General features: G+C 29.7%; 4 protein-coding genes and 2 pseudogenes across 17 annotated transcripts in view; 1 reads left to right on the top strand and 5 right to left on the bottom strand.

Moving 5' to 3' along the window:
- LOC111311849 (putative E3 ubiquitin-protein ligase LOG2) overlaps nt 1-1,238 on the bottom strand; it is a 3,699-nt gene extending 2,461 nt beyond the window's left edge. For 5 of the 8 annotated variants that reach the window (XR_002692687.2, XR_016342083.1, XR_002692689.2 and 2 more), the window contains exon 1: nt 454-1,238. Coding sequence is in view for 2 of the 8 variants with exons in the window: in XM_022911612.2 (XP_022767347.2) it covers nt 454-905 (452 nt within the window). In the remaining 6 variants the exon portion in view is untranslated. The remainder of the gene's footprint in view (nt 1-453) is intronic. The other 3 variants (XR_002692690.2, XR_016342088.1, XM_022911613.2) reach the window with 1 other exon arrangement.
- Nucleotides 1,239-21,738: 20,500 nt separating this feature from the next.
- On the top strand, nt 21,739-23,909 carry LOC111311852 (putative serine/threonine-protein kinase). 5 transcript variants are annotated; one of them, XM_022911617.2, is made up of 6 exons: nt 21,739-21,936; nt 22,078-22,199; nt 22,289-22,505; nt 22,684-22,921; nt 23,044-23,194; nt 23,324-23,909. In XM_022911617.2, the coding sequence occupies exons 1-6, from the start codon at nt 21,861-21,863 to the stop codon at nt 23,645-23,647; spliced, it is 1,128 nt and encodes a 375-aa protein (XP_022767352.2). In that variant the 5' UTR covers nt 21,739-21,860; the 3' UTR covers nt 23,648-23,909. The 5 variants fall into 5 exon arrangements, with proteins under 5 accessions (XP_022767352.2, XP_089616671.1, XP_089616675.1 ...); XM_089760545.1 differs by having other exon boundaries at nt 21,785-21,936; nt 22,300-22,505; XM_089760549.1 differs by having other exon boundaries at nt 21,793-21,936; nt 22,124-22,199; nt 22,300-22,505.
- Nucleotides 23,910-28,204: 4,295 nt separating this feature from the next.
- Nucleotides 28,205-38,071, bottom strand: LOC111310599 (serine/threonine-protein kinase-like protein CCR1 pseudogene; annotated as a pseudogene).
- A 6,856-nt stretch (nt 38,072-44,927) lies between these two features.
- LOC111311851 (V-type proton ATPase subunit G-like) lies at nt 44,928-47,966 on the bottom strand. 2 transcript variants are annotated; one of them, XM_022911614.2, is made up of 4 exons: nt 47,817-47,966; nt 46,127-46,220; nt 45,548-45,648; nt 44,928-45,326 (listed from the first exon to the last, which is right to left on the bottom strand). In XM_022911614.2, exons 2-4 carry the CDS (start codon nt 46,212-46,214, stop codon nt 45,183-45,185), a joined length of 333 nt encoding a protein of 110 aa, XP_022767349.1. In that variant the 5' UTR covers nt 46,215-46,220; nt 47,817-47,966; the 3' UTR covers nt 44,928-45,182. The 2 variants fall into 2 exon arrangements, with proteins under 2 accessions (XP_022767349.1, XP_022767350.1); XM_022911615.2 differs by having other exon boundaries at nt 46,127-46,234; nt 47,817-47,839.
- A 6,241-nt stretch (nt 47,967-54,207) lies between these two features.
- LOC111311848 (aquaporin PIP2-2-like) lies at nt 54,208-59,390 on the bottom strand (annotated as a pseudogene). The gene is made up of 4 exons (XR_016342060.1): nt 59,266-59,390; nt 55,811-56,126; nt 55,035-55,353; nt 54,208-54,883 (listed from the first exon to the last, which is right to left on the bottom strand). The product of XR_016342060.1 is annotated as an aquaporin PIP2-2-like (transcript).
- Nucleotides 59,391-59,929: 539 nt separating this feature from the next.
- LOC111311847 (aquaporin PIP2-2-like) lies at nt 59,930-61,983 on the bottom strand. The gene is made up of 4 exons (XM_022911610.2): nt 61,564-61,983; nt 60,740-61,035; nt 60,440-60,580; nt 59,930-60,333 (listed from the first exon to the last, which is right to left on the bottom strand). Exons 1-4 carry the CDS (start codon nt 61,862-61,864, stop codon nt 60,214-60,216), a joined length of 858 nt encoding a protein of 285 aa, XP_022767345.1. The 5' UTR covers nt 61,865-61,983; the 3' UTR covers nt 59,930-60,213.
- Nucleotides 61,984-72,089: the final 10,106 nt, after the last annotated feature.

The following is a 72,089-nucleotide window of genomic DNA, read 5'->3' as shown; positions in this document are numbered from 1 at the left end:
ACTTCTAATGAGGTGAAATACCATCTCGCAATTTTTCTTCTTGTTCCTGTCATCTTGGCATCTAGTTTGAAGTATATTCAAATTTTCAAATAACATACAAGCAACCCAGTTCTTTAATCACATTCAGTTCCCATATAAAACAAGGTAACCTTAAAACCTGTAAGCATAGCTGAGAAACTACAAATTTGATACTTAAAGTTAACAAAAATATCCCAATAATCTTTCATTGAACTCCAAATAATCTCTATCCTTAAAGTCACTTGCCAAACCTTTATCCCTCTAAAAATGCACATCTCTCAAGCTCTGAAAAAAAAAGCATTTAACAATAATCATTTCAATTATATCCAAGGAGCAAAATTTTAATCAAAAGCAACCTATACTAATAGCTACGACCGTAGCATTCTCATCGAAACAAAAATTGAAAATTTAAACAAAAAGATAGAAATTTTATACCTTCCAGCAGCAGTAGCATCAAACGTGAAAGATACCAGGAACTTCCCAGGATTCTCCTCATCAGCTTCCAATTTCAAAGTTTCCTTCTTCAAGTTAACATCATTCCTTATCGTAACCGCCTTCTGATACTCTATATAAGGCACCGGAGGCGGTGGCATCATTGGCCCATACACAAACATACTCCAATTTGCGGGCTCTATGTGGGGCCCACCTCGATGATGATGATCATACGGCGCCGGAAGAGGCAACGGTACCGGCGGCTGAGTCGGGTAGTAGCCTGGATACTGGTAGTATTGGGGCGGGTAAGGAGTGGCGGCGGCAAAGACGTAACGGTTGGCGGAGATCTCAGGTTGCGGCTGTGCTGGAGGTGCTAGCTGTGGTGGCGGAGGGTGGTTTCGCCGGCTTCCGTGCCTTCGCCAGCCATGCACTCCGCTACTTCCGATGTTTCCCATGAATTTTTTGCCGTTGTTGGAATATAAAGAGAAATAAATTGGAAGTTTTTGTAAATATTTATTAAGGAAGGATTTTATAATAAAGTTGGATCCAATTTCATGTAAAAATTTTTGGGTTTTCCTTTCTTTGCCTCAAAAGCAAATAAAAAAAAAAGGGATATTTGGGTATAGTGGGTTTGCGTAAAAAAAAAGTTTGTTACTTGTTTTTCCTTTCGTTTCTCTAAGACAGAGAAGGTAAAGGTGATAGAAGAGAAAGAGAAAGAGAGAGAGAATGGGTGTGGTGGGTTTACGTGAAGCTCCACTAAAACCACCATTGATGGAGACGGATAGACTGTGCTAAAGTATTGTATCACGAAGCAATTCCATTTATAGCTCACTTTTTATTTTATATATTTAATTTTTAAATAAATTTTATATTTAAATTTTATATTTTTATTAAATACACTCTTATTCCTTATTTTTTTATTTTTCATTCTTATCATTTCTTTTTTTTCTCTCTTCATTTTTTGAAATTAAGTTTCTCATAAATAAATAAATAGTTTTGAGAAACTTAAAAACTTTTTGAATATTTATTGTTAAAAAATTTTGAATCTTTTCAGATATCCTTCCTAAAAGATTTATCTATCCAAACAATTTTAAATATTTTTAAATATCTATTTTTGAAAAATTCGATTTTATTTTTAATTAGTAAAAATCTTAATCATGCATATATAAATCCATTTACTTAATCATTTGTATAAATTGAACTACATTCTTATCATGTATGACATAAACTTATTCATTCTTTTAGGCATTTAGAAAACTAAGAATATCGTATTCTAATTTTTTGGTTTTGCATAGGTAAACGGATATTGCTCTTAAAACAAAAACACTTAAGTCTATATATGCTTAAAAACTAATATGTCTATTTCATTTGTATATATAATCAAGTAAAAATGACTACATTGATGACTTATATGTATGCATGTATGCTAGTTCAAGCTTGAATATCTTATAAAATATTGACCTTGATAATATCATCAACAGACTAATAAATTCGATAATATAGATCTCTAATTTTTAGGTCACTAGTAATAGCTTAAAGATTAAAGATCTTTGTTGTCAAAATTAAGTTATACTTCGAAGAACTCATTAGAGATGTTTGGAGATCCTAGCACATCGTATTTATTTATTTTAGTATTATTTATTTTGAGATTAGATGTATTCATTTTATTTAAATTAAAATTAAACGTTATTAGTAGTTTATAATTAAATATATATTTAAATAAAATTTATATATTTTCAAAAATAAATTTTTGATAATATAAGATAACTCTTAAAAAATTCATTTTTAAGAATTATATTACTTTTTCGAAAATAAATGATCAAAAATACAATATAACTCTCGAAAATTTATTTTTAAAATTTAAAAAAGTAATTTTAAAGTACATAAATTATTTAAAATATTTTTATCATTTATTAAAGGTTAAAATTAATATTTTTAAAGTGGGTATTTTTAAAAGAAAATTATATGGTGTATAGAAAAATTTTGGAGTTTTGCTAAATGCACCCAAGACTTTTTTCTTCACATCCCAACTTTTTTTAAAATTTTTTTATAAATAAAATTATTTAATTATTTTTTTTACACAAGTTTCTGAAAGTAAATTTTTGAAAAATTATAAAATTTTCTGATAATAAATTTTCAAAAAATCATAGAATCTTTCAAAAATGAATTTTTGAAAAGATTATAAAAGTAAGTGACGAAACCCCTCTAAAGGTTAAGAAAGCTGAGAATTTCTGCTTAAACTTCGAGAGTTAACCCATAGCCTTGCTTCTAAGACCTGCGACCCTTTCTTTTCTTATGATTAGAGGGAAGGATCACTCCTACAGGCCTTCTCTTATATACGAGAGCACTCGTTATGGATGATACTATTACCTTTCTTGCTCTTTACTTGATTGAAACGCAGAGAAGAAATGTATTTGTTGTAGAAGTTTGACAACCGTTTGACTTTGGCACATGAGGTGGCGGGTTTGGCTAGGTAACATCATAGAAATGTATCGGACTGCAAATCCTGGAATGACTGTATGACCCCGTCCTTGGCCTCGGGGAGTGGCAAGCAGCACAGAATTTGAATTAATAGCGAGTTGAATTAATCAAATGGCATAAGGGGCATTTCCTTTGTTATAAATCCACAGACAACATTCTTTTTTTTTTTTTTTTCATTTTAAAATTGATTGTAGATCAATTTAGCAATATCGAAAGGATTAGTAGTAACTAGTAATATGCGTTGCTCTCACTAACGCGTATACCCGTATGGATATTAATATATCATTCGTTCCTTTATTTGTTAAAACATGAGAATTTAAATCTAACATTTAAATAAAAAATGATTAGAATGAAATCATAAAAATTTCTATGCAGTACATTTTTTTTTAATTTTTTTGAGATTGTAGTTCAATAAAATTATGTTTGATAACTTCATAATTTAATATTTTAATTTAGAATATAATTATATAATTTAATTGTTTCTTGGATATAAATTGTAAGAATATATATTCTTCCCAAAATATTTTGTTGAGAGGTAAAGAATTAAATCTTTTTAAGAAATAAATTTTTTTGCTCGAAATATGAATCAAATCAAAAAATCTTTTAATCATTAAAAAAATTAATAAAACAAATCACATTTTTATCACTAAACTATAATCGTTATAATATTATTATTCTATATAAAAGACCTTTTGTCGAACAAGAGATTTAGATGTAATCAAGATAGGATCATAAGATAAAAAAATAAAAAATCTTAAAACTTAAAACCTTGTCGTTTTTGTCAGAAGACTTAATAAAATTAAAATAGAGTAGTTATTTCATTTAAATAACGAAATAAAAACTTTTTTCCTTTGTTATAAGAGTAGCGATGGATAGGATTCGACAAAAAAACTTAATCATAACATAAAAATAGATTGTACAAAAATTCATAGTTTTTTTTATTCTAGTTATTCTAGTAAAATAACTATATAGTTTTAAGAATATTATTTTTATTTCATTTTTATTAATTTAATAAATATTTTAAATTAATAAAATATAAAGCTATACGGACTCAAATAATAAACCTTCTTGATAAAATAGGTCAGTCTGATTATTATCAAAATGATTTGATCTATTTCAAAGACCCAACATGTAATTTTTTGCATTAAGCTCTTTCATTAACTGATAGAAATATCAGCTTCTACAACAGCTTCCCCTCATGTATTAGTCGGCTTTCCCTAGCCCCTTTAAATTTTCGGAAAGATTTATCATTTTTTTGAAAATTTATAAAATTTTAAAAGGTCGTGAGAATAGTAATTAAATAATTTTATTTACAAAATAAATTTTAAAAAAATTGGAGTGTAAAAAAAACGAAAGTGCATTTAGCAGCATTCAAATTGTATTTAGAAGGCACCTTACATCATATGGAAAGTCGGTAATTTGATGACAAAAATACCCACACTTTGGTCGGTTTCAGATTGTGTTCCCATGCAGAAGCACGTAGCAGATTAATAGTCTGAGTTTTTGGTTGATCTTAGCAATAAAGTTGACAAAAAATAGTACTAAAATTGAAAGTACTCTAAGCCATAGGAACACTGTTGTACTTGTAGTCGGGAATATGGTATCACCTTTTTAGCTTGCTGCACTGGTTGAGTTCTGTCTATGTCAAATTCTCTTTGGAGTGTAGAAATATTGAATTCAAATCATTCAAAAAATGGACAAATCGGAGAACAAAGTCAAAAAGAATGGTTAAATATCTGACAAAAGGAAGAATTTTTTAGATGAGTTTTGAAAAGTGAAATGATAAAGGAAAGGGTAAGGGACAAACCAAGGATATTTGGGAGGCAAATGGATCAACTATCCACCTGGTAAAAGCTTCTGGTTAAGTTCTCCTCCATACATGAAAAGTTGTAGTTTAAAGGCAGATTAGCAGAAATCATAAATTAATGTATAATTTATTTCATTTTCAACTATATATTTTTGTATCAAATTCCATGTCCAAGCTAGAAAATTTTAAGATGAAAAAATAAAGTATTTTATATGCTTTACACGTATTCTCCACTACCCTTTCAGCTTATCTTATAACGTGGCCTGTTCCACAAATTGGAGACGGCAACTACATCTAGTTTCCAAGAATCATGATTCTCTTTTTTGCTTTTTTTTCTCCTTTTTTTTTGACAAATAATAGCAGTATTTAAGATCACCATTCACAATCTTTTTACTGGTTCACGGCCTCCCCTGCTAAAGTCATTCATAAACTGTGTTACATTATTAGATAATATAAAAATCAATTAATAATTGAATTTTCTGTATATAATGGCCAAGCATATGTCCTTTGATAACGACTCTAATGGCAAATGGATCATGCCAGATAAAACAGGGAAACTTAAAATAATTGCCATTTCTTATGCAAATTTACTTATACAATTTTATTTAGTCATAGACTGAAATGACGACCACCATTACGGGGGTTGAGAGGCTGCTGAGTGCTTTAGCCCCTTGAATGTGGCCAATCAAAGTTTTTTTTTTTTTGTTAAAAAATTCATTTGCAAATTTCTGACATCAAAGATCCTGTCGGTAGGCAACTTGTATTTCATAACTTCAATTTTTCTAATCCGTGGCCTGGAAAAGGCCTTAAAATATGTGAAAATTTTTATAATCAACAACTGTGAACAAGTAAAAAAATGTGGAAAATGAAGCTTAGCCATATGATCCAGGGGCACAAGCTTTCCAATTCCCTGAGTTCCCTAGAGTTGGGAATTGCTTCGGCTATGGTCGTTACCAAGATTGATAACTAACAAGTTGCGGGATCAGGAAAGAAAGGCCTCTATTGGGAACGTTTTGCAACTGATCAAACTATAGAGTGAATTTTATGGCCAACAGAGATGTGATATGTGGCAGCCACAAATACCAGAAAAAGAGAGTGAATTTTAGAAGCAAAGAAAAAACTGATGAATTTGCAGTCTTAGCCTAGGGACGTTGATTGCTGAGCCATGGCATTCAAGCAGAGAACTGCTTATTGCTTAAACGGGCAGTAAACTCTGACATATGCATTTGGTTGTACAACAAGTCAACAAGACATTAGTATAATGTAATAGCCTAAAATATGCTTCCAGTCTGGTTTTGCGCCCTTCCTTGTTAAGATCAATAACAATGAAAAAAAAGGCCAAAAGCTTGTCTGCATGCTCATGAAACACAGCAATGCAATTAATCCTAATAGTTACCATAACTTTATAATACTTATTTGTGTTACCTAATCTTTCACTCCAAAATATTACTAATTCTAGGTAGACAACAGCAATGCAATCATTGTGGTTGCCTCCGGGCTCTGACATTTCAGAACATATATGTCCTCCCTTCCGCGAAAAGTGTTTCATTTTTTTTGTAAAGCGTCAAGAAAATTTTATTAAACAAACAAGAAAAAACATTAGTACAATATCAGAAACAAAATAAAATATGAAAGACCCCTTAAAGCATGGCTACATGGCAAGGACGAGTTTAGGAGTGAACTACATTAATATATGGTCCGAGTTCGATTCTTGCTTTGGGAACCCTGATTTGAGTGGGAGTCAAAACGGTTCTAATTCCTCCGGAGTTGGCAAGGAAGGATGGATCCAAAGGACCCTGCAGCGATGGGAGCCATTGATTGGCCTTCAAAATTTGACCCGTTTAGCATTTCTTTCTCTTGATAATGTTTACGTTTATTTAGGGTATCTTTTCTTTCTTGTTATTTGTTATTGTATCGCTATTCGGCTTTTGCTCCTCTGACAAGCTTGGCACTTTTTTTCCCTAATCTGCACTAATTGCAAAGGGATGTGTAAGTGTAATTATGTTACGCCTCAAACCGAGGATAATGATGCTACACACTTACAAGATGTGATCCTATGCATATATAAAGCCAAAAATATAGTAAGACTTATAAAATATAAATGATGCGATCATGATTCAAAACGAAAAATTCATAACATTTAATATATTTTATCACAAAAACGAAATACTAAAAAATTTATATATCTTGAAATATTTAATTTAAATAATAAATAATTAATTATAAAAATTTGTACGTCTAAGCATCTAAGAGAATCTTAAATATCCTATATCAGCAACTAAAGTTTTGAAACATCACTCCCAAAAATTCCCATAAGCATAATAAAATTCTGAACCTGTAATAAAAATATTAAAGAAAGGAAAGAGTACAATCACTAAGTAAATAACTGATATCCCCTTAGTTGGATTAAATATGTCACAAAATATTTAGGCCTTAAATGATTCAAAACTATTTTAGATAATTTTGTATTCAAACACATTTCTGTAAATCATATCTCAAAATCAAAATCTCATATTTCAAAGCAAAACAAAACATCACAAAATCATAAAAGTTTATTAGTCTCCCATAACATATTACGACTACACTTAACTCCTGTGGTATAGGTCAGAATCAAAATTTTTCTTTCAATGCAATGGGACAAAGGTATATTAAAAGCAACCGAATAGTTGCACTGAACAATCATAATTAACCTATTAATGCAATGAAACATAATAAAGATCACAAAAACCCTTTTAGCATAATGGGAGAGAAGTATATCCTTGATGGTACGGTGAATAAAAATCATTATTCTTAACTAGTGGCATGATTCGAAACTGGTATCGATATCACAAAATATATGTTGACATGACCAACAATTAACCCCTATTGACAGGTCAGAACATAATCATACTAAGAAACAAAAGCCAAAGTATATTTTCAAATTATCCAACATATACAAATTCAATATTTATAATTTTTTTCAAAATATAATCCATACAAAATAAAATTTCATAATCATTCCAAAGCAAAATTTTATATTTCGACAATCGATGGATATATAAATATATTATTATGAAATCATATTTGAAAATCAAAACAATATCAAACCATATTCCAAACTCATAACAAAGAAATCATATATATTTGCATACTTAACTTGATTTACAAAACAAATGGATAAAACAATATATATTATATATTTCAACTCAAAATATATTCAGGCTGATTTTTAAGGACATAAAAATTGAAAGGATATCAAGTCATTTACTTGATGTGCTAAACTAAAACTTAAGCAATATATCACTCAATCCTCTTAGTATCCAAAATCAGAGATTTTTAAAACTAATTTGCCCTTCCTCTTCCTCTTTTCTTCTTGTCGAGGTCAGTTTCTCCCAAATCTCCAATTTTTTTTTGACAAAAAATAACACCGAAAGTAGAACTATTCGTATATTAAAACGGCATGTTAATAAAATTCTTTTATTGTAAATATAAGTTCTATTGGGTTAAGTTTTTAATTATGGCAAAACATAAGTTGAAAAATAAAATTTTAAAAAATAAGTTTTTTTAAAAGACATAATCATATAATATACTTAAAACTATAAGCTAATTTTGTGGGTATTACATCCTCCCCTCCTTAAAAAGAGTTTAGTCCTCTAAACTCATACCTTGGCTTTTAAAAAGATAAGGATACTTTTCTTTCATATTCTCTTCTAACTCCTAATCTATTTCTCTTTCGAAATGATTATTCCATTAACTTAACATAAAAAATAGTTCTTCTTCTCAAAACTTGCTTTATTTTATCGACAATGTGTATAGGACGTTCATCAAATGATAAATCTTCCCTAAGTCTCAAAAGTGCTAACTCTACCATATGACTTAGATTCAAAACATACTTCATCAACATTGAGACACGAAACACATTATGTACTCCAATGAAAAACGGTGAAAGTGCCAATCTATAAGCCACATCTCTTACATTATCAAAAATTTCAAACAGACCCATATAACGAGGACTAAGTTTTACATGAATTTTAAATCTCATAATCCCTCTACTTGGAGAAACTCGTACAAACACATGATCTCTAAACTTCAACTATAGTTCACGCCTTCTATTGTCTGCATAACTTTTTTGTCGACTTTAAGCCACTTGAGGATGTTCTCTAATCAACTAAACTTTCACAACTGCTTGCTGAATAAGATCCAAACTCAACAACTATCTTTTTCTAACATCATCCTAACAAATAGAAGATCTGTACTTTCTACCATACAAAGCTTCAAATGAAGCCATTTGGATGCTAGATTGATAACTATTATTGTAAATAAACTCTACCTATGATAAATGGTGATCTTAAGAACCTTCAAACTCTATGACACATGCCTTCAACATATCCTATAAGATTTGGATAGTCCTTTGCAATTGGCCATCTATTTATGGATAAAAAGCAGTACTAAAACTTAGGCGGGTGCCTAAAGCTTTATACAAGCTCTCTTAAAATTTTACTACAAACTGAGAATCTCAATTAGATACAATTGACACCGATACACCATGAAGTTTCACAATCTACTCAACATATAACTCTACTAGCTTTTCCAATGACATTCCTGTATAAATAGCCAATAAATGTATAGACTTTGTCAATCTATCCATACTTACCCAAATGTTGTCATTACCTTTTTGTGTCATAGGTAAACTAGATACAAAATCTATAGTTATTTGCTCCTATTTCCATTCTAGAATAGGGAGAGGTTTCAACAATCCCGTTGGCCTTTAATGTTTAGCTTTAACTTGCTAACAAGTCAAACATTTAGCAACAAATTGGGCAATTTCCCTTTTTATATTATTTTACCAAAAAGTGTTTCTCAAACCCCTATACATCTTTGTGCTACCAAGATGAATAGTATAATTACTGTAATAAGCTTCCTAAAAAATTTCTCTTTTCAGTTCTGAGTCATTCAAAATACAAATTTTATCATCGAACCTTAAAGAGCCATCATCATGAATTTTAAAGTCTGGTTTTGAATCAGAATCCACCTCTAGTCTCATGTTTTGGAGTCAGGGATCATTAGCTTGAGCATCTTTAATTTTCTAAATTAAGTTAGGTTGAACTGGTAAATTAGCCAAGTAAACTCTAAAACCTCATATTCGTACATCAATATCCATTCTCCTCAATTCTTCAAAAATTTATCTTTGAGAAGTTATTATTACAGCCAAATTCCCAACGAACTTTTTACTTAAAGTATCTGCTACCTTATTTGCCTTACTTGGATGGTAACTAATAGTCAAGTTATAGTCCTTCAATAATTCTAACCATCTCCTCTACCTCATATTTATTTCCTTCGAGGTGAAAAGGTATTTAAAACTCTTGTGGTTTATAATGATCTCACAAGATTCACCATACAAATAGTGTCTCCAAATTTTTAATGTAAAGACTACAACAGCTAACTCCAAATCATGAGTAGGGTAATTCTCCTCATAAGGTTTCAACTGTCTAGAAGCATAGGCAATAACATTATCATCTTCATAAAAACACAACCTAATCTCTTTTTTGAAACATCACTATAAATAGTAAATCTCTTACCAGCAACAGACAATGTAAGAATATGAGCATAAACCAATCTTTTTTTTAACTTTGCAAAACTCTTTTCACAATCATTCAATCATTCAAATCGAACTTTGTTTCTAACCAATCTAGTCCAAGGTATAGCAATACGAAAAAAGTCCTCTACAAAGCACTTAAAGTATCTGACTAAACCTAGAAAACTATGAATCTTAGAAACATTATTCGACCTTTTTCACTTTACTATCGCTTCAACTTTCTTTGGGTCAATGGAAATCCCATCTTTGGACACCACGTGCCCTAAAAAAGCTACACTAGAGAGCCAACATTCACATTTTTTAAACTTAGCAAATAGTTACTTTTGCCTCAAGGTCTCTAAAACAATTTTCAAATGTTGTTCATGCTCTTTCGAGCTAGGAGAGTAAACTAATATGTCATTAATAAAAATAACCACAAATTTATCCAAATTAGGTTTAAAAATCCTATTCATTAGATCCATAAAAGTAGCTGGAGCATTAGCAGCCCAAATGGCATCACAAGAAACTTTTAATGCACTTATCAAGTTCAAAAGGTGATTTTAAGCACATTTTCAGTTTTGACTTTTAATTGATGATACCGAGATTGAAGATTTATTTTAGAGAATAGCTAGCACTATTTAATTAATCAAATAGGTCATCAATACGGGGTAAATGATATCGATTCTTCACAATCACCTTGTTCAACTCACGATTATCAATACACAAGCTTATACTACCATTTTTTTTTTTTACAAACAACACTGAAGCTTCTCATAGAGACACACTAAGTTTAATGAAACCTTTATTAAGAAGCTCTTGTAACTACTTTTTTAACTCTTTCAATTTTACAGAAGCCATTCTATAAGGAGTCATGTAAATAGGACAAGTACACATAACCAAATCAATAGGAAAGTTAATTTTTCAATCAAAAGGTAACCATGAAAGATCAGCAGGAAAGACATATGAAAATTCCTTTATAATAGAAATGTCTTCTAATGCCAACTTTTCTGTTTTAATACCAATAATAGTTACTAAATACCTCTTAGAACCACTTTTGATTAATCATTTAGCTTGCAAGGTAGAAATAACTCGTAAAAGAGCATATGTACCACTACCGTAAAAACTAAAAAGTGGTTCACCAGAAATTTCAAAATCTACCCATATTTTTTTACAATTGATCTTAGCATAGTGAGTAGACAATCAATCTATTTCAAAGATTACATCAAAATTATGCATGTTTAAAACATGCAGATCAGGAAATAGTTCTCTGCTCTCAATTTTTACTAAACATATTTTATAAATTCGATCAGACAAAAGTTGACCCCTAACAAAAGTGTTTACACGTAAAATCATATTTCAAATACATACTGCACATAACAAATTTTTGCATGAAAATAGATGAAATAAAAGAATACAAAACACCAACATCAAATAAGATATGAACATAAATCAAGGCAACCGATAGAATACCTACGACAATAATGTTTGATGCTTCCACATTCTACTGAGTTAAGGTATAAGCACGACTTTAAGCACATGGTCTTTTTTTTGTTGTCTAATAAAATGAACTTATGCAATCTGAGCAGCTTGATTTGAAGGCATCTTCTAGACTATAGACGGTTCAAAAGATTTAAAGGGCAATTGGCAATACGGTGACCTTGTTGGCCACATTTAAAGTATGTACTATTAACATGCCTATATTCAGCAACTCGATGTCCACCATTACAAACTAAACATCTAGACCTTGGTTGATACATCTTGCCATGGTAAGATTGAGTTTTTCATAAAGGAAACTTACCTTTAGAGGTAAAAGAAGATCGAGACCTTTTAGTGGCTTGAAATTTAGAAAGACTATTAAAAGTCCTCATATTATGAGAATCTAAATCTTTGTCTTTTTTTTTTTCAAAAAATCTTTTCTCACTTCTTGAGTCTTTTTTTAAATTGAATCAAGGGACTTCGCCTTACCAACCACATCATTATAACTAGTCAAGTGTAAAAGAGCAAGGCCCCTTTGAATATAGGCATCTAGGCCATTTTTAAACCTTTTAGCTTTACTCTCATCATCAACAACAAGAGAAGAAGTGAATTTTAACAATCGATCAAACTTAGCCTCATACTTATCTATAGTCATGCTACCTTGAACAAATTAAAAAACTTATTTTCCAAATATAACAGCTTATTTCGAGGAAAATACTTTGTATAAAAAATAATTTAAAAATTATTCCAAGTATAGAATTTAAGATCTTTCTCATGTGTGTGAGCTACACCCATCTACCAATTATTTACACTATCTTGTAGCAAGTAGGTAACAAATATGATCTTATTTTGCTCCCAAGTATGCATGGTATCAAAAGCTTTCTCCATTTCTTCAATCCCTAACTTAGCACCATCAGGGTTTGTAGAACCCTTAAAAGCAGGTGGTGTTATCTTCTTAAACTCACTCAAAGCTTTCTATTACGTAAAATTGTCAACATGTTGCACTGATGGTTAGTGTTGTCATTAATCCTTTACCAAACCAATAACCTCATTAATCAAACCCATAACCCTATCATCATATCCAGCCATAGCATTTTATGCTCCCAAAGTCTTATTAGCAGGAAGTTGATTATTACCAGCGCTTTTCTAAGCATTTGGTGCAAACAGTATCACCCTAATATTAGTTTTGACCTTGTGAACTACGGTATCTTTTAGAAGGATGAGAACTCCTAGAGCCACAAACCTTAGCATTAGTTACGATCTTAGCAAGATTAAGTTCACGATAGCGATAAGTAGGCATACTAATTCAATCACAATAGCAAACATATTACAAAATTACATTTTTATCAATAAAAAATAAAGTAATCTTAACAAAAGAAGTAAAAATAAAGAAACGTCCCAAACTTAAGTCTTCTATGCCACATTTCTCATTCGTAAATGTGTCTAAACCATTAAAATTATTGTTTATGCAAAACTAAGATTAAGAAACCTAGGCTTTGATATCACTAAATCTGTAATGCCTCGAACCAAGGCATAATAGACATTGCACACTTGTAAGAAGTGATCTTATAAATATGCAAAGCCAAAAATATACTAAAACTTATAAATATAAATGAGATAAACATGATTGAAAATGAAAAGTTCATAGCATTTAGTATCATTTATCACAAAAATGAAATACTAAAAAAATTCATAAATATCAAAATATCTAGTTAAAGTCATAAACAACTAATTATAAAAGTTTATACGTCTAAGCATCTAAGAGAATCCTAAAGGTCTTATAACAACAACTAAAGTTTTGGAACATCACTCATTGAGATTCTCATAAGCATAATCAAAATCCAAACCTATAAAGAAATATTAAAGAAAAGAATGAGTACAACCACCTAGTAAGCAACCAACATCCCCTTAGTTGGATTAAGCATGTTACAAAATATTTAGGATAAAATAGTAACTAAATGATTCGAAACTATTTTAGATAACTTTATATTCAAACACATTTTCATAAAATCATATCTCAAAATCGGAATCTTAGATTTCAAAGCAAAATAGATCATTACAAAATCATAAAATTTATTTGTCTCTCATAACATACTACAACCACACTTAATCCCTGTGGTATAAGTCAGAATCAGGATTTTTTCTTTAGTACAATAGGACAAATGTATATCAGAAACAACTGAGTAGTTGCACTGAATAATCATAATTAACTCATTAGTGTAATAAGACAGAACAAAGATTACAGAAACCTTTTTAATACAATGGGATAGAAGTATATCACTGATGGTGCGATGAATAAAAATCACTATTCTTAATCGATAACACAGTTCAAAATCGATATCGATATTAACCCCTATTGACAGGTCAGAACATAATCATATTAAGAGACAAAAGCCAAAATATATTTTTAGATTACCCAACATATACAAATTCAATATTTATAAATTTTCTCAAAACATAATTCATACAAAGTAAAATTTCATAATCATTCCAAAGCAAAATTTCATATTTCGACAAACGATGGATATATAAATATATTATTACAAAATCATATTAAAAATCAAAATAATATCAAATCATATTCTAAACTCATAACAAAGAAATCATATATACATTTAGCATGCTCAACCTGATTTACAAAATAAATGGATAAAATAATATATATTATATATTTCAACTTTAAATATATTGAGGTTAATTTTTAAGGATATAAAAATCGAAAGGATATCAATTCACTTACTTGATGTGCTAAACCTAAACTTAAGTAGTAGATCACTCAATTCTCTTAGTATTCTAAATCAAAGATTTTTAAAACTGATTTGCCTTTCCTCTTCCTCTTTTCTTCTTCTCAAGGGTTAGTTTATCCCAAATCTCCAATTTCTTGTTTTGATAGAGAATAACCCCGAAAGTAAAACTACCCGTATATTAAAAAGGCATGTTAATAAAATACTTTTATTGTAAATAAAAGTTCTATTGGATCAAGTTTTTAATTATGGCAAAAATGGGAATAAGTTTTTTTTTAAAAGACATAATCATATAATATAATTAAAACTATAGGCTAATTTTATGGGTATTGCAAACTATAAACTACCAATTCCAAATTTCCAGTTGGTAAAACTTTTTAAGCTCTATTAATTATATTGAAATTAGTCAACAAGTTCAAACCTAACTTTTTAAACTCGTTTAATAAACCTAAAAAATTGTTAAAAATTTACAAATTGCTTGTTGAGTTATTTGGCTCTTTTATGTTTAAGAAAAACTTGTGAATTGAAACTAAGACCTAGCTTACGTTGTTTAAAAAGTGAATTTTCATAAATTAAGGTTAAATTTTCATTAACTAGCTTTTGTAATTTTTTTTTTCTAATTCTTCTTACATCTTCACTTTATCTCTTTTAATTTGATTATATATAATATAAGTCTCATATTAGAAAATGAAGTGAATAGTTTGAACACAGTTCTCATTTAAATAAGCTTGACAAAAAAGAATTTATGTGAGATTGATAGGTAATACGATCATATTACTTTGAAGTAAAATTTTAAAATAATATGAAACATTCTTTCTTAATTATTCTAAATTTTTCAACAAAATAATTTTCTTAAATAAAATTCATATTTTTAATTCAACTGATGATAAATCTTCATAAGTCCAAATGTAAACTAATAAAATATAAAATCATTTTGTAAGATCTCATTAACCAATAATATCTCCATTGCTCAAGTAATTTATTTAAATTGATTTTTTAGTTTCTCACAAGATTAAGTAAACTTTTCACTTATTTATCTGTAAAAAGAAAGTAAATGAAAAATGACCAAATTATAGCTCAACAAATATAACCTTACATAACTTATCAAATCAAACATTGTTTTCATATATATATATATATATTATGTAGATAATTCATAAACATTTGTCAAATTATAATGTTAAAATATTTCAAAATTAATCATTATGTCAAGTATTTCATAAGTTCATAAATTATTATTAAAACATGTCAATTCATAAATCATTGGTAACATATGCTATTATTCAAATATTGTAATCAAACCAAGTCATTAATCAATCTTTAGAAATAATCATAAATCATTATAATTCTTTCATTCATCTTTTTCGTAGTTCATTATTAGTTATGATCATTATTATAACCTATGACAAAAACTGTATCTATAATATCATTAACATAATCATTACTAATTATTATAACAAATTACCTAAGGGCCTTTTGCTAACTATTATAACCTGTTAGTAGATCCGTATGATCATGGCTATGCTAATTACTATAACATGTTAGCTAAGACCGTAAAACTAATTCTTATGTCAATTAATCCACTTATTAGGGATTTATTTGAAGCTCTCATAAAATCATTTTTTTAAAACATAAAACAACTCATTTCATTCATAAAGTATGATCCATCATTTATGTAGCAAAACATAAAATAATCATTTGTTTAACTCTATTTTTATATACTAAACTTAAAAATACTATGTTTACTCATTTGGATATATATATATATATATATATATATACAAACATACATAAGTTCGAAAACAAGCAAAATATGTCTAAATACCTTTTTTCAATTTCATCACTTTAATTTTTTTTCCAAAACAATTAATAGCTTATTTAAGGTCATTTTCACATATAAAAAATCAATTAAGCTTTTTAGAGGTTAATTATACTAAAACAACTAAATTTTCTATAAGCTAATCTAAATATCTAGTGTTTGGTGAAACAACTAAATTTTTCATAAGCTAATCTAAATATCTAGTGTTTGCAGCTTGCATTACACTCATTAAAATACTTATAGCTATAGTTATACAACTTGGAATACTAATCTAAATATTTAGTGTTTGCAGCTTGCACTACTCTCACTAAAATTCTCATAGCTTTAGTTATATAACTTGGAATCAAGATCTGTTTAATGAGTTAGAAAGTAGACTCAATAAGCTTTTCAAATATATATGACTCAATCCATAATTCCTTGTATAAAAATTAAGAGAATTTTCATATTTCATCTCTGCTACTACTAGACAACCTGCAAACCTTAAGTAAATTGTGATGCAACGAGATGGAGACATAATATGGCCATAGTACTTTGAAGTAAAATCCTAAGGCAATACAAAGTTTATTCTATAATCATTGAAAAATTCTCAAATAAAAGTTAATATCTGTAATCCAACTAAATAACAAGTTTCTAAATTGTCATTGTTGTCTAATACAACTGAAAAAACAATAGTTCATAAAATCCAATTTGCTAAATAATGTTTTCAAAGCCCAGATTCTTCTAGCTCATCACAAGACTAAGCATAATTATCATTCATATCATCTATAGAGAGAAAGAAAAAAAGGAATGAGTAAACCACAACTTAGCAAGTATAGGTTTAAACACCTTATCTTATTAGGTATTATTTTCATATATACCATATGGATCATTTAAAAAACCCATCAAATCATAATGTCAAAACATTTTAAAGATCATCATTATGTCAAGCATTTCGTAAATTTATAAATCAATATCAAAACATGTTAATTAATAAATTATTGAAAATATGTTGTCATTCAAATATTGTAATCAAACCAAATCGTAAATCAATCTTTAAAGTCATCACAAGTCATTATAAATAATTAGTTCACAATTAGTTACGGTCACTGCTATCACCTGTGACATTGATCGTATTAACAATTTTATTTTCATGATCATTATTAACTACTATAACCCGTTAGTCAGGGCCTTATGCTAACTATTATAACCTATTAGTCAGGATCGTATGATCATATCTATGCTAACTACTATAATCTATCAACCAAGATTGTAAAACTAGTTCTGGTATTGATGGTCCCACTTTTCAAAGATATAATTTTATAGCTACCATAAAATCGTTATTTAAGTATAAATCCTTTTAACATTTCATTCATAAGCATGATCCATCATTTACATAGCAAAACACAAAATAATCATATGTTGGATCTTATTTTCATATATATATATATATATATATAAAACATTTACTCACTTAGAAACATTCATATATACATAAGTTCGAAAACAAGCAAAGTGTGTAAGATTTTACTTACTTCCTTTCGATTTTACAACTTAATTTTTTTTCAAAATAATTAATGGCCTAATTAAGATCATTTCAACATATTAGAAATTAATCAATCTTTTTTTAGACTATTTATACTAAAAATAACTAAATTATACAAGGGTTAACTCAATTAATTAATATTGAAAGCCTGAACTCTTTTCCCTAAAACGATCCTATTTCGAGATATATAACTCAAAATTAAAATCTTTATAATGCATTAGAAATCAGACTTGATAAGCTTTCAACCATATATGGCCTACCTTGTGATTCCTTGTAGATTAGTTATAATAATTTTTGAAATCCATCTTATATGCTACTGCCAAACAATATGTATATCTTCTAATAAAAATTATATATTTATCCATAGGAGACTTGGATTTCAATTCCTTTTATTTCATTAGAAAGTAGACTCGATAAGTTTTCCTAACATATATGGCTTAATCCATAATTCTTTGTATAAAATTTAAGACAATTTTCATAATTCATCATTGATGCTGCTGTTATGCAGCTTGCATATTCTTTAACTAAAAATTAGACAATTCTTTATAAAAATCTTAGAATCGACTTCTGTTTATTTAGTTGAAAAGTAGAGTTAATAAGCTTTCCAACGATATATAATACTTATATTAATAACTTATCCATTAGTACAAAATTTCATTTAATTCATTGTTGCAGATAATAGTATCTCATCTATAAACAAAATTTTTCTTTCAATCTTTACAAATCCGAATATCCATTTTCAGCCTTTAAAATCCATTCAATAATCATTATTAAATATTAATAACATGAAGTGAATAAAACTCAATAATTTACCTAAATAGATCATGAAGATTAATAAAATATTTCATAATTTTTTTTGGTTTTTCTCTCATAAGCTTCAACTCCAAATAATAACAATCTATATAATAAAAAGATAGCATGTACTTATTTTTAGGAGATTAATCTGATTGGAGCCTCTAATTTTTGGATCCCCAACTTAATTTTTCAAACTCTCTAATTCTTAAGAAGATGAGGAAAAAAAGCTCTCATTTTTTTTACTATTTTGTGATAAATAAACATGGCTAGATTTTCTTTCATATAATATCTCAATCATTTCTTTTAGTAATTAATCTCTTAATTAAATTAATGGGCTTTGATAATAGTCTAGCCTAATTATCATTTAGGCTGGGATATTATAAAATATTAGATAATTTTTCATAAAAAAATTTGAAATTGACTCTAATTTGTCTCATTAAAAACTAAATTTAGCAAGTTTTCTAACAATATATAACACTCATAATGAAAACCTAATTATTATTAACATATAAATCTGGTTTAATTCTTTGCTATAAATAATAATGTTTCACCCAATAACAAAATTTATTTTTTAATCTCTAAAAATCCAAATCTCCCATTTTCACTCTTTAAAACCTACTTAATAATCATTATTAACTGTTAATATCATGAAAGAAAAAAATCCAATAATTTACCTATATTGATCATGGAAATTAATGAGATATTTCATGAATTTTTGAGATTTTATCACATAAGCTTCAACACCAAAAGTTAGCATTCTACTTAGTATTTTTTTTCAAATAAAAAAAAAAAACCTTAAACTCATCTTTAAGAGATTAATCCAATTATAGTTTCTCATTTTTTATTCCAACTTAATTTTTCAAACTCTTAAACCTCAAACAAGATAAGGTGGATAAGCTCTCTTCTATTTTATTTTTGTTTTACGTCAAACAAAGGGCTGCTAGTTTCCCTCTTACTAACGTATACCAGCTTTTTTTTTTTTTTTTTTTTTTTTTTCTAATCAATCCCTTAAATAAATTAATGGGCTTTGATAGTATTTTAGTGCAATTATCATTTGGGATAGAGTATTATACTTGAATTGTAGTATTGGTTTGTACATGACTTTGAAATCAGCTGTTTTTAACAACTTAATAATTGAGCCAAGTTCGATTCAACAATTTCTTGAATAAGTACAAAATTGAATTCAACATTTGGGATTTGATAATTGATAGTGGCTATGTTAAAAACTCAAGTTTGACATCTTTTACTCAAGTAAGATATTTTTTTCTCTCTCTTTTTAATTAAATAAAGATCTCATATTTGACATGTTTTAGATAAGGAAGAATAAGCTCTCAACCACCCCCCCCCCCCTTTTTTTTTACACAATCCAAGCTATATAGGCTAAAGTTTGATATTAGAGCTTGAAATCCATTAATTAATGCCAATGTTTTTTAGGTATAATGTCTTGGATGGTGGAAAGGGAAAAGGAGATACAATTCTTTAGCAAAAGCTAGAAATAGAAAATGAAATTATTCTCACATTTGCAACTCTTTTATTTATTTATTTGATGCAATGCAACTCTTTTAGTTACTACTTCACTATCTTCAATTTGAATCGAGAAGGAAATGAGTGGAAATGGCATAGTTGTTTTATAAACGTGAGATTAAAGTGGGTAAAAACAAACTATTTTGACTAAAAAACTAGAAAAAAAAATCAACATTATAATGTTTGAAGCAAAGCAACCTTGATTCTATAATCATGGTTTTTATTGAGTAACTTGTCTCTCCTAAAACAATGCTAAGCTTTGCATACCATTTCAACAAAATGAAAGCTTGAATCAGTCAGGCTAATTAACACTAACGCAGGAGGAACCCTAGTATTTAGGGCTTTGAAAATCAGAAAACCCTCAAATTGCAACGCCTACATTAGAATCCTTCTAGACTTTATCAGATTTTAGAAGTTTATGCTATCTTTTCCTAAAGACTCACGCAACACGATTTTAGAAAATTAGTTTGGATATATTTGACACATTATTAGTAAATAAAACAATAATAACTCATTAATAAGTAAATATTAATTATTAAAATAAATATACATAAATTAAAATAATTTATTTATTAATAAAATGTTATATCAAATTCATCTCATTAATGAATTGTCATTATTTAATTTATTGATAATATATAAATTTTATTTACTGATAATATATAAAATATAAAAATGGATTAATTGAATTTTTGAAAATTTTTAATTGAGTTAAACGGGTAGGGTTTAAGCTACTTCGTAGGATAAGAAACTATATTATTCGGAGTAATAAATATTCCCAATTATTTTTTTGGCCTATAATATTCTCAATTATTTACTCCTTTTTCTTTTCTTTAAAGGATAAGGTGTATTTTTTTTTTTTTTTTTACAAAAAAAGTCGGTGAAGATAGAGTAAAAACTCACAAATGTTGAATCCAAACCTTATTAAATGTTAGTATATCATTTTTAAAAAATAATTATATAAATTCACTATGCTAATTCTGTTGAAATATTGAAAATTTGAAATCAAATAAACAAAGATTTAAAAAAAAAGAAGAAATATATATTATACAGACTAATCATAGTGGGACCATAATTAAACGGTCTCAGAAGGTATTTTTTTTCTTCATTTTTGGTTGGGTTAGGCTCTCTCCAAGCAATATACTTTCTGATAATTGTCATTAGTCAATTACTTGATAGAGATTTTGTCTCCATTAATTGGGTTAGGCTTCCAAAATCCAAAAAATTATTGGATTCAGAAATTGTAAATGCTTTGGATATTCTTAAGTCCATATTGGTGGGTTGATGTAGATGGGTCTTCTTTTCTGTTTCAATCTTGTAAAGTCAAAATCAAATTCATATTTCTCGGGTCTTATTATAGTTCAACCGCCACCATCAACTTACTGTTTCATCTTGTCTGTTTTGTCCAACCAATTACATAGGAAAAAATAGAGTACTAATATTAATTTTTGAGATTTTTAAAAATTTTCCCGGAGACAAAGTCCAAAGTCTAAGTTTTAAGAAGTCAAAATCCTCAGGCTTGAAGGCTAAAGCATGTGTTCTCGTTTCTCCTCCATTTTTTGTACATGGGCACCGGCATACTTTCCTCCCATATTTCTGACTTTTTGAATTGAGCTTTCTTAAAAAAAAAAAAGGGGGGGGGGGGGGGGGTGAAATTTGAGGTTTCCACTTCCAGGCAGACCAAAGACATGAAGTTCACTTCCTGTTTCTCAAATTGTTTTTCTTCTGCATCAGAAACCGCCATCATCGATATAGGAGGACGGGGTAAATGTTGGGTGTTTTTCTCTTTCTTGGACCTTTGACTATGTTTGTTTTGAAGCAAAGGTTAAAGAGTTAGTTTTGGTTTTCAAGATTGAATTTTCTTCTGTATTCAACATTAGTTGCTTTTTGTTTATGCATATACAGAAGCTGAAGGAGAAAATGATCAGAATTTTACTGTCTTCTCTTATAGTGAGCTGAAAGTTGCCACTCATGGATTCTCTGCTTCAAACAAGATCGGGGAAGGTGCCTTTGGTTCTGTCTACAAGGTTACTTCTTTGACTTGTACAAAGAATTCTGGTTAATATTCTTAAACTAATGCTGATCAGCTGATGTAAGTTTTGGTTTTGCCATCTAGGGCTTGCTTAGAAATGGGTCTATTGTGGCTGTGAAAATGCTTTCAGTTGAACCTGAATCGATGCGTGGGGAAAGGGAGTTTGTATCTGAAATAACTGCACTCACCAAACTTAAACATGAAAACCTTGTTACACTTAAAGGCTGCTGCGTGGATGGAGCAAACAGGTTCTTGGTTTACAATTACATGGAAAATAATAGCCTGGCGCAGATATTACTAGGTTAGCTTTTTTATCAGTTTGATAGTCTACTCATTTCATTCCCTATATTACAATTCAGATTATAGAAATGTCATTTGATGTATTCAACAATATTCAATGCCCAGAATTCATCAGATACTGAACAAATCAATAGATTTATATTAGACAATTTTGGTTGATATGTATTCTCCATTAATAGGTGGAGAGAAAAACAGGATTAAACTTGGTTGGGAAGCAAGGCGAGCTATTTCATTAGGAGTTGCTCGAGGGCTTGCCTATCTTCACGAGGAAGTTGAGCCTCACATTGTGCACAGAGATATTAAAGCTAGCAACATTCTTCTAGATCAGAATTTGATGCCAAAAGTTTCAGATTTTGGTCTTTCAAGAATTTTTAGAGATAATGCTTCTCACATTAGTACTCATGTCGCGGGCACATTGTAAGTGAAAATTGCTGGTTCTTTCCCATAACCTTCATGAATCTCTCTTATGTTGTTGAAAAATTTATGCTCCTTGAAGTACCACGGGCTAATGGAATTTCTTGCAATGGCAAATGAGATAGAGGCTATCTTGCTCCTGAGTATGCCATCAGTGGACGTTTGACACGAAAAATAGATGTTTACAGTTTTGGGGTGCTACTTTTGGAGATTATCAGCGGGCAGACTGTTGTCAATTTTGATTTAGAGCATGGTGAACGTTACCTGGTTCAAAAGGTAATGTTATTCATGAATCCAACATTGATGAAGAAAAACTAAAACTTGTCAATTCTTTTTCAGCATATATACATATATTCTCTGAGAATAAATTATTGACATTTTGACTTTATGTGTCTACACGAGCAGGCATGGGAAATCTACAGGGCTAACAGCATTCTGCAATTGGTGGATCCTACAGTAGGTATGAACTATCCTGAAGAAGAAGCAATTCGATTCATCAAGGTGGGCCTCCTTTGCGTTCAAGAAACAGCCGGGCTCCGACCAGAAATGTCAAAAGCCCTGAAAATGTTGACTAACGACATCGACATCGAAGGAGTTCAGATTTCACAACCTGGTCTTGTTGCTGATCTGATGAATATCAAGTTAGGACAAAAGACCACATTTCCGAGCCTTTCCTCTAAAGTCTCAAGCATGGAAAGCACGCATAGTCCCCTTAGTTCATATTCTTGACTTGCTTGCTGGCTCTATTGTTCTTCTGAGGTTGAGGAGGCGGTCTCTCAACAGAGAAGTAAAGGAATTCAAGGAGGAACCAATTTTATTTATCACTTTTTTTGTTCCCCTAGAGAATATTAATGATTGCTTGGCATACCATTCAAACAGTTTCAATACAGCCCAGAAAATATTGTACAAAGAAAAAAATATAGAAAAATAACCCTTTTCCATGTACCGTATACATTTTTTTTAGATTAAAATGTATATTGTAGTTTGCACAGATGAATTTTGTGATATAATTACCGCATTCTCTGTTTGAAATTTTAATTCCACATTAAAAAAGGAAAAAAAAAATAAGACAGCCATTTAAAGTAAGATAAATATAAATCATATTAGTTAAAAGTGCAAAAATAGAAAAATGAATTTGGATTTTCAAATTTGGTTGGTCTTACATTAATGTATTTAATTAAGGTTTGACACTTGCACGTAATAAATAGATATATAAGTCAATTCAAATAAACAGTTTTAATTATTAAAAATTAGATAGCTGTTGTCTATTCAAAATAGATAGTTTTATCTATAAAATGAAAAAAAACATTTTGTTAACTATATAAACTCTTCTAGTTTTCTAAAAAAAATACAAAAACAATTTATGGAATTTTCTTTCCTTTAAATAAATTTCAAATTTTTTTTATAAAATTTTGTTGTAAAAAATTTTTATAGAAGTTTGATGATCTTTTAATACATCAATAAATATTCTGTGAACTAATTTTGTTAATACAAAATACAATCAATCATTGAACTTCATTATATTTTCAAAATTTATCCCTTTAATTCTTTTGCACACTTAATAGTAAATAATACTATAAAGTCAAATAAAACCTTAAAAAAAAGTGGTATTGTTACACATCTTAAAGTCTTTTCTCAAAATGCCAGATTTTTTGAAAGTAATAATTTCATATTTTCGTTCTAACATTCTCAACCAGTAGCACCAGATACCACAAACAAATTTAAACCAGAGAGGCTATTATGTAAGTGGATGTGCCTGTCCGAGATTGTGAGTTGTGACTCGTTTTCATACCTTGGGAATGAGGAAAATAGAAATTGAAAGTATCATTGGCATCAGAATTCTCCCTTCTGCAGTATAAGATGAGAAAAGAACTGGTCAAAAGCAAAACTAAAGAACTAATCCAAGAGTTCTCAGAAGATTTTACCTGTGTCCTTTAACTCCTGCAAAGTTCTTCAGAGCGTTAGGACTAAAGCTCATTTTGTTATGGAAATCCCAACTTCTCTCCCTAGAAATTATATTGACCTTAGAATGAAATCTATACATCAGCCTCCATTGATTAAGACAGCAGTATGCATGCATGGCTCCTCGCATGCCATCCACGAAGGTCACCGTACTCTCGATGGGCTTTGCAAATGGCATACAGGGAGCCAGGCATGCAAAATATGCATATATTAATACATGCAAGCATGATGATATGAATATGAAAATGAATGGATCAATAACTGTGTCTATCTATATACATTGAGGTACTTAAATATAAACTTCCCGTTACTTTTAAGTTCCAAAACCATATGATGATTATGCTTGAACAGTGGTGACTATGACACTGAAGAATCACCACATGGCTGGCAGGTTCAATGCTCAAGCATGAGTATATATATACATATACATGAGAACTGTTAAGAGAAAATGAACAAAAACTATTCAGGTTAAGAAGATGCACTGGAGAAGGAAGCAAGGGGCTGTATTTATACAGAAGGAAAAGAGTTATCTTGTCAAAAGAAGGGAAAAGAAGAGAGATATCTTGGATACACTTCCAATCAGTCATAATCAAGTTCCCTTCAAGGTGACCGCCCCCATGCCTCCTTTTTTACCCCTTTGTTTTCCCTGGAAACATACATCCCTTGCTTTTGAGTTGTCAATTTGGCATATAGCTAATAGCTATAACACAAGCCTAAGGCATATCATTCCACCTGAAAGGCCACTTTTTTTCCTACTTTTGTCTCTAAACTTAGTGAAGATAGTAGCGTTTTTGAGGTGACTTAGAAAGAGTAAGAAGGAAGCTGTTAGGTTGAAGAGAAAGAATGAGAAGAGGTAGGAAAAATAGTAATACTACTGAGCCTGACTGTTTGGTTTTTGTTTACTTTTTCGTCTTGTATAGATCATAAAGCAAAGGTTCTCTTGCAATTCTGAAACTGATTTGTCTGGGAGTGCTTGGATGACTTGGATTCCCATACCTATACACCTGGTGTTGAAACAACATCTCCCTCTCTCTCTCATTTCTCTCATGTACCTTTGTCTCATCTTCTTCCCTACAGCTTTCCCTTGCATTCCCTACCCATACGTACACAGTGGGTATTTGGTTTCAACATCTTCAATTTGATGCCATGATATTGATGAAGCGAATTCCTTCAACTGCTAGTCTCCTAGCTGCTACTCTAGTCTCCTAGCTGCTACTCTGAATGCCACTGATCTGTATATTTTAAACACCACGTGATGAAATGATATGAAAACAGTATTAAAAAATATATGAAAATGATAAAATTTAAAATTTTAACAAAAACATATGTGATATGACAAAAAAAAAAATTATGTTTTATGTTTTACATGTTAACATAAATTATAACACTATTTTACATATTATACATGAAATAAACAAATACAAATTCATGCAATGCAACATCTATTTCGATCTTCCAAGAGGTGTTGGAAGAAAGTTCCCTTAGGATCAGCTGAGAGTATATATCTAGTGACATGTTGCCAAAAGGCTGCAAAATTCCATTTTCCTTTCCTTAATTGAAGAAGAGAACAGTGAACGTAACATAGGGGACGCATAAACTGTTGTGTCTTGAAACTTGAAAGGAAGAACTACTACATTTTTATCGTTTTTGGGGTTGGAAGGAACTGCGACTGCTGGAATCCTTCTCCTTTTGTCAGAAGCCAGGGCTTAGCGCTTTCAAAAGTTGGCACGACCTTTGTGTTTGGATTGACCTTGGACTCTCTCTCTGCTCAGATTCTGCTCTCTCGTCCTCTTTCCCTCGGAACCCCGCTCTCTTTATCTCCTTTCTTTCTTGGGAAATTCTTTTATTTAATTAACTAAAACAGCTACGTAAACACAGCATTAACCAAAAAAGACTAAGTCCTTCCCCACTTGAGAGAAGAAATCAAATAATTGATTGTGACAGGCAATATAAGTACATTTCTTGTAACTACAGTATTGCCAGTCCTTTCATATAATGTGGTTACATTCATGCGTGAACTACATTTCTTATTAAGATTACTAAAAACGCTGATAGGAGATATCATGATTAATGGCTAATGCCTTAGCCATCATACACAGGCAGATGATTAAGAGTAAAAACCCATAGGAGAAATAGAGTATTGCAATTATTACTAGGTTTCATGCAGATTATTATTGTTTTTTTTTCAAAATTGTTCATCATTTCATAGAGTAATTGTGTATTCAGAAAGTCTAGTTTCTGATAAGTTTTTCATGATCATAATTCATAGTCAATCAAATAAAATCCAGATGCTTCTAACAGTAAAAAAGTATGGAAAAGAACATATTTTTTTCTATCATGAGAACTATTAAAATGCTTTCAGGGATACCCTTTCAACTTTCAAGTAATGACTGATGGCACCTATGAAAGGCCCGCCTGCATTAGAGGGATCAGAGACATGGTATGAAAAGAATATCTAAGTTGAATCCTAGGTGGTCCCTTAAAGCAATGTGATTGAATAGAAGGATATATACAGTAGGGTAAAGTCAATATTAGGATAGAACATCAAAATCTTTTCTCCTATTCAATGGACCTTCAAAATACACCAGACCCCAACCGAAAATGAAGGGCAATTTTTTTTTTTTTAAAAGACCTCCTATAATCTATGTTTGAGTAAAATTGATATGGATCATATAGATGAAGAAAAATTACTAAGTGTAGTTACAATTAGGAGATAAAGAAGAAAGAATCGGACGAAAAAAGTAGTTGCTGGACTAAAAAATATATACTACTATTTTTGTTTTCCAAAGTTCCAGAACTGCAATCCAGTGAAAATATACAGTACTGTTAGTTTTTCTGCTTTGTTTTTTACTTTTTGTGACAATCAATATGTATTGTTGAAACTTGCCATCCCAGGCATATTTCAGATGAACTTATAAATTTCAAAGCATGGATAGCAGAAGATATACTTAACCATCGCATAACGTTGATGACAGTTTTTACATTTAGCAAATCGATGCTGACATTGATCCGATTATGTGATATTCATTATTTAGTCATGTTTGTGTTTGCAGAATGAAATGTGTTCTTAGTTGATAGGTTGACAAATTCAATGAAAGTGAGAATTGAAGAAATAAACAATGTGATCATACCAAAACCAAAGACTTCCATTTCCCTCACAAAATCAAATACAGGGAGGAATAAATGTCAAATGTTACATGGAAGGCCTAAATGATTGTAAGAACTTCCATAAGGAAAAAAATTTAGAGTGGAAAAAAAAAATCTTCTTCACTTCATGGATTTTAATGATCCATTGCTTCTCATTCTCACGTACAAGAAGTTGATTTACAATTGCCAAATAGCTATGCACTTCTCTAGTCTCTTCATTTGATTTGCACAAAAATTAGGGGAGCCAAGATCACAAGACCATCCATCCTTCACAATTTGCTGCAACAAATTTACCATATCTCACATGATAGGACGCCCAGTAGGATCTTCGTTGACAGCCAGCTCAGCAGCTATATCAGCCAATTTAAGCAAAGGTTCAACATTTCTAGGAAGAGCTGTATAGCAATCAATTATGGCAGTTGTCTGTCGCTGTTTAATTAAGGGAACTGCCCAATCAACTATATTTGGAGTTGCATAATCTCTATCATAAGCTTTCCTTCCACTGAGTATCTCCAACAGAACAATCCCAAAGCTGTAAACATCACTTTTCATGTCTCCACTGAGATCAAGGTCTCACTCACTTGATATGAGAAGTCCAAATCTGCCATTCGTGCTGCCCAATCTGAATCCAAAAGAATGTTTGAACTCTTGACATCCTGATGGACAATTGGAGGCACAACTTCTTTGTGAAGGTATTCAAGTCCCTTCGTGGCCTGCAATGATATCTTCAAACAAGGGCTCCAACTCAGGGGAGAAAGCCCTCCATGGAGGTGGTCATGAAGTGTACCGTAGGGTATATTATCTATATATAAAAGTGTGAACTCCAAAAATGATAATAGTGATAGACTAAAATACTCTTGATAAATCAAATGTTATAATAATGAATAATTAATATGCCTTCAGTAAAATTTTTAATAAATTTTAATTAAAATGACTTTTTATTATTAAATTTTTATTGAGATAAATTAAAATTTGAACTCTTTTATTATTAGACTTTTTAAAAATTGTAATTTAAACTCTTTTTTTTTTATATTATTAGATTTTTATACAAAAAAAAAAATAAATTTCAAGCTCCTTTAGAGAAATCAATTACAACCAAAATACCCTTAGTAAATCAAAAGTGATAATAATGAACAACCACAATACCCTTAGTAAACTTTTTAATAAATTTTAATTAAAATAAATTTTTATTATTAAATTTTTATTGAGATAAATTATAATTTGAACTCCTTTATTATTAGACTTTTTAAAAATTGTAATTTAAACTCTTTTTTTATATTATTAGACTTCTATACAAAAACAAAATTAAATATTCAAGCATTTTTTGAGAAATTAGTTTGCAATATCAACAAGAAATCTTCTTTTTTACATTAATATCCGATTTTTGGCTCTCCCTATTCAGGTAACTTTGCAAATTATACTAACTTTTAATTAAAGTTAGTTAATTTAATTGTTTTTTCTTTGAATTTTAGAGTGTTTAATGCTTGGGCTTTTTTTTTAAGCTAAATACAAATATATAGTTACAAGGAATGTTTGTATATTCTGATTTTTGCATGCATAAACAACTAACAAATTGTAAGAGATGAAAGTTTCAAGTAGTTCTTTTGTACTATTAAGTACTATCATTACCAAATACTAAAGTCAACTATGTCCTTGCATTAGAAGATTAAATATATCACTCTTAAGATTGAGATTTTTTTTTATTGTTGGTGGTAAAACAAAGCATAGAAATGAATTTGAAGAAAACCAAAGCTAGAATTCTCTGGGTTATCATTATATACCTTAATGAATATAAATATCACTTTCATGCTAATACATTAAAAATGATAATTATAACTTAGTAATACTATGAAAAACACTTTTGACTTTTCTTTGTTAGATTCAAAGAAGACAAAGAGATGGTTTTCACCTTATATAAAGATAGATCCATATAATGATAACCATCAGGAGTATAAAGCAAAAGAAAGACTCCTTAGTTTTGTTACTCAAACTATACATGAATCCCCTTGATATGCCTATACAATTAGCAATACCTAAGGAAAAGTAACCATGTATTCGGAAAGAAATATAATCAATAAACACATGTTCATAAGTCTGATAAGATGATAAGATATGTAGCATTTACAACTTTCATTTAAATATAAAAACCACATACAAATATTTCTTTTCCTAAATAGGTAGTCCAGTTAGTCAGAAGCTCTGATAACATTACCCTACGAAGGCCAAATAAAGCACCAAAGGCACCAACAGAAATGTTATGCTTAATGAAAAGAGAAAATAGTATACTTTCCCCAAAATCAGACAATGGATAGATAAACCTAACATGCATTGCCAGGGGAAAGAACACATATTAGATATAACACCGTGATGGGTCAAATCACTCTCAAGATAGATATCAAAAGAAAAATCTAAAAGTAAAATTTACAAAATCCAGCAGACTCAGTACTGTTGGAATGAACAAATCCATCCACCAAGTAATACAGTCAATGGATCATCTATCAGGCATATTTATAAGATATTTCATTCTATTAACTGATCAAGACTAAATAAAAACTTAAATTTCAAAATGTCACATATTCCAAAACATATTATACTATAACACAACATTTCCTTAGGAGAAAATTTGGAATAATTAATCAAACATTAAAAAAAAGAGAGATAACATACCAAATCCAAATTGCTATCCAAGGTATATTCCAATGAAGACCAAGCTCAACATGTTTGTTAGCAGATGAATAATACCAACATGAAGCCAGATGCAAGGGCTTTTTTGTAGATGTTACTGCCATAGGAAGACTTAAAGACATAGATGTTGGTGAGATATGGTAAAAAAGCAATGCAAATAAAATGAAGATGGAAGGCTAAATTACTATATATATTAGTGTGATTCCAGTGAAAACCCATTTTCTTGGAAGCAATAATCAGTCACATAAAGTTTTCTTTCAACAATCAGTCATTTATATTTACATTTACATTATTCCTATGCATATTTAGGAGTCACCAAAACATAGTATATGCTTTAACCATTATAAAATCTCTATTAACAGTATTTACTGATTGCATGATGAGGGGCAATAGAAAGCAGAAGTATCTAAACTCTATCTATTAAACTTCCTTAGCAAATGTTCTTTGCAGATATTCACAATATGAAAATCCCTCAAAATGAACCAACTTTTTAACTTTTTGTAGTGTTTCCCTGAAGAAATACAAACAGTAGATTCTTTCATGGATTAAAATGAAATTGTTGATGCACAAGACATCTACCCACATGTATCATACATCTATTAGAGATGCATATATAAGTTCACATTCATGCATGCCATATATTTATGCTGTTAAATTAATAGTCATTGAAAGAGATTTAATACTAAGTATGCCACCTGATAAGTACTAAACTAAAAAAGTTTTACATTTTTACATATTTAATAAGCAGATTCAGCATCATTCAAATTTATTATCATTCAAATTTAATATGCATAATGTCATTACCATTAAAAAGTTTAGATCAAGTTAGACATCGAACAATATCTTTTAAATGAAAACTTTTATGTGATTTTTTTATGCAAAACTTATGCATGTTTATCTTTTTATCTTTTGTGTAAAAATTCTTCTCTTCTTTATAGACAAGTAGTTGGCTCATTTCCATTACAAAACTATTTGTTGATTGCTTGAAATTTCCTACATCAAATTTGACCTAAAATCAAGAAAAAAAGTTACGATCGGTGAATTCTTTTAAGGTGAAACAAAATTCATTAGAACATGACAAGATATTAAGGTTAGACGTTTATTTTATTTTATTTTATTTTTTTAAATTATGTATTTTAATATTTAAATATAATAAAAATTTATGTATAACAAAATTTTCAAACAATAGAAAAATTAATCATTCAAATAATAGAACATACAATTACTTTCAATCAATGAAAGCACCAATAAAGGATTATCTTAAGCAAAAAAAGAGACGAAAGAATGACTGGATATACATAGCTCTATCTTCTTTATATGACAAACAATATTAGTTTTATATGATTTTTAAATGAAAAATATACAATTGTATTTATTTCAATTTTCTTTAGAATTAATATGAAACTATTTTATCAAGGGAAACATTGTATACTCCTTCATTTTCTCCATTACATCAATTGAAGAATATTCCATGTTGTAATTATTGTGGCGTTAAAAAGTTTCAATATTAGCCTCTATCATTTTGTTGTCGAACTGGTCAAGTGAAATTATCTACCACTTTTGTTCCAGAATAGCCATACCGTCTTTTTGCATCTCAAACCTAAAAAGCCATTGAATTTCAAAAGCACATTAGATCTTACAATAGTATCTTCTCATTCACATCATATGGAGTTAGGTTGGATAAGGATCTTGCATCTTCAAGACAAGGTATTTACATTTTTTGAGCACAAGGGCAAATATATCATGATATTGCAACATTAATTCCAGAGAGAATACTCTATGTTATTTTCAGCTATACTTTTATGATACTGATAATGAATTTCAAAATAGAATGAAAACACAGCACAATGAAAACTTAAGTGCAAAAGTTGTGGAGATTCTAATAAAAATTCTAGAAGAAAATCTTTATGCCCAAGTTTTAAGAAAATTAAAAGATATATCTTCTTTTAAGGATTTTGAAATTCGTATTGCAACAAATGCTAATCTAGATCAATGAATTTATAATCGTCCATATGCTAATCAAGTTGCTACTATATAGGTTGGAGAAACAACTTAAACATTCCATTTGAAAAAGATATCATAGTTCATGCTCATTTAGGAAGACGATATAGAATTAAACATTATTTAAGTTGTTATGATCCCTTACAGTATTCTTTACTCTTTCCAAATGGAGAAGTTGGTTGGCATCAAAATATCAAGAAAGTTATTTTGAATAATGCTAATGAGAATGAAGCAACATTATTGGAAATAGATCATCTTTTCATTCAACAAAAGAAATTTTTGAAGGAGAATGTGAAGGTAATTATCATGAACTTAATATTTTTAAAATTATTGTATGTTTAATTTTTTAAATGTTATTTATTTCTCATTACTTTTATCATATCATATATAGTAAAATTTTTATCTAGAATTAGTTTCTTTCATTGTTAGCAGATCATTTTAAAATTTTCACTTTCTTATATAAAATTGTACTTTGCTAAACGATAAAAAAAAAATACATACACTATTTATTCAATCAAATCCTCAATAAATATTAGCTTCCTATGGAAAAGATTCTAATTTTTTATTTTATAATATTTAATCATACTTTGTTAATTTTTTATTTTTATATACTTGATTAATGTTAGTTTTATGCTAAAGATTCATAGCATTAGTCTTTTAGTTACTTTAGCATTTGTACAAGTTTTTAGCATTTCTTTAACTTATTGATATTTTATTTCCTATAATAATCTTATGTTTTGTTGTTAAATTGGTAGTTAAAATACTAAACTCTAAAATTTGTTTATTATTTTAGGAATTGTTGCAGAAAAGAGTAGGAATGTGTCAATAAGGGTATATTATTGTTTCAAATTTCAAATAAGAGAGTTTGAAATAACAATAACTATATACTTTTTGGCTGGGCGATTATTTTTACAATTTGTCTTATATATGTATATTAAAATCGAAACACCAAGGCTTGATTTTTATAGGATAAAGCAATCAAATATTCGATCTGAGTTGTATCAAGGAATTGTTGATAGTGTAACTGTAGGGAATAAAAATTTTAGCTATGATGTTTAATGAGACAATAACAAAATTTTAATTCTCTTTAATGAAAGACAAATCATATATAGTATCAAATGCATTTGTCAAATCTATTAAGAAAGAACCTTTTAATTTTAACAAAGAGATTGAGTTAATAATTACATTTTATACCAACATAAGAGTAGCAAAAACTCCTATAAATTTGGAAAAAACGTAGCTTGATTATCATCTAGTGGATAAAGTGATGGAAATCACAAAAGGAGAAATATTTGGTGAGTTTTCTTCATTTTATATGAATTTTGTTAAAATAAATATATGTTTAATTTATTTATTAATATTAACATATGTTAATTACAGACACATTGGGCTTTGTTACTGATGTCAAATCTTGTATTATGGGAAGCAATGCAAAGCATCAAATAACAATAATGAATGATAAGTAAGTATATATTATACTATAGTTATTTTTATATATTTTCATCATTTAAAAGTTATTTAATAAAGATCATTATATATATATATATAATTGCAAGATGAAATCTATTTAAGTACTATTGTGGAGAAGTTTAACGGAAATTGAAGGTCATTTACTTGAAGACATGAAAGAAGAAAGACTGATTATTGCATTATTAAATGTACAAGAAAATGCATATCAAGGTAATTGATATATTTTATTTTGGCTATAACTTGCTTAAATTTTTAACATTTCTTAAATTTTTATAAACTTGGTCAAATTTTCAAATAGTTTAATTTTTTTAAAACTTATTATTTACTAATCATATATTTTTCAGGTGTTTATCAACTAAATACATTTGCAATATCTTCCATCATTATTAACCCTACAATAAAAAAGGCAAACAAAATAAGAAACTGGTAAGTTCTTTATTTTCCTTAAATACATTGCACTCAAATATTCTAAAAATAAAAGTTATTTTATATTAATTAATTAATTTATTAGGATTTTTTATTACAAAAGTCACAATGTGATAGCACACTCAATGCCTGAGAAAAAAATGAAAGAATTGGAAGTCACTTTGAAACAAATCATTAATCCATCATTTGTAACTACAAAGGTTTATAATATTCACTTCTATTAAATTATTATTTTTGAAATACTATAAAAAATTGATTTTCTTTAATTTTGTAGAATATGGTATATTCATACAAAGTAACTGTAATGAATATTACAAATAAAAAAAAAACCTTGGTATGATGCTTGTAAAGAATGCAAGGGGAAGGTAAAAATTGATGAAGACATCAACCAAGCATGGTGCAAAAATTGTAGAAAATTCACTACAAAATTTGGACTGAGGTAAGAAGTTTCATTATAATAGCATGTTATATACATTAAATACATTTTTTATTCTAATCAAATGAATTTCAAACTAATTTATATTATGTTAATATTAGAAATGGAGATCAATAATGGAAAGGAAAGTATTATACTCACTTTATTTCAAGCAACAGAAACTTTCATTGGTTATGAAATTTCAAAATATCTCAATTACTTGAACGATAAGGTAATGAATTATTATTTACATAAATGTAATTTAATTTTAATATAATATAATATATTATTTATAACATTATTATTATTTAATTGCAGGAGGAAACAAAGAAAAAAAAGAACATGATTATTACAACAATCTGGTTTTAAGTCTAAATAAGGAATTTAAATTTTCAATGCAAATAGATTAAAAACAAGAGCTTGAATTAGTTAAATGATGATTGATTGCTTTAGAAATACATAAAATTGAAGATAAAGATTTACCAACAAAGAAAAGAAAAAGAAAGCTCATGAAAAAGCAAAAGGCAGAAAAGAAGGAAAATGTTCAATCTAATTTGATTATAATAGAAGACGAGTTTTCAAAGAAAGATGAAGATGCAGATGATAACCTTATACTAAAAAACTTCAAGAAAAAGTTTCTCAATAGAAAGATCAAAATAGAGAAATATTAGATGTTTATTTTTTATAAAACTTCTTATTGAGTTTTTTTATTTATATTTTTTTAATTTTTAATTTTATTTACCATCATAATTACAAATACTAAAATTAAATTATTATATTATATTTTAATTGGCTATCACGTGCATAGCACGTGGCCAAAAACTAGTATTCATTAACAGGCTGCCTCTGCTCCATCTCTGAACAGTAACCTAACAAATTCACAATCTTGCAATGTCTCACATTGGAAAGGATTTCAAGTTCCATCTCAAAGTCACGATTATTAATGTGGATTATTGTGGCAGCATTTGCCCTCTTGACAGCAACTTGTCTGTCTCCCATCGGCCAGCACAGCCTTGTAAACAAAACCATAACTTCCCCTACCAAGCTCATTGAACTCCTTGAACCCATTGGTGGCATCTTTTAACTCTGAAAATCGGAAAATTTGAGCAGTCCCTGGACAAGGAGTGATAGAAAGAGGAAAGTATGAATCAGCATTGGTATCAGCAATCAACTGATCTGGTTTGCCTATGCAAGACTTAAATTGTTTTTTTTGTCCCTTCATCACTTTTTGTAGCAAATACACATTGAAGAAAACACCAGCTAAATAATATTAGCAAAAAACCGTAAGCACGAGAGCCAACCATAAGCATTGGTCTAAGCAAGTGATGCCAGTGCTTCTCTGGAGATGATTGGAGCCTACAAACATCCCAACAAGAACTTTTTTGGCAAAGAGAGCAAGCTATGCATATTCTGTCGGCATTCCTAGTGCATGAACTAGACAAGAAGAAACCTTCAAAGCAATTTGATTCGCAAGGTGAACAAATCTGCAATTCTTTCCTAACATACAAACTTGTCAAATCTGGCTCACTTAGAATACTTGCATTGAAAGCAAACTCCCCTTCACTGCAGGAAGTAGGACGGCATAGACCAGGGTTGCACAATTCTAGTGGAGGGTAAAATCAGGTTGCAAGGTGGCATTTGCGGACCAACAATCCAAAAACAAATCATCTTCCCTAATGCCACCCGTAGTGAAGTCAGATGAAGCCAATGCCATAAATCCAGAACGCTTTGGAACTGAAGAAAAATTGAAACTGCCCCAACATTCCACACCATGATTATCCTCTCGAATCCCACAAAAATGATGAGCACCTGCTGTCAACGACGCGAAATGGACCCCAAAAGGAGGATTTGAAAATGATTTAGAATCACCCCAGCATTTCACCTCACCAGATGAATCCAGGATGCCAGGATAGAACCTGTTGCTGAAGCCAAAACTAGAAAACTCTCTGAAACATTGGCAACCCCTAAAATATCAGCATTTGGTCCCCAACAAACAAGCCCTCCCTCTTTAATCCCACCACAGCTAAACCCCTCTCCAGAAACAAGATTACTAATGCTCTGATCATAGAACAGATTATTCTGTTTTGAATATAAAGTATTATTAGAACTCTTCATAATTTCCCAGCAATCAAAGATACCGGATTCATTATTAGAATAATAAGCCCCTCTAATTCCACTAACATGATTCTTTCCAGCAGCTATATAATAATATGCCGTGGTTTTATAATTTGAAGGAACAAGATCCATACCTGACGCCATCAAGCTCCAACAAAAAATTTGAGAAATATTAGATAAGATTCCACAAAGGAAACCTTCGCCACCTGAGATAGCTGCCATTGGAGGCACTTGAGAAAGAGAGCCAAAGGCTGGCATTGAAGTTGAAGTAGATGAAGTAGTAGCATTAGTAGTAGAAGAAAAAGAAGAGTGCTAAGGGCATATAATGGTCAAAATGGCATAAAGGTATTCTTTTCTCTTTGAGGCCTTAGCAAGTAATAGAGACATTTTTGTCATTTGTTTCCACTTAATATATCAGGTCGATTTAATATATTCAGAACTACATCAATTTAATACTGTCCTTATTGTCTCTTAATAGTCCTTCATAATTTATCTATAAATATGAAGGTTTAGGCATTAAATCCTATCAATTTCTTTCCTTCCTATTTCTTTTTTGACTTTAACCTTTCAAACTTATGTGTTGGAGTCCAAATGCAGCGAATACACCTTGCTTTTGCCTCTAACAGTCCCTTTTTCCTTTTTTCTGCTCTTCCAAGAATGCCCCAAGTCAGAGCACGGCATCAACAAAGAGCTAATGTTTTTCCTCCAACAAATAACTCATGTTTCCCATTGGCATCAATTGCACAGAAGAAGCTGTTGTTGCTGAATGCGGTGAAGATGGGACCCATTGATCCGAATGCAGACGCAAAAATGGCAAAAATAAGGAGGAGATAGACAAACATGGTGGTTTTGAGGATTTGCATGGCGGGTCTTTGTTGTTGTTCTTGTTATCGTTGTCGTTTTCTTGTTTGTTGTCATGGAATTGAAATCGAAATGAAAGATTTTTTGGTGACGACTGACGATGAAAGAATGTTGGTGTCGCCATTTTTTTTCTCTCTTTTCTCTCAATTGTTTTTTACTGTGCTTGGTTGGTTCGTACCATTAGTGTTTGGAAACCAGTAAGGTAATTAAGCTGTCCAAATTACTTTTTTTTGCACTAAATAAACCCAACAGAAATCTGTTGTATAATCTGTTAATTTTTAATTTTAATAATAAAAATATAAATCCCGAGAATCTCATATGAAAAAAAACACAACCAAGGGAACAACCATCCTAATCATAAAAATTTTAATTTGGACAAAAAAAACTTGATTGGCAACTTTCACAAAATATGATTAACATTTGTTATTCATACTTCTTCTTCCCTACACCCTAAACAAGAAGAAAACTAGACAAATAAAATAAGACTGCAAGTTTAATATCATTCATCAGGACAACTTTCTTTCTGTTTCTTTTCACAATTTTATTACATGTGAGAACCAAATTCATTGTAATCAGAAATTGTAATCAGACGGCAAATTATGCTTATAATTGAATGCATCAACATTAATTTTATTACTGCTACCAGTTAAATGTAGAGGGAGAGAAGAGAGTTTCAAAATTTGATGCTCGAAAGCCAAATTCATTTTGAAATTTTGTTTAAGGTTTTAAAATTCAGTGTCAATTGTGTACTTGCTGACAAAACTATCCTAGAAATTAGAAAACACCGATCAGCCTGTCTGGTTTCTTTATGCTAAACAACTATACAGTCAACCTAAACCTTTTTTAGCCATTCCACAATCAAAACCACAACAACACCAAATGAATGGCCAATTGAGGCCCCCAAAAATCTAGTCCTATTGGTCTATACATTGCAGGTACATTACCCTTAAGACCAAATATTTGCATCTGAAGCCATTCCATTGTGTCGAAATATGCAAGGTGAGGGTGGTAGATCCATTGTCTAGGATAAAGACATGAAAGAAGTGGAGCCAATATATTTAGGACTCTTATGTCTGATCACTACATGTGGACTGTCGTGCAAGAAGATTTTGCTTGGAATGCATCCTAGATCTTGTTGGCATGTTTAAAATATTATGCTACTTTGTTTTTGTTAAAATATATATTATGTTTACTTGACTTACAAGGTTGGGCTTTCTTTTTGGATATACTCGTGAGCTTTAAATCCATTTATATATTTGTATATATATGTATTTTACAACCCTAGAAATAATATTGTTTTTCACTCTTTAAGTCATCATGGTATCAAAGCTTTAGGTGATTATTATTTTTGTTTATTTCAAGTCACTCTAATTTTTTATTGTTTGACCTTTTTTTCCTTAATAAGCGGCTATTGCATTTGTTTTTTTTTTTTCTTTTTGTTTTGTCATTTTATGAAATTTGGTGTAATTGGCTTTTGTGCCATTGACTACAGTTTGGGCTTTATGAAATTAGAAATGCCTTTGTCTTTTCTTACTTTTATTAATTGGCTATGGGTTGATTAAATATTTTATTGGTTTTGGATTGTTCACTTGTGTAATTGGCTTGTTTGTTTCACTAGTTATGAATTGATCAATTTATTAGCTTTGAATTATTTTTCTCTCAAGGCTTTCTTGGAATCATCATAACCTATTACACTGAAATTAGATGGGACAAACTACACTCATTGGTCTTATTTAATGTGAAATTGTTTAAAAGGAAAAAGACTTTGAAAATATGTTATAGGTGATAAAAAATGTCATAGAGCTATTTACGAATTGAAAAATTTTGTGTCTAATTATGAATAATGGGAGATTAATAATAGCAAAATTATTGCTTGGATTGCTATATTGTTGCTCCTTCAATTAGCATGCAACTTGGGAAATTTGACACTGCTAAGAAGGTTTGAGATTTTATTGAAAAACGTTATGCTCAAACTGATTTTGCTTGAAAATATAAACTTGAGATGGATTTTGCTACTTTGAAACAAAAAAAGGGACAATCAATTTTTTATTTTCATTCTGAAATGTTGATTATTTTGGATATATTAGCTCTTATGGAACCTAAATGGACTGTTGATGCAGAATTATATTATCGATACAGAGAAGAAAGTCATCTTACACAATTCGTAATGGCATTTCAAGGTGATTTTGAATCCATTCGTGCTTTTATTCTACATCGTGTCCCTTTTTCTTTCTGTTGATGCTGTTTTGTTAGAATTAATGGCAGAAAAAAGTAGGAGAGGCATCCTTAATCAATCTAAAGGAAATGATGATACTATTTTAGTAACTGCTACATGTTTGAAAAATTTTATCTCTTATTCATTTGGCTTATTTTAACAATGGGATTCTTCTAAGATTAAATGTTACTATTGTCACGAGTTGGGACATACAAAGCATAATGGCCCATAATGGCCCAGAATTGAAAAAGAAATTTGGCTTAGGTGAAATAGGATGAGTTGTTGCTGCGACGTCATTTACAGAAACTTTTAATGTTAACTCTCACTCCACTATAAATCAAACTCAAGAGATTATTCGATAGGTTATTTTTAGTATGAGTAACAACTCTATGGGTAATAATTCCTTTACATATGCATTGTCAATTACTCCAGGTGCTAATTCTAAAGATTGGATCATTGATTTGAAACTTTTAATCATATGACTTTTGATAATTCTATCTTTGACTATTCAAGTCTTATTACTTGTTTACCTTCAATTTATACTACTAATAGTTCAAATATATCTACTATTCATATTGGCTCTGTCTTATGTTCTCATAATGTTTCTTTTAATATTGTTCTTTTAGTTTCATCATTTTTCATGAATTTATTATATGTTGGTCAATTATGTGATCAAGGTCTTGATGTCCTTTTTTGCTTTTGTGATTGTGTGGTGCAGGATTGCTTGACGGGGAAAGTGGTTAGGATGGGATGTAAAATTGAAAGATTATTTGTTTTGAAAAACTTACATGTGTCACATCGTTCTTTTAGTCAATTTGATCATCTTTTTGTGTGAAAATCCTTATTAATTTTTAGTGTTCAAAAGCTTTTATATTTTTCCTTTTTGTAGTGTAGGTTAGCACATGTTTCTTGTTCTAAACTTCAATATTTGATGGCTAATGGCAAGTTAAGTTATGTTAAGTAAAAAACGTCCAATAATTGTATCAGTTGCAAACTAGCAAAACAGTTTGCTTTACCCATCAATAAAAGTGAATCAGTTTCTTTATCTTTTTTTGTTCTTGTTTATTTTAATGTGTGAGGCCCATCTCGTTTACCTACAATGGGGGGTTCTTGTTATTATGTTATTTTTATTGATGAATATTTGAAAAACACTTGGATTTATTTATTTCAACATCGTTCAGATTTACTTAAAATTTATCAAGATTTTTCTATCATGATCAAAACATAGTTTTCTAAAACTATTAAATGTTTTCATGCTGATTTTACTAGGGAATATCAATCAAGTAATTTAAAATAGTTTTTTGCTTCTCAAGATAATCTTTTTGAATCATTTTGTACTAATACACCATAGCAAAATAGTGTTGTTGAAAAAAAACACCATCATATCATGGAAACCATTATAGCCTTGTTGTTGTCTTCATTAGTTCCTAAGAACTTTGGGGGGAAACTGCACTTACTTTAGTTTATGTTATTAATCGTATTTCTTTCTTCTATCATTGGTGGAATTTCTTCTTTTGAACTCTTGTATAACAATACTCCTAATTATTTTGAGCTTTATATTTTTGGTTGTACATGTTTTATTTCACTTCCAAAAGTTCAGTATGATAAATTATCTTAAAAAAACTACCATTTGTGTGTTTTTAGGGTATGATATTAGACAAAAGAGGATATTGTTGCTACAATCCTATTGCACAAAAATTTCATGTTTCTCAACGTGTTACTTTTTGAAAAAATATTTTAATGTTTTCATTACCTCGTTTTCAAAGATCTACTAATGATCCTCATGAGTATTTTGTCTTTTATTGATCATTTTGTTGATTTAAATGACTCTAATCGATTTTCTCATGTGTCCCAAAGTTTTCCAACTCTTCAGTAAAAGCTTATCCCATCACTGACTCTACCATAAGTAATCATGCACCATCATTGTCCAATTTATTAAAGCCGTATGTTTTAGAACTTAGACGTTCAACACATGAGCGAATTCTTTCAAAACGTTATCATGATTTTCATTGTTCTTTTATCTACCATTCTTTCTATTTATGAATCTAAATCTTATCATGAAGCAAGTTCTAATCCTCTTTGGCAAATAGCTATGAAAGAAGAATTAGATGCCTTAGAGAAAACTCATACTTGGGATCTTGTTGATATATTTTTAAAAAAATCTGTAGTAGATTGTAAGTGGATGTACAAGGTAAAAACTAAACAAATTGGTCAATTGAGAGATATAAAGCTAGGTTGGTTGCAAAAAGATTTACACAAGAGTATGGTATTGACTATAAAGAAACCTTTGCTCCTATAGCTCGAATGACTTCTATTCAAACTTTTATAGCTATTGCTTCTATTTGATGATGGGCTTTATCACAAATGGATGTAAAAAATGCTTTCTTGAATGGAGAACTTCGTGAAGAAATTTATATGAAACCCCTTTTTGGATTGTCTTGTCAAACTAATCAAGTTTACGAGCTTCGATGAGTTTTATATTGTCTTTAACAAGCACCGCTTGCTTGGATTAAGAAATTCAACACTACTATGCTTAACTCCAAATTTGTGTAGAGTCCTTATGATTCAGCATTGTTTATTCATCAATCTGAAAAAGGTATTATATTTTTGCTTTTCTATGTTGATGATATGGTGATAATTGGATATGATAACCTTAGTATTTAGAATAAAAAAAATCATCTTAGCAAAACCTTTGAGATGAAGGATTTTGGTCCATTACAATATTTTTTGGGAATTGAAGTTGATTGTTCCTCTCATGGATATGTCTCGTCTCAAGTGAAATATGCTTCTGATTTATTTCTAAAACTAGCTTATATGATAATAAAACTGTTAACATTCCTCTTGAAACAAATGTCAAAATGAAAGCTACTAATAGAGAACTTCTCAATAATGCTACTTTATATGAATAGTTGGTTGGTAGTCTTATACATTTGACAATTAGAAGACCTGATATTAGTCATGCAGTTTAAGTTTAAGCCAATTTATGACAACACCTCGAGCAATTCACTTTGCTGTAGTTCTTAGGACATTGAGATATTTGCAAGGAACGTTACATAAAGGCTTGTTGTTCTCATCAACTTTTAAATTTAAACTTCGTGCTTGTGATTTAGATTGGGTTGGTGATGTTAATGATTGATGTTCTATAACTGGTTATTGTGTTTTTTTGAGTGATTCTTTGATATCTTGGAAAAGCAAAAAACAAATAATTATAATGCATTCAAGTGCTAAAATAAAGTATAGAATTTTATCAGACATTACAGCAGAAATTTTGTGGTTGTATCGGTTACTTATAGATTTAAGTGTTGATATGCTTATTCCTATTCCACTCTTTTGTGATGTAAGAGTGTAATTCAAATTGCTCATAATAATATTTTTCATAAACGGACGAAACATATTGAAATATATTGTTATTTTATTATACAAGAGATACGCAAAGGCACCATCATATTATTGTATATTTCTTCTGAATCACAAGTAACAAATCTTTTTACGAAATCTATTTTTAAATTCATATTTTTGTTATTTAGTTTTTAAATTCTAAATGTTTCATTTCGAATCATCTTCAGTTTAAGAGGCTGTTAAAATATATATTAGTTAATTTATAAGGTTGGACTTTATTTTTAAATATATCTCATGGATTTTAAACTTATATATATATATATATATGTATTTTATAATCTTAAAAATAATATTATTTTTCATTCTTCAAGTTTTCGGTTTTCGATGTACTTTATTGCAGAAAGGCAAGGAGAAAGAAAGGGCATGATCCTTTTTCATGCAAAGATAATTACTGAATTACTGGCGTTTTTGTGCAGACTGTCGATGGATTGCTGGATTTTTAATTCCCGATTTAATTCTGCAATCTCAAATGCCCAAAAACCCAAAAGAATTACTATGACTTTTTCCTTTGTGTAGGCTAAAAAGAGGGCCTATATTGGGCTCCAATGGGCCAAATTGACCTGGAAACTACAAATATCCTCATATAATGATCATTGCTCCTTCGAATGGAGAAGGAAGCAAGTTACAGCCTGCTGATCTGGATGCTGCTTGCTTCGAAAGAATCGACATTGCTAATTAGAAAAATATTGTTGAGCAAATGGAAAATGATTACTAGCATACCCACTGGTTTAGTGCACAACAAGAATAAATGGCCATGACCAGGCAGAAGCTCATTGCATAATACACACCCACTTCTTGGTAAGTGCCGTCTCTCCAATCACTACAAATCCTTTATCCCGAGATGCATGTTACTTATCTCTGATTATAAAACAGAAATCGCTATATTTTTATGTAGCACTGATGCCTTTATGAAAAAACTTTGTAGCAATGACAGAAATACAGAATCCATCGACACTAGTTGACTGATCGGTTTAATTAACATTTTTCCATTTTTCTATCAGATTTTAACCTGGAAATGAGTTATTGAAGCTTCCATGGTTATGAAGATTTGTTCTTCATTATTTTCCTTTCTCAATCAGTACAGTTGCTTGGCATTAGAACTAGCAAGCTATCCATTCTCGCCAGGCCTAATCATCTGGTCTTCCGGTTTTGCCATCTATCTTTGCTGAATCTGATGGTTGATTTCTATTGGATGCATGTTATCCACAGAAGCCTTGATTTTTCCCCTTGTCCCCCACAGACAAACTGTCTTGGTTATATACACTGCAATTACTAATGGCTCAGAAATTTAGTTTCAGAAATCAAAAAACAAATTGAAAAGTAAAACTTTATGGCTCTTTCTCCCATTACAAAAGAAACAGGGCCTTACTCTGGGCAAATCATTTGGCCTACATATTCTCAAACTGCTTTATCTGATAAAAAGGGTCTAGTTTGCCAAGCAAAGTCTAAAACTAAATGAACACAAGAAGGCAAATAATACATCATGCAGGAGGCTATGGCCTTGGGATAAACCACGCTAGGGGAAACAACAGCATAACAAACTTTGAATATTTGCCATGTCAAGGGGCTTAATTCTTCACAGTGGTTACATGCTTGAGAAGCATTTGGACAACATCATCTGATATTCTTGCAGCCTCATGTTTCAGGTGGTGAATCTTTGCTTCTGTCTCTTGCTCAAGCCGCTTCACATTAGCACCTGAATCTCCACTGCTCTGTTTTATGACCACAAGACGACATCAAAAAGATAGTTAACAAATCTATAGTGAGCTCCATAGTTCAAAACCTAGCAGCTGAAGAGAATGAATTGATGCTATCAACAAGCAAAGCTTCCAACCCTCATTATCAATCTGAAGAGATAGATGAAGAGATTTTACAAGCTACAAGAAGAAGAATCAGAATGCTTGACTCTAGTTAACCCAAAAGAAGTATTTACCTCAGCAACTTTCCTCTGAAACTCCTTCTCCACTTGAGCGCGATATTCAGCAATCTCTTTTTCAGCCTCTTCCTTGGCTTGTTTCAGCCTAGCCATCTTTGCTAAAGGTAGAAATTCAGGAAATAAAGAACCAAGGGAAATTACTTTAGAGCTAAAAATTCAAAATTATAATAACGAACCAAAATAAATCCCTCAGACTACTTTAAGAAGAGCAAAATTCGTGCATGCAGAAGCAAGTACATTCATGTCAAAGCATACACGTGTACATAAAACAATTCATGCAAATGATGAGGTGCATACACACAATAAAGCGAGAGAAATAGACACAGCCAGCTCTTCTATAGAGGCCTTGAAGAGGACAATCTTTCTTCCTTTTCTTTTTTTTTTTTTTTTCTTTCTCCTCCTTCTAAAGACTAGGGATATATGAAGAAAGCCTCGTATATTCACACCAATTCTTGCAGGCATGGTTCACATACACATGAAAAAATATAGATATAAACCTATGAGAATAAATCCAGACAAACCACTTCAAAAAATCCAATCTGTAAATCTGTTGAAAACAACAAATAGAATAGTTACCATTTCTGGCAGCATTGACAATGTGTTGAGCTTCTTGTTCTGCAGCAAGCAACTGCTGGATTCCACCTTGACCCCTATTGGCTTCCATGCTTTCCTGCAATGTCAAAACTAACTTTCAAGAACAAGATTGATTATTAAAGTATAATTGCATGTCTAGCAGGTGTTGGGATTCACTCAAATCCCATAAGAGATTTGAATAGAGATTTATTTGAGATATGGTTGACTAGATATTGCTTGATGTACCAAAAGACTTGCAAAAGAAAAATTTCAAAATGAAAAAGATTCTTGACAGGCAAGTTAATAGGCTTATAAATATTGGAGGTCTCTACAAGGGTATAAGAAAAATATATAAGAGAGTCGTATAATTTTATGAGATAGCCATCCCATAAGACTATAGGAGATTGAGATGATCCTTATGGATGTGTATGTTTAAATGGATTCAAAGAGAATGAAAGGGTCCACATAAGTTCAGTGAGTCACATAGGTATGTGTTTATTTGGGTTAAAAATACTTCATAAAACTATAGGAAAATGAAAAGGTCACGAATATTGAATTGTTTGGGATCAAGTGTTGATGATTTGTTTGTTTATAATTTTCTACAACTAGTAGATCCTTTTTTTTTATCCATGGACATATGCCGGTTAGATTGAACCATGTTAAATTAGTATCTCTTATGTGTTTGATTGACTGTCTGATTTTGCTTATGTTAACTTGGATGTGTAATTGATTGGGGGCTTTTTGCCTAACAATTGATATCATAGCAATATTTAAAGCAAATGCAGATGGGATCCCTAACAGAAGGAAGACAAACTCACTCACAACCATTGATTTATGTTGAAGTCGAGAGAATTTAGTATTTTTAGCATTTGACATAAATAAATTCCAACAGGTAAAACTAAATCCAAACTCCACAATTCAAGGTATAGCCTTGATGTGAAAATTTAAAAAAAAAAAAAAAATCCAGGTTGATCATGTTGAGGTAAACGACTACTAACAAGGCCAATTACAGCGTTAAACTCAATGGAAGCAAGCTTGTAGCTATAAACTATACTTTATTGGGATTAATACTAAGTTCTCGACAGAAATGGACATGATCGACCAAATTTTCCCACAAAGTCTAGTTCTAAATTCTAATTTGATTTTTTGCTAAAAATTTTCTTTGTAGGCCTATAAACTTGATTTCAATGGAAGAATAATTGCTACATTTGCAACAGGGTCCTGAGCAAGATGCAAACCTTAACATCAAAAGTAACAGTTAAGATTCAAATCTTGACAAGAAAAAACATAAAAATTAAATTTAGTTGTTAAAGATCGAGAAAAAGATTAAGATAAATTCAAGATCTTTCATCAAAACCCATCGACATCTTATCTTCTCCTCTAATAGCAAAGAGGCCTTTCGAAAAAATTGTCAGTAATTCAGTTAGAGGAACAAAAGACATGAAAGTGAGATAAAAGAAGAACCCACCAACCAAAACCATAAGAATTAAAACTGAAAAAGGCTTTTAAAACGTTCTTTCTTTTTATTCTTTCTTGATTTGATCTTTCAAAGAATTTTATTCTCTCCAATGAACAAACAGAAGATAAAGTTTTGATCTTTTGGCAAGGCATAGATCAAATTAAAAACCCATATGAATTATTATAGTGAAGATATACTAAAAAATTCAAGTAAAAGGGAGAAATTTCGGGTTACCTTAAAAGAAGGTCGAGATTTTTTTGAGTGAAGATTTCAGTAGAAAACTGAATCACGCTTATTTGACTGATGTAAAGGACGAAAAAGCTGTTGCTCTGTCAGTATTACAAAGGGTACTTAGTAAACGATGTCGTTTGTCATGTGTCAGTCTAGTATCGGCGAAACCTCTTTTGGATAAATAACAAAAAAATAAAAAGTTAAAAGTTAAAAATGCTCTTGATAATTTAATAATCATATAAATTTTTAATTTTCATAATAAATTAAATTTTTTTTCTACTCAATTACACCATTGAAGGAAAGGCATATATACTTCCAATTCTACCAATTCTAAGGATGGGAGCTTGACATTGGTGACACTTCTATACGTCTCTCACATCAAACTTTTGGAACGCTTTTACCAACTCTGACAAACTACTATATCTGCCTCAGGTCAATGCACGAGCCAAAAGAAGACGAAGATGGTCAATGCGGAGGATCCGCAGAGTCCTCTTTTTTTTATCTTGTTTTAACTTGTTAGATTTGGGTATGTATCTTTGTCTCAATGTTGTTCTAGTTGTATTCAGCTGGTTGTTTGATTTATGGTGTTCTAATCATCTTTGCTTTGTTTCTGGTTTGGACACTTCTTTCTTCTGGATATTGTGCCAAACTGGTAAAACTTGTTTTAATAGTAACACTAATAAATTCCATTTCCTTTCTCTGGGGAAAAAAACAGAGGTACTCTACTTAGGTTGATGCCTTTCACATTTCTCTTTCTTATTTTTCTTCAAGATCCCCTTATTCTAACTTTAGCAAATTTGAATTCCTCATCTCTTTACAAGGAATTGGCTGTTGAGCTTAAGAACAGAAACAAAAAAAAAAAAAAAAATTACTGCTATTTAGAATTGTCAAAAATGTCACAATGAGTGCAGGCCTATTGGATTGTTGCTTATAATAAAATGAACTAAAAACATAAATAAGAAGGCAAAAGAGTAAAAAAAAATACCAAATAAAAATTTACTAATCATTTAAATTTATGATATTTTATTACAATTAAGTAATTCATAAATGTTTTATTCAGATTAGTTGAATCCTTAAATATTTATTTTCATCCAATTAAACTTTTAAATATTTATTTTTACATTAATTGAGTCATTGATTAGATAAAAATGATTGTTAATAATTAATCAATTTTCATCTAATAAAGGTTAAATTGAAAAAAATAAATATTTAAAAATTTAATTGATTGTAATAAAATGATAGAAACTTGGATGATTATTGAATTTTTTTCAAAGGCTTCATAGACATTTTAACCAAATAAGAACTATGAACAAAGAAAGAATGTCTTGGCAACTATATATCTCATATTTATTGAAATTATGATCAAAATCAACATGAACTAAATGAACATTCAAGGTTCCCATTATACTAAACATAACAGGGATCACCACCTCTTAATTCAAATCTTGAAGGAATCCTAGTGGTGAAGCATTCTTCTCCAACTTCAGCATACAAGAAGCTGCATATTGTTTAGATCGTTCATCCAAGTATATGGTTGAAATAGAAGACACACAAATCTAAAATGATAAAGCTTTAGAAATTTGGAGTTGTGGAAGTTAATTTAGAAATAGATAGCTTGAATTCAAACCCCTCCTTTATTGGCCAAGCACTCGTATTGTGCTCTAATATTATCTTTCTTCCTCTTCTGGTAAGCAAAACCTCCCACGCCAACGACACAAGCACCAACCAGGACTCCAGCCACAGCTCCATGCACTCCATTCCAAGAATCATCCTCATCCTCATAGGGTTCAACAGGCTCATCTTCGGCCCTGTAGTTGAATGGCAAGATTGTATGATGACTTGTTGGAGCTAAACCAAAAGTTTCATCGTTTGAGGGAGTCATCTGGATGGTGGGGTCTGCTTCTGGGAATGAGGGTGCCTCTGAAGGTCCAGGAACTGCAATTTTTGGTAGAGAGCTGTAGTCATTAAGTTTAGTTAAATTTTCCGAATTTTGGGATTCTGTGTTGGGAGGAGTAGTTGATGGATAATCTTGAGTGGTGATGTCTTGCTCCCTTGTTGGAGCTAAACCAAAAGTTTTATCGTTTGAGGGAGTCATCTGGATGGTGGGGTCTGCTTCTGGGAATGAGAGTGCCTCTGAAGGTCCAGGAACTGCAATTTTTGGTAGAGAGCTGTAGTCATTAAGTTTAGGTAAATTTTCAGAATTTTGGGATTCTGTGTTGGGAGGAGTAGCTGATGGATAATCTTGAGTGGTGATGTCTTGCTCCCTTGTTTCAGGAGCTGGAGAATTAACATAGGTAACAGGAGATTGATTCTCTTGAGTGAAACTTCCATTGTCTGAGGTTTCAAGAACTGGAGTGTCAGCATATGCAGGGGCAAGAGAAGGAGGAGAAGAAGGGACAAATGCATTCTCTTGAGAGAGTGTCTCGTTGCCTTTGGTTTCCTCAGACGATAAATTTTCTTGAGAAACATTCTCATCTTCTTTGGTTTCAACATCAGGAACATGCACGCTTGGAGAAGGAGGAAGAGATGTGTTCTCTTGGAAAAGATCTTCAGTACTCTCTTTGGTTTCAACAGCTGGAGGAACCGCCTTCGAAGGAGGAAGTGATGTATTCTCTTGATAGAGACCATCCATATCTCCGGTGTCAAGAACAGAATTATCAGCATTGGAAGGAGAAAGAGAAGTGGAGATATTTTCATCACCTTTGGTTTCAAGAGTAGGATCAATATTAACGGATGGAGAAGATGCAAGCTCTTGAGAGAGATTTTCTTCACCTCTGGTTTGGATATCAGTTGGTTCATCAGAATCGGAAAGAGTGGAAATATTCTCTTGAGAAAGTGTTTCATCGGATTTGGTTTCAACATCATGAATGTTGGCACTTGGAGGAACAGAAAAATTTGTTGGAGACAAGGTTTCAGCTTCAGTTTCAGCCTCAGTAGTTGGACTATCGGGGTTGGCAAGAACAGGTAAAGATTCTGGAGAAACAGATTTGTTTTCAGATTCTGCTGCTGCCGGAGCATAAGATTCCTTAGATGGCTTTGCAGAAATACTATAATTTGCTATCATTGAAAGCACCATAAACAAAGAGAGACATGCTTTGGAGGCTTGATTTGGCATGGTTGGAGTCTCAGAAAAAGGAAGTTTATTGGAAAAGTATACAGAACAGATGAGAAATTGTGAAACTATGAGTATATTTTTGAAGGGCGAAGGCAAACAAGCGCTCTAAATTTAAGATATGCACTGAAACTCTTTAATTTCCAAGTTGCGGAACACCACATTATATAAAATTCAGTCCAGAACAGGATTTGTATGACGAAATGGAGGAAAGTGGGATTCTATTCTCGTTTAAGATTGTCTGATGCTGATCCGATGGTGACATTGTTTCTGTATTAAATGAATAGATTATCTGGCTGAAATCATGAAAAAGTTTGCATTAATAAATCCTCAATATCAGAGCTTAATGATTGTCATAAATGAGGGCTAATACCATTAATACCTGTTCTTGTTGTAAGAAATTTCCCGAGAAAGACAAGTTGCCATGACATGAGACAATGAGGAAAGCTAGCTACCTCACTTAACACATGCCAAATATTGAAAATAACATGCTACAGCAGCCTGGTCTGATTTGATTATCCCCCATCACTCCTTGATTTTTTCTGCTGAATCTGGCATTGACCGTGAACTTTCCATCCGTGATATCCCGGCCCAATTCATAATTGGGTTAGACTATCATCAAAATCCATTAATTTAATTAAAAAATTAATTATTAAAAAAAGGGGCAAAAATATTTTATAAAAAAATTGGTCATTTTTTGTTTAACATGAAATAAAAAAAGAACGAGAGCTTTCTTCCTTATCTTTCTATGGTTAGGGAGTTTGAAATTCAAGTTAAGGATTAAAAATTATAGGTTATAATGAGATTAATTTTTTAAAAGTGAGTATATGTTTTCTTTTTATTTAAAAAAATATTATATTAATTACTATATTTGAAGTTGAAGTTTATAAGAAAAAAATGCAAGAAAAATTATAAAATTTTTTATTAATCTTCATGATCTATTTGTTTAAATTATTGAGTTTTGTTTACTTCATATTATTAATATTTAATAATGATTTTTTAGTAGATTTTAAAGATCAAAATGAAATTTTGAATTTTTAAAAATTAAAATAAAAATTTTATTTTTGGATAAGATGTTATTATTTACAACAATGAGTTAAAATGAAATTTTGTATTAATGAATAAATTATTACTATAAGTATTATATATTATTGAAAAGTTTGTTGAATTTATTTTCAACGAAATAAACGGAAGTCAATTTTGAGTTTTCTATAAAGAATTGTCTAAATTTTATTTAAAGATGTGTAGACTGCTTAGCAATATCAATAGGAAAAAATTACGAAAATTCACTTAATTTTTATTCAATGAATTACAAATTGAACTATATATGTTTGGAAAGCTTATTGAGTTTACTTTCCAAAGAAGCAAACGGAATTGAATTCCAAGACTCTTATGAATAAATATTTAAAATTTACTAAAAGATATACATATTGTCTGGCACAATATATAACGTGAATTGTAAAAATTATTACAATTAATCTACAAGAAACTAAAATGTGGACCATATATATGGTTAGCAAGTTTATCAAGAGTAGTTTCTAAAGCACTAAAAAGATCTTAATTCTAAGTTATATATCTTGAGTTATTTTAATAAAAGGAGCTCATATTGCCAGAACTAATTAATTGAGTTAACTCTTATATAATTTAGTTGTTTTAATATAAATAACCTATAAAAAGATTAATTGATTTATGATATGTTAAAATGACCTTCAATAAATTGTTAATTATTTTAAGAGAAAAATTAAGTGTTGAAATTGAAAAGAGATAAGTATAATCTCAAACTCTTTGCTTGTTTTTGAACTTATATATATAAATATATATATATGCATGTATGTATGTATGTATTTCTAAATGAGTGAATTTTTTTTTTTGGTACATTAAAATAAGATCAAACATATGATTATTTTATATTTTACTATATAAATGATGAATCATGCTTATGAATTAAATGAAAATTTGATTTATGATTAAAAAATAATTTTATAATAGTTACAAATTTATATCATTAAAAAGTGAGATCATCGATGCTACAATTAATTCTACGGTCCTAGCTAACGGGTTATAATAATAATAGTTAGCATAACCATGATTATGTGGCCCTAATTAACAAATTATAATAGTTAGCATAAAGCCTTAACTAACAAATTATAATAGTTAGCAATGATCATAAAGATAAAATTATTAATATGATCATTGTCACGAGTTATAGTAGTGATTATAATTAATAATGAACTAATAATAATGATGATTTATGATAATAAATTTATGATTTTGAAGATTGATCTATGATTTGTATGAAATATGTATTTAATCTTGATTTATAATTTGTAATTCATGAAATGTTTTGATATAATATCAATTCTTTGAATGCCTACTTAAATGTTTTGAAAGCATAATTTGAATGATATTTTTGAATAAACTATATATATGTATAAAAATAATACTTGATATAGTAAAGTGTATTAGTTTATATTTTTTGAGCTGTAGTTTAATTATTTCTCTTTTACTTCCTCTTTACAAATGAGTAAGTGACTTGTGAAAAGTTAAAAAATTAAATGAAAAAAATTATTCAGTCGTCGAAAATATTGTTGGTAAATGAGCTCTTACGAAACGTTTTTATATTTTTATTAGTTTACATTTAGATATATAAAAATTTATCATTAGTTTATTAAAAAATTTTAGAATGATAAAAAAAAAAAAAAGTTTCTAATTACTTTAAAATTTTGGTTCAAGATAATATACTATGTTGTATCTTGATTTCAGGATGTAATATCATCTTTTTCCTTTTTTTTTATATTTTTGGTGGATGGTCCGAGGCACCTAAAGCTGTGCCTCTTGCTCCCTTGCTTGATAGTTGAGTTTAAAGTCTTCGTGAGATGCTGGAAACGGGGTAAACTTGATTCATTTAGCAGTCCAAGTCCACATGCTTAAATTGAACAATCTCCTCCTCATGGTAGAGTCCTTCACCTTAAGACAGGAGTTGTCAGAATTAAACCATTCTCAACGCTATATGATTTATGTACTTAAATTGTTTTGAAGATCAAGACTCCAGTTTACAGTTCTTTTCTGTCGTTGCCACCAACTTTAACGGCTTGAAACAATAGACGGAACGGGATAGGACTAATGCTTTGAAGACCAAGCCCCTGTTTTCCTGGTTTTGATCAGCTCACATTTAAATGGATAAATTTGCCAATTTTACCACATTTATAGGCCTTCCGAGTCATTTTCTATCCAGATTTAAAAAAAGAAAAAAAAAAAAGGATAGAGATTGAATTGAACACATTTAAATAAAGCAACATAAAAATAATTGATTTTATAAAATTTTCAATGTCAACGTAGAGACACCGAGACAAAAGCAAAAAGGCAGAGAGGAAAAGAAAGGAAAGAAAAAAAAGGGATGATGACAACACTTGGGTACATTAAAAAATAAGTGCCAAATACAAAGAAGCATGACACCTTCCATTAAAATTTACAAATTCGAGGGCCTGAAAAAGCCTCTTGACCACATAGATAAAACTTAATTCATTCCTCCATGGCAATCCTTTTTTTTTTTCTTTTTAACTTGTGGTTGGAGAATTATTGCTTCATTTTTTTTAATGGCAGAGCTGCTCTTGAAGGAACCAAAAGCCTTAGCAGCAGCTGCCCTCAGGATATACCGGTGATAGATTGCAGCGACAGTAGCACCAATGAATGGTCCAACCAAGAAAATCCACTGCAAAAATTCAAACAGAACAAATATTGCATAAGCACCAATACTTGTAAAGGTTTCAAAAAACAAGGCAAAATTAAAATCAATTGTACAGGTGAAGGTCCATAGTTGGTCATCCCATGGTATGTTCTGGTTGTAGATAACAGCAGCTCCAAAACTGCGAGAAGGGTTGATACCTGTGCCAGTGATCGGAATAGTTACCAAGTGAAACATGAACACAGTAAATCCATTGGGAAGCGGTGCCAAGACCTTAAATTACAATACAGAAAATTAGTACCTAAGAAATACTTTCAATGAATTTTGTGATCAAACCAAAATTTAGAATTAAAAAATTTGCTGCCTAACTTGGAAATAAAATGGGGAAAAAAAAGGTGCAGAGTTGGTTGAATTAGAGACATACAGGAACATGGGAATCTCTTGAGTTCCTCTTGGGACCAGTTGTAGAGAAAACAGTGTAGACAAGAACAAATGTGCCGATAATTTCAGCTGCCAAACCAGTTCCTGTGCTACCGTTGCCATCAAAGAGGACGTTGGTTCCTCCTCCGTACTGGTTGTAGTAAGACTTTTGCAAAACCTTTACTAGCCCACATCCACAGATGGCACCGAAACGTTGAGCAGCCACGTAAAATATGGCTCGGACCAAGAACACCTTCCGAGCCAGTATAAGCCCAAAGGTTACTGCTGGGTTGATGTGTCCGGTTTCCCCCTGCATATTACATCTAAACTGTTAGTCATCTGCCAAATCATCCAGTTTTTACCTTATTGTAAGTTTTTTACATTTTTTGCTTCTGAAAATATGAGACCTTTTCCAACCAAATTTTACTTCAGTAGGATCATGTTCTTGGAGAACTAATTTGGGAAATGAGCTGCTTTGGCTAACCTTTCAAAACAGTTTCTTCTGCCTTTAAAAAAATTAAGAATCAAAACGACCGAAAAGTTGCGATTTTTTTCTGTAAGCCTATAACATGACTGATGAACTTTTCTCACAAGAAATGTCTACATTTCAGTATTTGAGGAAAACCATCATGAACCATTCTTTGAAAAGATTTACTAACATGTTAGGAAAAGACCCGTTTGATCCAAGTAGTAAGACACATTCAACAATTACTCGTGCCCAAATATAACTGAATATATCATTATTATCACTAGAGGAAAAGAGAGAAAGAGAGTTAGAACTTACCTGAGATACCTGCAGTGTAGTAAACAAGGATAAAGATCATGCCACCAAAAGCCCAAGCAATTCCTAGAACGGCAACACCACCCAATCCTCACCGTCATTACCAGGATCAGTCTTGGTCTTGTATCCGACCACCGCCAACACAGTGATGTACAAAAACAAGAGCGTGACAGGAAACTCAGCTATTATAGCCCTGTAAGAAGACCACTTTGTCAACTCCTCCGTGTCTACCAATGGAGCTGCTGGAGGATCATGGTAGTCCTTTGCTTGGAACTCACTACCAACCTCAATGTCTTTAGCCATAGCTTCTTTGTGCTAAGATAATTCAATGAAAAATGTAGTCAAAAAAGAAATAGAAGCTTGGAGGAGAACTCTTTTTTTTTTCTTTGTGAAAAAGATGTGAAGAATTTTTTGCATCATGGGAAGTATGAAGTAGAGTAGGGGCATATAGGGGTGAAATGGGGGAGTTAAACGAGTGTTAATTTAACACAGCTTTGCCGCCCCATATTACCAAAAAGTAGGGTTTGTTTCACTGTCTAAGACCCCACCAAGAATGACCGAGTATTTGCTCCTGGATTTCATTTCTCTGGCTCCTGTGATTTGGCTACTAGTTTGGAAGACGGTTCCCGTCGTTCTTATTCCTAAAGAAGAAATAATAATAATGATAGCCCATTTAGGTTTTGAAAGTTCTAGCTTTGAAATTAGTTGACAAAACCCATGTTCTTGAATTATGTATTTTACTTTATGATCCAGTGGGGTATGAAGTTTGAATCATGATCAACTTTCATACAATGCGTTCAAGCAAATTACGTTGAAACACCAAATGTATTAGCATTACTCCCATCACTCCCTGAATTTTTTTTTTCCTGTTGAATCTGGCATTGAACATTAACTTTTTTTTCTTTTTCTTTTTTGAAGTTTATCTTTGGTGGAGCCACCTAGAGCTGTGCCTCTTGCTCCATTTCTTGAAATAATACAGTTGAAAGTCCTCATGAGAAGCTGGAAATAGATAAACTTGATTCATTTAGAAGTTAAGTCCACATACATGAATTGAACAATCTCCTTCTCATGCACATGTACCTCGGTAAAGTCCTTCACCTTGACAGGAGTTGTCAGAATTAAACCATTTCCATTTTTTTTCACGCACTAAATCTGAAAATTTAATACGTAACAGCGCCGCATATTCATGAAACTAATCTCACAAGCATGTAAAATTCTTGATATTATACTAATCAAACTCCAAAATACTATACTAATTCAAAATCAAACTCCAAAAGGTCTTCAAAAATTATAGTTTTCAAAATCAAGTCTCTGGAATGCACTTATTCCACTTGATCAAAAAATACAACAATATTCTAATTTTATTATATCAAAGTATTCACATTACTAGTTATATGATGACAAAGAATAAATGAAGTCTTGCAACATAATTTCTTGTCAAAACTAAGTCTCGAAGATGCAAATATCAAAATCTAAAAAGTAAGAAAAATTAAAGGAATGAGTATGACAACTCAGCCAGTAACCGGCATCCCCTTAATAGGATTAAATATGCTACAAAACATTTAGGCCAAAACATGAATTGTAGGATTCAAAAATATTGTTAGGTAATCTTGTATTCAAAGACATATTTCTAATAAACCATATTCTCAAAATCAAATTCTCAGATAACAAACTGAAACAAGATATCATAAAATTATAAGTTTTATTAGTCTCCTGTAACACTTAACCCCTGTGGTATAGGTTAAAAATCAAAACTACCCTTTTAGTACAATAGGACACAAGTATATCAAAAGCAACTAGATCATTGCACTGAACAAATCACAATTTTTCTTTTAGTGTAATGGGACAGAAGTATATTACTGATGACACAGTAAACAAAAATCATTATTCTCAACCGATGACATAGTTCGAAACTGGTTTCTAAATCACAAAGCACATGTTGACATAGTCAAGAATTGATCCCTAAAACATAGTCATAATAGGAGACAAAAACTAAAACATATTTTCAGATTACCCAACATAAACAAAATCAATATTCATATACTTTTTCATAACATAATTCGTACATAGTAAATTTTGTATATCATTCCAAAGCAAAATTTTGCATTCGGATAATCAATAGATATATCAATATATTATTATGAAATCATATTTAGATATCAAAGAAATAACAAAATTATATCCAAATTTATAACAAAGAAATCACATATATACATTTTGCATACTCAACCCAATTTACAAAACAATTGAATAAAACAATATACATTATATATATAAACTCTAGACATACTAAAACTGATTTTTAGAGAATGAAAAACCGAAGAGATATCAAATCACTTTCTTGATTGTGAAATCAATACTGAGACCAGCAATTTACTCAAATCTCTTAATAGCCTAATAATTCAAGAAGTATTTCAAAATTAGAATTTTAAAAAATAAATTAACAAGGTACAACTTTCCAAGGTATCAAAGGCATGTGGCAATTCCTTTACAAACTGGAATTATTTGAATATATATTTCTTTATTAAAACTATATTTTCTAATAATATGGAAAATATCCAAAATAAAGAAAACTAAAAATCAAAGTTGGAAAAAAAATCATTATCTTTGTATTTATTTGAAGGACTTATTGCAAATTTTGAATTTATTTAAATGGGGTTCCTTAAGGCTACCAACATAAAAATAATTTAACAAAAATAGTTTTATAATAAATAAAATTTGACTAAAATCATGTAACTGAAATTCATGCTATTTCTAATGAAAATGAATCAAAGTTGACCAAAAATAACTTTTAAAAAAGAATTGAAATGAATTTTTCTCAAATTTTGATCTTTCATAATTTTATGATCCTTGGGGCTTACTTTGAAACAAATTATCTCCCAACTCCAATCAAATCAACTTTAGTGATGGATCAAAACACAATTTTCAAGTATGCATGTAGTACTATAATGCAGAATTTTGTTTTAGCCAAAATGGTACCAAAATCAAGAATTTTAGAGGAAAAAAATTGAAAACAATCAATGCATACCCAGATTTTTTGGGTTTTTATTTCATGAAATTGATTTTGGAGTCTCGATTCTTCATTCTCAAAGAACCCTAAACGAACCATTACCACCACATTAAAAAGGACACTTCCTACTTTAATTAGCGCCTAAGTTTCAACCTAAATAACTTTCAAAAAGTGAATTTACAGTGACCCAAATTGGGATCATCAACACTATCAAATACCCATTTGTTTCAACTTTAAAAATTTATTACTTCTAAATACACAACCAAATGAGAAGCTACAAAGTTCATTGAAAAGATCTTGAAGAGTCCTTTCATAGGTACCAAATATGCCTCCTATAAACCACAGAAAGGTTGCCAAAAAATTAAGAAGATTAAAACTAAGTTTTAAATTTATAGGAAAATTGTACAAAATAAAAAAGTTTGAAAGGATTGTATTTAATCTTACCATTTTTTGCAAAATCTAAAACCCCAAGTTTGAAATCTCCATTGGAAATGGCAGCAACTCCGTCTCCTTCCGTTTTTTTTCCTTTTTTTTTTGTTTTTTTGTTTATTTCAAAAGGGAAAGACAATTTATAGATAATATAGTATAATATAATATATATCAAACTAATTTTTGAAAATTAGATTTTGACCCTTTAAAACTTTTATTTTTCAAATTAGTCCTTTCCAAAACAAATTTATAAAATTTAATCCCTCAAGCAATTTCATCCAATAATATACCAAAATAAAACAATAGAAGCACAATAAAATAAAATAATAATTTTACAAAATAAAAATATCATCACAATGATTTTGGGAGGGGTATTACAATACTATACGATTTATGTACTTAAATTGCTTCGAAGATCAAGACTCCCAGTTTAAAGTTCTTTTTCAGCGGTTGCCACCGACTTGACAGCTTGAAACCATCGACAGGACAGGACTAATGTCCGATCCACTTGTTACCACATCCAACCCCTTGTTTTCCTGGTTTTGATGCGGTTGCATTTAAATGGATAAATTTTCCTATTTTACCACATTTATAGGCCACCCAAGTCTTTTTCTATCTAGATTTAAAAATTAAAAATTATAAAAAAAAAAGGATAGATATTGAATTGAACTCATTTAAATAAAGCAACATAAAGTACTTGATTTTATAAAATTTTCAACGACAACATAGACACCAAGACAATATCAAAAAGACAGAAAGGAAAGGAAAGAAAAACAGGGATGATGACAACACATGGGGGCACGTTAAAAATAAGTGCCAGATACAACGAAGCATGACGCCTTGCATTAAAATTTACAAATTCAATGGTCTGAAAAACCTCTTAACCACATAGATAAAGCTTAATTCATTCCTCCATGGCAATTTTTTTTTAACTTTTGGTTGGAGAATTATTGCTTCATTTTTTTATATGGCAGAGCTGCTCCTGAAGGATCCAAGAGCTTTAGCAGCAGCTGCCCTCAGGATATACTGGTGATAGATTGCAGCAATAGCAGCGCCAATGAATGGTCCAACCCAGAATATCCACTGCGAAAATTCGAACAGAACAAATGTTGCATAAGCATCAATACTTATAAAGGTGTCATAAAACAAAGGCAAAATTAGAATCAATTGCAAAAGTGAAGGTTCATACTTGGTCATCCCATGGCTTGTCCTGGTTGTAGATAACAGCAGCTCCAAAACTGCGAGCAGGGTTGATACCGGTGCCAGTGATCGGAATAGTTGCCAAATGAACCATGAACACAGCAAATCCAATGGGAAGTGGTGCCAAGACCTTAAATTAGAATATAGAAAAATTAGTACCTACCTAAGACATACTGTGAATGAATTTTGTGATCAAACCAAAATTGAGAATTTTAAGAAATTTACTGCATAATTGAGAGATAAAAAGGGGGGAAAAAAAGGTATGGAGTTGGTCGAATTAGAGAAATACAGGAACATGGGAATCTCTTGCATTCCTCTTGGGATCAGTTGCAGAGAAAACAGTGTAGACAAGAACAAATGTGCCAATAATTTCAGCTGCCAAACCAGTTCCAGTGCTGTATCCATCAGCAAGGCTGTTGGCTCCTCCTCCATACTGGTTGTAGTAAGATTTTTGTAATGCCTTCACCAGCCCACATCCACAGATGGCTCCCAAACATTGAGCAGCCATGTAAAATATGGCTCTGACCAAAGATACCTTCCGAGCCAGGAAAAGCCCAAAGGTTACTGCTGGGTTGATGTGTCCCCCTGCATATTTGATCTAAACTGTTAGTCATCTGCTAAATCATCCAGTTTTAACCTTTTTCTTATTGTAGTTTTTTGACACTTTTGCTTCTCAAAATATAAAATCTTCTCCAACCAGATTTTACTTCAGTAGGATGATGTTCTTGGAAAACTAATTTGGAAAATGATAAAACAGTTTCTTTTGGCTATCAAAACAGTTTCTTTTGGCTTTAACAATATCACTAGTATTACATTTAATTATAGAGATGTCACTTGTCAGTCATAATTAATAACCAAAACAGCTGGAAAACGTTTCCTTTTTTTTTTTTTTTTTTTTGTTTATTAGACTATAGCATTGCTGATGAACTTTTCTCTAAAGAAATGTTCACACTTCAATTTTCGAGGAAAAAATTGAGCAACATCTTTACTAACTTGTTAGGAAAATACCCTTTGGATCCAAGTAGTAAGACATGATCAACAATTACCCATGCAAAAATATAACTACATATATCATTATTTAGAGGAAAAGAGAGAAAGAGAGTTAGAACTTACCTGAGATACCAGCAGTGCAGTAAACAAGGATAAAGATCATGCCACCAAAAGCCCAAGCAATGCCAAGAATGCCAACACCACCACAATCCTCACCCCCCTTAGCAGTATCAACCTGGCTCTTGTATCCGATCACTGTCAACACAGTGATGTACAAAAACAAGAGCGTTGCAATAAACTCAGCTATTACAGCCCTGTAAAAGGACCACTTTGTCAACTCCTCCGGGTCGACCAACGGAGCTGGTGGAGGATCATGGTAATCCTTGGCTTGGAACTCACCCCCAACCTCAATGTCCTTGGCCATAGCCTCTTAGTGCTTAGAAAATTCAATGACAAAGTAATAAAAAAAAAGATGGAAGCTTGGATCGGAGGAGAACCCTTTTTTTCCTCTGTGAAAGAGATGAGAGAATTTTTTGTTGTGATGTATGGCGAAGTGGAGTAGGGGTATATATGGGATGAAATGAGGGAGTTCAGTGAGTGTTAATTTAACATAGATTTGCCGCCCCATACAACAAAAAAGTTTGGTTTGATTCACTGTCTGAGACCCCACCAAAAGTGACTGTTTGCTCATGCGCTTTGATTCTCTGGCTCCCTCTGATTTGGCTACCGACCAAGATTGACAGTTTGCTCCTGGACTTTGACTGTCTGGCTACCTCTGATTTGGATGTTACTTTCGAAAGATAGTCCTAGTCAGCTCTAATTCTTAAAATAATTTAATGATAGCCCACTTAGGTTTTGAAAGTTCTAGCTTTGAAATTTGTTGACAAAACCCATGTTCATGAATTGTGTATTTTACTTTATGATCAAGTTGGATTGAAGTTTGAATAATGTTCAGTTTTTATACATTGCCTTCAAGCAAATTACATTTAAACACCAAATGTATTTGCAATTATTCAGTGGAAGCTATTTATTGTTTCAATTTATGATCTCTACTTCAAAAAAAAAAAAAAAAAATTGTTGATGAGAGAAGTGGGAAATTTGTTATATTCCTTCTATCACATCAATTATAAACAGAATTAAGATGAATTAAATAATATATATATATATATATATATTAACCAAACACATGATATGTACTTTCACATGGACAACCATGCATGTTTTCTGGCAGCTCTAATTTTTAAACATTAAAATGGGCTTTTTGAATCCGTAGTTTAATTTAATTAATTTATATTTAACATATTTTAATTTCAATTTTAATACTTATCAAATCGTGTACTAAAAAAATTGTACTTGATAATAATTAGTATGGTATTTCTCTCTTTATTCTTAAACCACACTTATTTTTACACATGAAAAGTGAAAGGATAGGTCAATTTTTATTGGATGATGAACTATCATAAGTTAATTTTTAAGTCAAATAATTAAATAAAAATATTATCTATTTTCTATCATAAATTATTTTTAAGTCAACTAATGAATGATATTATTTAATTTATTAATAATGTATAAAATTTATATAAAGATAATATATTAAATATAAATTTTTTATTTTATTAGTGTTTAAATCAAAAATAGTATTAAATATAATAATAGTATGACAATTATTGTCGTTGATTGCAATAATGATGAAAAAAAAAGGTTTAGTTACGCACAGGAATACAAAACTTTCTCCTCCAAAAAAACCAAATAAAATGTGAAAAATGCGGGGTCGTTTGATTAGACGAAAAGTGACAATTGGAAAATCAGAGCCGTATCTCATAAGTGGTTCATAATTGGACAGGTTTCTTGAATCTTATGGGAAGGTGAGCCAACCAAAGGCTGTAAATGGACAGCTATAATCACATGAAATGGTGACGGTGGGAGGGAAGGGCGTGACTAAAAGCTGTACCGACTACTGTTGTTTTTACAACCACCGTCCATTTCAACTACGGTCCCACCCACCACCGCCACTGATTGGCTCAACCACTAACGTCCCACCCACACAGGCCAAAGCCGCCACCAAACCAATCATTGGTGCTTTTTTTAAGTCTAAACAGATACGCTGTGCTTATCTCTTAACTCTAATCAATAGTAATTACTTATCTCCATATTAGAAAAAACATAGAAAATTTTTCTGGCTTATGAGTAGCCACGTGTCAAAGAGTCCGTTTTTCAAGGATGATGTCAGGATCTCGGCTGTTGATTGATCATAAAACATGGTCGGTTGTCCTCTTCTAATATTTCGCCCTGTGCACTCACAGTAGATTTTTTTCGGTAAAACAATTATCGGTTTCAAAATAATTTGTGTATATGGACCAACTTAACCATTGAGAGTTAATTTTTTGGTTTTTGAGATAATGTTACGAATTATTTTTAAATTATAATAAAATATTTAATATAATATTTAATTTTAAAAATTTTTAATATAATATTTAAATTAAAAATTTATTAATTAATATAATATTTATATTGTTGTTTATTTATTATATAGTATTATTTTAAATTAATTACATTGAAGATAAGTAATATATTAATTAATAAATTTATAATTTATTTATTATATTAAAAAATTTTTAAATTTAAATATCATATTAAATATTTCAGAATTATTTTTAATATTAACCTTTTATTATTTAACAAATATTTGTTTCAAGGTTTTATTAAGGAGTATCTTATGAACACTCTTTAAATTTAATAATTTATTATTTATAATAATATTTCATATAAAAAGTATTTTTAATGATTGGTATACGATTTTTTTTATTAATTAAAAAATATATAATATTTTTTAATTTAAAAAAACTCATTCATTAAATCAAAAATAAAAAAAATGATTTAAATTTTTTTCTATTATCATTATTGGCATCATTTCACCCATTTACTTCATCGAGATTTACAATTTTTTTTCTAATAACTCAAATTAGTAGATATTGAAAAGTAATTTGCTTGTCTTATTTCCTACTTTATGTCCAAAAATCAAGATTCTTTGAAGAGAAACGTACAAAAATCAAAAACTTGTTTTCCTCGAAATGCTAGCAATACATTCTTTGAGAAGGAACAAATTTTTGTGGGAAATGAGAATCTTCCTTTTCTAGATCCCGTCTTTTTCTTTTGCAATTTTGAAGATAATGAGTAAGCGCCCATCAAATCAAAAATATAGTTCCAAATTGCAATTATTTACATTTCCCTTGAAGGAAAGATATGTGGTTGGTTTCCTTTTGTCTAGAAGTTGTTACCAAACACCTTTAATTAATCATTTTTATTACTTATATCATATTTGCATTTCCAATTAGTTTAGTGTCCAATTTCATCAAGAATTTTTTCACATCATATTTCTTATAATTATTATAATATAGTATAATTAATTATAATTAAATAATTTATAAAAAAAATTTACATAAAATTCATACTATTATAATAAAAAATTTTAAGTAAAATACTTAAAATTTCTCCAAAATTCAATCACAAAACACATTTATAACACATTAAAAATCCTTCCAATTATGCTATCAAATTTACCCTAAATCAACTTGCCCTTTTTTGTTTTCAAAGTCATGCCCTTAATGAAAACAAGTTCAATCAACTGTCTTCAAGAGTTTATATTTGCCTTCAATTTTAACATAATAAAAAATGCAATCCATATTGTTAAGTAACAGAAGTTACAGAACCATAAAAAGAGAAAATGGTTACTTTGCTTAACCTTAACATGTCATCCTTTCTCTTATTGAAGGTCTATTGATAGGAGGTGTCACGCTCCAAGATAGAAATGCATCACGACTATAGTATCTTGAAATAAACTCCCAAAATAATACGAAGCATTTTTTTTTAACCATTCTAAAAATTTTTAATAAAATAATCTGTTAAGTAAAATTCATATATTTTATTCAACCAATGATAAATCTCTATATATCATAATGTAAACTACTAAATATACAAAATCATTTCGTAATATCTCACTAGTCAACAATATCTTCAATGCTCAAGTAATATTTCTAATTTGATCGTCTAGCTTCTCTTAAAACTAAGCAAACTTATTATTTTAATCATCCGTAAAGAAAAAGTAAAAAGAGAATGAGAAAATCACAGCTCAGCAAGTATAAGTTTATACATCATACCAAATCAAGCATCGTTTTCATACATATCATATAAATTATTCAAAATATTCATCAAATCATAATGTCAAAACCTTTTAAAAATCATTATTATGTCAAACATTTTGTAGATCATAAATCAATATCAAAATATATCAATTCATCAATTATAAATAATAAATCATGGTAAAATATATATTTCATACAAATTATGAATCAATCTTTAAAATCATCATAAATCAATATTATCATTCGTTTATCGTTAGCTATGATCACTATTATAAACCGTGACATTAGCCAGATCAATAATTTTATCTTCATGATCATTGCTAACTATTATAATCCGCTAGTCAGAATCTTACGCTAATTACTATAACTCGTCAGCAAGGTCATATAATCATATCTATGCTAACTATTATTATTCATTAGTTAGGGCCGTATAACTAATTTTGGTATCGATGATCCCACTTCTTAGGGATGTAAAAATGTAGCATCATAAAATCATTCCTTAAACATAAATCATTTTCTCATTTCATTCATAAGTATGATCCATCATTTACATAGCAAAAACACCAAATAATCCAAATGTTTGATCCTATTTTCATATATCAAAAATAAATAAATAAAACATTAACTCATTTAGAAACATACATATATAAATTGATTCGAAAATAAGTAAAATGTATAAGATTCTACTTACCTTCTTTCGATTCCATCACTTAGTTTTTCTCTCAAAATAATTAATGGCCTATTCAAGATCATTCAACATATCAGAAATTAATCAACTCTTTTTAAGACCATATATACTAAAATAACTAAATTATACAAAAGTTAACTAAACTAACTGATACTAGTAGCCTAACCTATTTTCATTAAAATGACCATATCTTAACATATCTAAATTGGAATTAAGATCTCTTTAATGCGTTATAAACTAGACTTGATAAGCTTTCTAACCATATATGGCCCACAATGTAATTCTTCATAGATTAATTATAATAAATTTTGAAATCCATGTCATATGCTGCTGCCAAACAATACCTATATCTTCTAAAAAAAATTACATATTTATTCATATGAGACTCCAAATTCAATTCTGCTTATATCTTTAGAAAGTAAACCCAATAACCTTTTCAAACATATATGGCTCAATTCTTAATTCCTTGTATAAAATCTAAGATAATTTTTGAAATTCAACCTTAATGATGCTACCATATAGCTTGCATATCTTTAAGTAAAAATTAGACAACTCTTCATAAAAAAAACTCGGATTTAACTTTCATTTACTTCATTAGAAAGTAGATTCAACATGCTTTCTAATGATATATAATTGTCATAGAAATATCTAATTTCTTGATATAAAATATTATTCTAATCCACTATTATAGTTCATAGTATCTTATCTAAAAACATAATTTTTTCTTTAACTTTTAAAAATCTAAATCCCCACTTTCAGCTTTTAAAAGTCCATTCAATAATCATCATTAAATCTTAATAACATGAAGTAAATAAAACCCAATAATTTGCCTAAATCAATCATGAAAATTAATGAAAGATTTCATAATTTTTCTTGATTTTTCTTTCAAAACTTCAACTCCAAATAATAACGATTAACATAATATTTTTCTCAAATAAAAAGAGGGCATATACTCACCATTAAGAGATTAATTTGATTGTAGTCTCCAATTTTAGATATGTACTTGATTTTTTATGCTTTCTAACTTTAAGAAATATGGGGAAGAAAAACTCTAATTTTCTATTTCTATTTTATGATAATTAAGTTTTTATCTGGTAAAACACCTCAGCCACTTTTTCTTTAGTAATTAACTTCTTAATTAACTTAATGAGCTTTAGTAATAGTCTAGTTCAATTATCATTTTGATTAGGGTATTACATTCTCCCCTCCTTATAAAAAGTTAAATCCTCAAAACTTGATTCACATCCATATCTTATTCTTCCATTTCTAAAATCACTTATCTTGACGTATAATTGTTTCATTAAACTTTTACAAAGGTAACAATTCTGTCTCAAAGCTTGTTCTTTTCAATCGACCAATAAAATAAGATATTTTCGATATGTTAAAGCTTATATCATCTTTAATTTCTAAATACTCATATCCAACCATATAGTTTGGATTAAAAACATATTCTTTCAACATAGATTTGTAACACAATATGTACAATAGATATATAAGGTGGCAAGATTCTTTATATTGAACTTCTTTCACTTAGCCAAGAATTTTATATGTCTTTAAATAATGTAAATTTAACCTTCCTTACCTTATAATCCTCGTAACACCTTTATTAATGACACATTTGAGTATAAATGATTAACTACTTGAAGCTACAAACCCTATCTTTGAATTCTAGCATAATTCTTTTACATACTTTAAACCATTCCTTAATGAACTAAAATCTATTAGCCATTTGTTCCATAAATTCAAGAAATAAAAAAATTTATTCCTTGTTTTTATCCCAATAACTTTGAAACTTAGATCTACTTCCATACAAAACCTCAAAATGAATCACTGAATGTTTGTCTTATGACTATTGTTATATAAAAAAAAAATTCTCTTCAAGTCATGACATAAGCACTTCTTAGAAAATGTTAATCAATGATAAAGGCTCCTTAAAAATAGAAGGAACATAAAATATCCTTACCCAAAATCCATTAGTTCTTATTTATTAAAAATTCATTACTTTTTCAACTAATAATTGAATAAAAAATTTAGAACTTAAATCAAATCAGGCTTCTACTACACACTATAATATTTTTCTTTCAATAAAATTATAACAAATTAACTTTTTTAACATTGTTTTGTAATAAGAAAAGCATGTCCATAAAATTCCATGTAATTTGCTTCATACCAAGTATTCATAATCACATATAACTTTAAGGTTGAATAATAATATCAACAAATCCTTTAGTTACCAAAAAGATATCACATAATGCTTTAATTTTTTTTTTGTTCTTCATCGATAATATGAAATTTTTAATCAATTAATCATTATAAGATTGTGATAAAAACAACTAATGCAACAATTCATTTTTGTAGGTTTTACACTTCATGGATTTAATCATAAATCTCCATAAATATGTGGTTACCTAATTTGTCTCCAATTTCAAATATTATTCCTTCAAATTTCATAAACCAATTATCATATAACAACTGATTCTTCATAATTACCATAAACATTATAATGTCTCAAACTCCCTTTAACCAAATATATTGCTATAATTTCCAAGTCAAAGTCAAAACCTTTGCATTATAATCCATAAGTAAAATTCTCTTATAGAATTTGAACCAATAAGAACTTTAAATATTTGAATTCGCACCAAAAGTATAGTTATGAATAATAGCTAATGCATTACGTTATTTTAAAAAAAATTTCAAATTTTTTAAAATCAAATACATGCTTAGAATCTCCAAGTACATAAAATCATCACTAGTTAGTAAGACCTTATCATGAAATCTTTTGTCCTTGTAAGATTTCAAACAATCATTCTTAATCAAAAAATATATATTTTTCTGTAAATCAATTAGTCTTTCAAAACCAACTTCCTCATCAAATCATCTAGATAACCACAACTTTAATTTTTATCCACAAATTTAATTCCTTGCTAAGTACACAACCTTGTACCACAATTGATAATGTTCTCCATAAATATAAAATTCAAAGGAATCCAATAGTATACTTCAATTAAAAACTATAACCACAAATTAATCACTTTAGCCATTAAAAAAATCAACACACCCCCAATAGGAATTTAATAATCAAACTTCAAATTAACCATACAAATGTTCAACTCGCATGATCAAATCTTAAATACTTTCTCAATAAAAAGATAAAATCAAATCAAGTGAATATCTTTTTTTATGTATATTAAACTATGTACCACAATTATTACATTTCAAACTAACTTCATCAAGACAAATTCTCAAACATTATAACCCATAAATACTTTAAAATTTGAAAACATTATCTTATTCAAACTCAAATGTTTTATACTTTTAATTTCAATTGTCATAACGTATAGGTCGATGAACCTATCGTCAGATATTGACTTAAAAAGTCACCATCAATATTTTTTATTTAGATATGATTGGCCACCTAATTGAATCTATTTTTTTTTAAGAGAAATCTTAAATTTGATTTAAGTATCTTTAAAAGATAGATTTAATGCCTACAAAATTAAAACTAGGTCTAGAAGTACGATTACGTATGAAAAAGGTTATAGCAACCTCACAACGTCAATCAAAGGATGGTACTAACTTAATTTCATGTTATTCGTTGAGCCTCAAAATTTTTATTAGATAATTAATTATTAAAAATTACTCTTAATTGATTCCAATACTTTGGGTAGAAAATTAAAAAAAAATTTTCACCTCAAGAGTATACAAGAAAACTATTATTTTTCTTTATTCAAGAAAATTTGATACTTTCAATTTTTTCTCAAAAAATATTTTTTAAAATTTTTATTTTCAAAGAAAATTGATACTCTTAACTTTTCTTTAAAAAATATATTTTGAAAATTTTATCTTCAAGAAAAATTGATACTTTTAACTTTTTCTCAAAAAAATATTTTTTGAAATTTTGCTTTTTCAAGGAAAATTGATACTTTCAATTTTTTCTTCAAAAATATATTTTTTTATTTTTATTTCAAGGAAAATTAAAACTTTCAACTTTTTCTTAAAATGTTTTTTTAATTCCTTTTTTAAAAAGAATTGATACTTTCAACTTTTTCTAAAAAATATTTTTTTGAAATTTTTATTTTTAAGAAAAATTGATACTTTCAACTTTTCCTTAAAATTTTTCTTTCAAAATTTTTACTTTTAAAGAAAATTGATACGTCCAACTTTTTCTTAAAGCGTATTTTTTATTTGAAATTTTATTTTTAAAAAAAAATTGATACTTTTAACTTTTCCTAAAAAATATTTTTTTGAAATTTTTCAAAGAAAATTGATACTTTCAACTTTTCCTTAAAATGTTTCTTTCAAAATTTTTACTTTTAAAAAAAATTGATACTTTGAACCTTTTCTTAAAGCGTATTTTTTATTTGAAATTTTTACTTTTAAGAAAAATTGATACTTTTAACTTTTCTTTAAAGTATAATTTTTTGAATTTGATCTTCAAGAAAAATTGATATTTTAAAATTTTTCTTAAAGTATTTTTTTTTTATTTTTAAGAAAAATTGATTATTTAACTTTTTTTGAAAATTTAAAATTATTTTTATTTTTATCATCAATTTCCTAGAATAAAGATTTACTTAAGAAAAATAATTAAGTAAATAAACAAAATAACACAAGAAAATACCAAACAAGTCTTGGCTCGGCTTGGTTATAAGAGTGAATGAGACTTAGTGGCTCTTTTTTTGGTAATCCAAAACACTTAAGAAGATTATGGGTTTTTTTTAGATTTTGGTGTATCATTAACACTATTGGCACCACAAGTTACCACATCATCTTTTTTGTTTTTTGCTTTTTCTTTTCTCTAACCTTAAATTTTCAATTAAGAATCCTGCACCTAAAATCCTACTCTTTGAAAGCCATTACTTTATCGATGTGAGTCATAACAGAATTCTGCACTTGAAACCCTACTTTTTTATCATCGTCGCTTCGTCAACTAAGTCACAACTACCATTGCCTTTTTTGCTAATGTGAGTCACAACAGAATCTTGCACCTGAAACCTTACTCTTTAGTCGCCATCGCTTCGTCGATATGAGTCACAACCACCACTGCCTTCTTTGCTACTTGTTACGATTGATCTTAGGTTGATTGTGGTTTTCTGTATTTTGATTATCTATTAAGTTTCAAGTATTCTAAGTTTTGGATTTGACTGATTGTTTTCTGGTAATGGGTGATTGAGAAATTGTTTGTAGGTTTGAGGCCTTGGATTGTGATGCTAAAGGTCGATTGTGAATGTTTTTTTTTTGCCTTGAACGACAGTTTATATAACATGATGAAGATAGGGTTTCAAATAAAAAAATTGAACATTCTATCACCTTTAATTTAAATTTTGATTTCAAGAAACAATTGAATTTCAGAAATTTAATCGACCAAATCTTATCATTTATTTTATCTTTTTTTAAAATCTATTTTATCTAAAAGTAGGGTGTCTCCAATAATCAAATCGTTCTTTTAAATCTCTTTAACTTATAAAATCGTATTATATCAAAGTAATTACATTTTCTTTTAACTACAAGATCCAAAGCAATATGTAAATATCAACCAAAATTACTATACCAAATATTCATTGAATTATTGGTTCTTTAAAATTCATTTAAAATTTAACTACTCCAAAATTCATTGAATCATTTAATTATACTTAACACTATAGTATATGGATCAAAGTTATGTCCTTAAAAAATCATCATTTTATTTGGATCAAAGTTATATCCTTGAAAAATCATCACCTTATCCAGAAGTCATCATCTAAATTTTTACAAATCTTCACATAATATATTGATCATAACCATGCTTATAGAATACCAATTTCAATCCAAGGATCATAAGT

Source organism: Durio zibethinus, chromosome 1 (genome assembly GCF_047325235.1).
Source record: "Durio zibethinus cultivar Kanyao isolate XHJ-2024 chromosome 1, ASM4732523v1, whole genome shotgun sequence".
NCBI lineage: Eukaryota > Viridiplantae > Streptophyta > Magnoliopsida > Malvales > Malvaceae > Durio > Durio zibethinus.
This window is presented reverse-complemented; position numbering and strand designations above follow the sequence as displayed.

What these genes read in the sequence shown, in the direction of transcription:
- LOC111311847 (XM_022911610.2), bottom strand. Translation starts at nt 61,864, where the DNA reads ATGGCCAAGGACATTGAGGTTGGGGGTGAGTTCCAAGCCAAGGATTAC. An exon ending in CAAGAGATTCCCATGTTCCT is followed by an intron (nt 60,581 to 60,739) that starts GTATTTCTCTAA and finishes TTCTAATTTAAG; the next exon opens with GTCTTGGCACCACTTCCCAT. An exon ending in ACAAGCCATGGGATGACCAA is followed by an intron (nt 60,334 to 60,439) that starts GTATGAACCTTC and finishes GAATTTTCGCAG; the next exon opens with TGGATATTCTGGGTTGGACC.
- LOC111311852 (XM_022911617.2), top strand. Translation starts at nt 21,861, where the DNA reads ATGAAGTTCACTTCCTGTTTCTCAAATTGTTTTTCTTCTGCATCAGAA. An exon ending in CCTTTGGTTCTGTCTACAAG is followed by an intron (nt 22,200 to 22,288) that starts GTTACTTCTTTG and finishes TTTGCCATCTAG; the next exon opens with GGCTTGCTTAGAAATGGGTC. An exon ending in CCTGGCGCAGATATTACTAG is followed by an intron (nt 22,506 to 22,683) that starts GTTAGCTTTTTT and finishes CTCCATTAATAG; the next exon opens with GTGGAGAGAAAAACAGGATT.
- LOC111311851 (XM_022911614.2), bottom strand. Translation starts at nt 46,214, where the DNA reads ATGGAAGCCAATAGGGGTCAAGGTGGAATCCAGCAGTTGCTTGCTGCA. An exon ending in TGTCAATGCTGCCAGAAATG is followed by an intron (nt 45,649 to 46,126) that starts GTAACTATTCTA and finishes TTCTACCTTTAG; the next exon opens with CAAAGATGGCTAGGCTGAAA. An exon ending in TTCAGAGGAAAGTTGCTGAG is followed by an intron (nt 45,327 to 45,547) that starts GTAAATACTTCT and finishes GTCATAAAACAG; the next exon opens with AGCAGTGGAGATTCAGGTGC.